This window comes from Mesoplodon densirostris, chromosome 6, assembly GCF_025265405.1.
Source record: "Mesoplodon densirostris isolate mMesDen1 chromosome 6, mMesDen1 primary haplotype, whole genome shotgun sequence".
NCBI lineage: Eukaryota > Metazoa > Chordata > Mammalia > Artiodactyla > Ziphiidae > Mesoplodon > Mesoplodon densirostris.
Genome location: NC_082666.1, coordinates 87,155,470 through 87,227,558, shown reverse-complemented (window position 1 = coordinate 87,227,558; position 72,089 = coordinate 87,155,470).

Genomic DNA, 72,089 nt, shown 5'->3' with positions numbered 1-72,089 from the left:
AATCAAGAAAACACTCCCATTTACCATTGCAACAAAAAGAATAAAATATCTAGGAATAAACCTACCTAAGGAGACAAAAGACCTGCATGCAGAAAATTATAAGACACTGATGAAAGAAATTAAAGATGATACAAATAGATGGAGAGATATACCATGCTCCTGGATTGGAAGAATCAATATTGTGAAAATGACTCTACTACCCAAAGCAATCTACAGATTCAATGCAGTCCCTATCAAACTACCACTGGCATTTTTCACAGAACTAGAACAAAAAATTTCAAAATTTGTTTGGAGAAACAAAAGACCCCGAATAGCCAAAGCAATCTTGAGAACGAAAAACGCAGCTGGAGGAATCAGGCTCCCTGACTTCAGACTATACTACAAAGCTACAGTAATCAAGACAGTGTGGTACTGGCACAAAAACAGAAAGATAGATCAATGGAACAGGATAGAAAGCCCAGAGATAAACCCACGCACATATGGTCAACTTATCTTTGATAAAGGAGGCAGGAATGTACAGTGGAGAAAGGACAGCCTCTTCAATAAGTGGTGCTGGGAAAACTGGACAGGGACATGTAAAAGTATGAGATTAGATTATTCCCTAACACCATACACAAAAATAAGCTCAAAATGGATTAAAGACCTAAATGTAAGGCCAGAAACTATCAAACTCTTAGAGGAAAACATAGGCAGAACACTCTATGACATAAATCACAGCAAGATCCTTTTGGACCCACCTCCTAGAGAAATGGAAATAAAAACAAAGATAAACAAATGGGACCTAATGAAACTTCAAAGCTTTTGCACAGCAAAGGAAACCATAAACAAGACCAAAAGACAACCCTCAGAATGGGAGAAAATATTTGCAAATGAAGCAACTGACAAAGGATTAATCTCCAAAATTTATAAACAGCTCATGCAGCTCAATAGCAAACAAACAAACAACCCAACCCAAAAATGGGCAGAAGACTTAAATAGGCATTTCTCCAAAGAAGATATACAGATTGCCAACAAACACATGAAAGAATGCTCAACATCATTAATCATTAGAGAAATGCAAATCAAAACTACAATGAGATATCATCTCACACCAGTCAGAATGGCCATCATCAAGAAATCTAGAAACAATAAATGCTGGAGAGGTGTGGAGAAAAGTGAACCCTCTTGCACTGCTGGTGGGAATGTGAATTGGTACAGCCACTATGGAGAACAGTATGGAGGTTCCTTAAAAAACTAAAAATAGAACTACCATATGATCCAGCAATCCCACTACTAGGCATATACCCTGAGAAAACCATAATTCAAAAAGAGACATGTACCAAAATGTTCACTGCAGCTGTATTCACAATAGCCTGGAGCTGGAAACAACCTAAGTGTCCATCATCGGATGAATGGATAAAGAAGATGTGGCACATATATACAATGGAATACTACTCAGCCATAAAAAGAAACGAAAGTGAGCTATTTGTAATGAGGTGGATAGACCTAGAGTCTGTCATACAGAGTGAAGTAAGTCAGAAAGAGAAAGGCAAATACTGTATGTTAACACATATATATGGAATTTAAGAAAAAAAAATGTCATGAAGAACATAGGGGTAAGACAGGAATAAAGACACAGACCTACTAGAGAATGGACTTGAGGATATGGGGAGGGGGAAGGGTAAGCTGTGGCAAAGCGAAAGAGAGGCATGGACATATATACACTACCAAACGTAAGGTACATAGATAGTGGGAAGCAGCCGCAGAGCACAGGGAGATCAGCTCGGTGCTTTGTGACCGCCTGGAGGGGTGGGATGGGGAGTGTGGGAGGGAGGGAAATGCATGAGGGAAGGGATGTGGGAACAGATGTATATGTATGACTGATTCACTTTGTTATAAAGCAGAAACTAATAAAAAAAAACAGGTGTTGACCTGGATTTGGCCCACAGAGCATAATTTACCAACTTCTGATAGATTAAAAAATATTTATGAGCACTTTTATGCCAAGTGCTCTTCTAAGTACAAGGGGTAGAGCGATGAATAAGAGAGAGAAGACTCATTTTCTCATCCAGCTTCCATGCTCTTAAAGAAAATCTACTACATGCACAGCAGTATGCTGGTGGATCTAACAGGGAATGAATTATTTTCCTTGCCTTCTGGAAGATTAGAGTTCTGTAAACGAGTTAGTGTGCATACAGAGTGTTAGGAGAGTAGAAGGAAGAAAGATATAAACTGTGGAGCAAGACTTCGTCAAGATGGTGTCATCTGAAGACCTTCAGCAATAGTTACATCAGGCAAAGAACCATGAACGATGAGAGCATGGTTGAGACCCAATGAGCTTTCAAGGAGAACACTAATTATAGAAGTAAGAATTAATGACAATGAGCCTGGAAAGGGAGCTTGGACTGGACTGTCAACGTCCTTAAGTACCATATTAAAGACTCTGGGCTTTATCTGTGCTGACTGGTATGGAAGAAAGTAGAGAATCATAATATGTTTTATGTGTTAAATGGCACAATAAGATCTGAGGGTCTAAAGAATGAGTGTGGGGACAGAATGGAAAGTAGACTGGAGGATGAGGGCTTTGTGGGACTAAGGTTAAGACCCCTACTCAGACTGTAATATAATAACCCTACAAGATACAGTGAGGACCTGAACCAGCTCTCTGTCCAGGGATATGAAGAAAGAGATGGCTTTTAGGGGCTTCTTTGAGAAAAATCTCGGCCTAAAGCAACAGAGCATGATCTGATCACAGTCTGTCTAATGCTCACAGTTGAGTTCAGCTGTCATAACATATTCATTGTTAGATTTAAATGAGAGAAAATGAATAAAGAGTAAGTGATGGCAAACAGCCCTTAAAGATAGATGCAAAACTTAACACACCTGTTTCCAAGTCTGATTGGGAACAAGAAAGAGGGTCCCAAAAACTAGTATGTGCCATCCATTTTTAATATTTCCTTCATTCCTAAATGCCAGAGTGCATCTTCACCCCCTTTCCACAAAAACCAAGTGAAAAACCAATTGGATACTCTTGCCAACTGAGGAGAAATCTGCATGATCTGGGATCACTGGATCTTGAGGTTAGCTTCAGAAAGGAATCTGGCACCTAGACTTGTAGACACTGTGATCTTTAAAATTCTGCAGGCTTGCGTGGCTGTTGAGCTCTGGAAGTATGATAGAGCTGGCTGACAATCAATGATAAAATTTATCCTACAGAAAAGTAACCCAACTGATGATAAACCATGGAAAACCATATAAGAAAGTGATACAATATTCAATATCAACAGATTTGTATTCAGGTACTGTTGTTTGATTACATCTATTCATATCATCAGATTATTTTTATTTCTTCTCTTTGTTCTCTGGGAGTCAAAAAGCCCAAAGTGTTATATTAACGTGGAAAATTGGCCAAAACAGGTATAATTCGTACTCTACAAATATATGGTGAAACTCCTTCCCATGTAGATACATATAACCAATGTTCATACAAGTTTTGTTTTTTAAAGAGAAAAATTGGGAACTACCTAAATTTTAATCAGTGGGGCCATCATTATATCTTACAGGGCTATTATACTTTGCTCTGAATTGTGGTCTTAACCCTAGTCCCACAAAGCATTCCTCTTCCAACCTACTTTCCTACTATCCTTACACTCACCTTCTGATACTCAGATCTTGTGCCATTTAATGCTTAAAAACATCCTGTGAGCCTCCACTTTTTCCCACACCAGTCACCACAGATAAAGCCCAAAGTCTTTAATGTGGCATTTGAGGACTTCCACAATCCAGTACAAACTAACTTTCCAGGTTCACTGTCATTAGTTATAAAATGGAATAATATACAATACTTAAAAGACATGAGCCAGGTTATCTATCAACATGGATAGATCTCAGAAAAACATAGCATTAAATAAAATGAAGACAAATTACAGAATGCCATATTTGACACCATTTATATAACTTTCAAAGCACAATGATAGTATTCTATTATTATCCAGACATATAGATGAAAGTGTCTGCAAATTATTTAAAATTTATGAAAGTAATTTCCTTTGGGACAACAGAAGGGAACAAGCTTGAGGATGACTCCAACTTTATCTGCAGTATTTTGTAACTTTTTATTCCAATGAGATTTGAAGGAAATGCTAAAAAATTAGCAGATCTTTGTGGGATTATTCTTTGATCACAGAGTTCTTAGCGGCAAGAAAAACATTTTCAACCGTTAAAAAATAATTACGTTTTAAGAGTGTACAAGCTGATTTCAAGCCAGCTTTGTGTAATATATTCTCTAAATTTGTATTTATTCAATTTATGTCATTGTATTTACATATTTTATTTAAATATTATTTATTAAAATAGTATTTTGATTAAACATTGTTCAGTTAAAACTTCTGTAAAATAAAAAACGTTTAAGATCAATTTTTGACCAGGACTATTTACCTAGAAATTTGCAGTTTGGCTCAATAACATGGACAGTGCTTTCAAATATATTGTTAAAAAGAAGCCACAGAGCAGTGGTTAAGAATCTGCCTGCCAATGAAGGGGACACGGGTTCGAGCCCTGGTCTGGGAAGATCCCACATGCCCCGAAGCAACTAAGCCCATGCACCACAACTACTGAGCCCATGCACCACAACTACTGAAGCCCACGCGCCCAGAGCCCATGCTTCACCACAAGAGAAGCCACTGCAATGAGAAGCCCGTGCACCGCAAGGAAGAGTAGCCCCCACTTACAGCAACTAGAGAAAGCCTGCGGCAGCAACGAAGAGTCAACATGGCCAAAAATAAACAAATTAAAATAAACAAATTAAAAAAAAAGAAGAAGGAGAAGAAGCAGCAGCCACGGGCCCCAAATGGAGTCATTTATGCTAAACCCTATATCACCAAGCCGAAATTTAACTTAATTATAGTTTCTGCTTTCCCAGAAACGGAATCTTAAATCAATCAGGAATCACCTGATCAGCATTAGTTAGGTCATCTGCCTGATAAACCCCTGCTTCCCCTAAAGGAAAGAAACCACAACAACCAACCCACTTTTTTACCTAGTATAATTTCCTTGTTCCTGATCCCTTCTGCCTATAAAAGTCTTTCATTTTGTACAGCTCCTCAGAGCTCCTTTCTATCTGCTAGATTGGCTGCTGTCCAATTCGAATCAATTGTTCCTCAAACTTGTAAAAATTTTCATATGCCTCGGTTTTTCTTTTAACACTGTGGAAGTGGAGTTTTGCCAGTACAGTCAAGTTATATTTTGCTCTCAACTGAAAAATACACCTAGAGGGCAAATCGGCTGAGTACACCTAAAGCATCAGCCAAATAAAAGCACCAAAGCACTAACATCTGTGAATAATTATATATGTGTGTGTGTATATACATAGATATATAATTATATTTTTTCTTTGAAATCACTGTAATGGAGAAAATCAGAACATTGTATTCCCAAACATATAGTTTACACGTAGTTTTTTAATTTTGAACTTCATATGGTTTGTTGTCTTCTCCCATAATCTTTTCAGTGTTTGGGACATCTTAATCCAGTCCTACGATGACTTTTTTTTTTTTTTGCAGTACGCGGGCCTCTCACTGTTGTGGCCTCTCCCGTTGCGGAGCACCGGCTCCGGACACACAGGCTCAGCGGCCATGGCTCACGGGCCCAGCCGCTCCGCAGCATGTGGGATCCTCCCGGACCGGGGCACGAACCCGTGTCCCCTGCATCGGCAGGCGGACTCTCAACCACTGCGCCACTAGGGAAGCCCTACAATGCCTTTTGACTTTTCAGCTCTACTTAGGGAGAGACTCTTCTGGACTTTTCCAGATATCTCTGGAAAATGTCCTCTTGTTAGGAATCAACTATCTCTGTCTTGTATCAGAGTCCAAACTCAGCAAAGGAATGTGGAGCGGGCTGTGCCCACAGGCACTGCAGGAACGGCCTCTAATTCATGGAGCTGAAGGGAGGTCTGCAGCGCAAAGCCAAGAGGATTGTGGGAATAATGAACGTGAGCCAAATGTCCCGTGCAGATGCCAATTGAAAGGCAAAGAAGCTCTTCACCAAATGATGCACCCCAGGAAAACAGAGACACTTGAAATGTTTGACTCCAGTATGTCTGTTGACCACTTTGCTTGATATCTCATGGAGGCTGCTCTTTGTTTTTCCATTGGAGATCATGCGGGAATCAACTGCCAAACATGCCTTATACCTCCATGCCATCTAATTATAGCCTGTAACACTCTGGAGTGCTGACAGTGCTGAGCTATTGACTCTTGACACTCTCTAAAGCTCTTAATTATCTTTTCACGTAAGCCCCTTTCAGACCTGTCAACTTCTTTGTATTGTTTATGAAGGGAAAAAATAGTAGCATATTGAGATTTCAGGACTATGCACTCAGAGGCAAACTTGCAGTTACACTTATGAGTGCTCTTGAATGTCTCTGCACTCATATACACACAGACAACTGAAGAGGGTTTCAGATTGTGGAATACCGCTGCAGGATGACAATTCTGAAGCCAATTTGCAATAGGGATAAGTAAACTTATCAGGCAAAATGAAATTAACCCAAACCTTAAGCAATCTGCCACAGAAGTCATTTTTAACCTTTTTCTCCTGCAGTGTTAAAACACACACACACACAAACACACACACACACACATATATATGACTGAACGTATAAAGTGTCTGAAATAAGTTTTTAAAAATTCAAAACCTCACTAAGTTTTTAAACTCAGCATGGGACTTGGCAAAGAGACACCCACGCTTTACCCTATTTCAGAAGTTATTTTTATGTAACTTAAATGTATAAGTACTTAGAAACTACGTGCACAATTATTTGATCTTACTGGTTATTCAAATAACCCTGAGAGACACAGAAAAGTGGACATTACTACTAACTGTGACAGCTTCAGATGAAGACATTGTAGCTCAGAGAATTGAAGTGACCTGCCCAATTTCCTCTAGTAAATGGAGAAATAAGACTGTTTCATCTTAAAAGGGTTTAGGTTCTAAAGTTAACATGTACAGCAAAATCATAAATAATTAAAATTACCACTGAAATCTCTTTGATGTCATCCATTGTTATGGGCCAAATGGTTGTGTTCCCCCCACCCCCCAAATTCATATATTGAAGTCCTAACCCCAAACATGATGTTATCTGGAGGTGGGGCCTTTGGGAGGTAATTAGGTTCAAATGAGGTTATGAGGGTAGAGCTCCAATGATGGGAATAGTGCCCTTATCAGACGAGGAAGAGACACCAGAGCTTTCTCCATATACGCAGGCACTGAGGAAGGGCCATATGAGCACACAGTGAGAAGGCAGGTATCAATAAGCCAGGAAGGAGGCCTTAACCAAGAACTGAATCTGCTAGCACCTTGATCTTGGACTGCCAGCTTCCAGAACTGTGAGATATAAATATCTGTTGTTTAAGCAACCACAGTCTATGGTATACTATTATTACAGCCTGAGCTAACCATGACATTCATAAAACATAGTATACAGACATACTATGTCCCAGCAAGTCCAACATGGTCTATTGCTGGTGTTGGCTTACATGTGGCTGCTACTATCATTTCGCCCAGTACTGGAACTGACTGCCGCCTCCTTGGTAGAAAACCAGATGGAGTAGCTGGTTGGCCTTTTAGCACCATGCTATATACAAAAGATATCTGCAAACCCAAAGAACACTCTTTAAAATGCTAAGACGCTGACACCATGAGAGATTACAGGAACTGAGTCTGGCTGAAGTGGCAGGAGATTTACATTTCATAGAGCACCCTCCTTCTGAAGCATATCGTCACCCTCCAGCATCATTTAAATTATTACTTTTCTATTTCTCATTTTTCCCTTTGCTGATGTGGATGGTTGAAGTCAAGTAAGTTAAATGGACATATACCCCGATAGCATATCAGGCCTTTGACTGTAATTTCAATCCTCTCTTCATATGCTCTTGCATTCCTCTCTACCTTGTTGCATTAGGGAAGGAAATGGAATAGAATCTGACACTAAAAGAACAATACCGACTTCTCAGTTTCTCTCACTTGAACAGGAAAATAGTGAAACTTTCCAGTGTCCAGCAATCAGCATATCAAAGACTTCAGGTCTGGAAGTAAAAGTGGAAACAGGACAGCAAAAAGAGACTAGTGGCCATGAAATATGGAGGAAATACTCTTTTAAAGGATTATGATTTTTGAATTGGGGGAGACAACTTCTTATTTGAAAGAGTTATTTCTAGGTTGATGATTTAAATCCCACTTGAATGGAAACCAAGGAGCCTTAGCTCAGATAACAATGAGTGATAATAATTAGTGATTGCCTAAAGTCTGGGCCCTTGGGTGGCCAAATTGGGGCACAGTGTGACTAGATAGCCAGCATAGAGCAAGGAGAAGGGGGACACGCAGACCTAGGTATGAACAAAGCTCAGACTTTCACTATGTGCTGTTCAACAAATCGTTGAGCTCCCTAAGCATGTGTCCCCATCTGTAGATTTAGAACGATGGTACTTAGTTCACGAGCTTGCTGCAAAGATCAAACATGGAAATTTCTATAAAGCACCGGGAACACAAGGTTTGGCATTGTCAATTCTCATGTGCTTTCACCAAAATCTTGCCAGAGTAAAAGGGACACAGGAATTCAAGATCAAGTGACCCGACTATCAGATGCATCAACGCTAATCTTACAGTTACATTTAATACTTACTGAGAATAAAGATAATTCTACTGACATAATAATAACCACATTATGCTATAATGGGATTAAAATTATAAGAATTATAAGAATGAGATATAAAATTATAAGGTCATTTTTGTTGCTTACATATAAAATGCATCTTTTATGAAAAGAGGAGCGGTCATATTTCAAGGTCAGTATCAGATTGAGTCATCAATCCTCTTATTTGAGACACAGTTATGGAATCAATTTTCAGACATTTTTAAATTTCTTGTTGGTTTTGAGAAATGCCATTTCTTACTTTAAAACACTTGTTGGTTTAAAAATCTTTAAATTGTAGTTAATAGCTATAATTATTATTTAATTTTAATCTTAAGGCAGACAGGTGACAGTCCCACTGTATAAAGCCATAAGATGTGAATGTGTGTGCCCACATGTCTGTACCTGAACACACATGTGTATATTTCTCACTCCAACCTTTCTATGTCCCTTCAGGTTTCTCCTTCCTTGCAACAGAGATAATACACAGTAGACTTCAAAGAGGTAAGCCCTGCTGTAGCTCTGCCTAGAAAAATTCACTCTTAGGGGGATTTTTATATCCTGAGTCAGAAAAAAAAGAGAGGATGACCCCAGGCAGGAAGTAGCAGTAGGGAGGTAAAGTAGAGAAGCAGCAAAGCTCCAAGGAACAAATGGTTGGGCGGAGAAGTAGAAACCTCAGCGTTAAGGTTACTTCTACCACTCAGGCATCAGCTCCCACTGGATCTCAATGGATAAGAAATGTGGCACTTTCTAGGGCCACTTCCTCACAGGGTCACACCATCTCCAACAGTCTCACCTTCAATAAGCTGCTTCATATGGCATTGGGTAATCTGGCTTTATTGGGAGTCTGATATTAGGGAGGTATATAACAATATACATCATATTCAGAATAAGTGAGAAGACCAAATGTATCCGTTGGGATAATGGTCAACAGAGACAAATGGTAGATATTTACTTTTCATCTCACAAACAAGACATTTTTATATCTCTGTAAATCAGTGTTTCAGAATTAAGAATATTTTTTCTTACAGAAACAAGATCATGAATAATGGTAGTTTTTGAGACTTACCTCCAAAGATCTATTTTACCCACAATCTGACATTCTTTTGCAATGTACACAGTACAGGGAACAGTACAAGGAACTAGGATATAAGGATAGGTCTGGCTTAATTCAAATGTTTTGTTAGAAATTACTCTAAGTCAAGAGACTTCCCTGGTGGTCCAGTGGGTAAGACCCTGTGCTCCCAGTGCAGGGGGCCCGGGTTCAACCCCTGGTCAGGAAACTAGATCCTGCATGCATGCCACAACTAAGAGTTCCCATGCCACAACCAAGAAGTTCACATGCTGCAAGTAAGAGTGTGCATGCCACAGCTAAGGGCCTGCATGCCGCAACTAAGAGCCCGCAGGCCGCAATGAAGATCCCGCACGCCACAAGTAAGACCCAGCGCAGTCTAAATAAATAAATAAATATTTTTAAAAAGAAATTACTATTTGGTCAAAAATTGTTAAATTATACATTTCTAACTTGTAGAATTCATCATATGTCAAAGTTCAATAAAGCTATTTTTTTAAGTCCAAGAAGAGTTAAGAAGCCCCATTCCTCCCAGCCTCCTCCAGTCTCAGACATCACATAATAGGAGCAAAGATAGTAAATTTCAATTTGCCTTGTCAGTGCTGAAGTTAACTTAATGAAAGTTACAGAGGTCTTTGTGAGCTGAACTCAAATCAAAATAGAATTTAACTTGTCATCTTTATCTAAAAACCTGGTCTAATTTATAATCAACATATTTGCCTATGAATCAGTCTTCTTTTTTTTTTTTTTTTTTTTTTTTTTTTTTTGTGGTACACAGGCCTCTCACTGCTGTGGCCTCTCCTGTTGCGGAGCACAGGCTCCGGGCGCGCAGGCTCAGCGGCCATGGCTCACGGCCCAGCCGCTCCGAGGCATGTGGGATCTTCCCGGACCAGGGCACGAACCCGTGTCCCCTGCATCGGCAGGCGGACTCTCAACCACTGCACCACCAGGGAAGCCCTATGAATCAGTCTTGTTCAGGATTTGAGAATTGGCTGTATTTGTTCAGCAACAATTATCTCTTTTGTTTACTAATCTGTGTTAATTGTAGAACAAGCAGAAAATAAAGATGCGCAGGGAAAAAAATCACGCTTAATCCTGCCTCTGGAGATCCTCTTATAATCAACTTTTGATTTTTTAACTCTAATTAGACAATATGGTTACAGACCATTCAAAGTGGTATGAAAGCCAAAAATAATCTATATTTGGTTTTGGAAATTCCCTTGGATTTGACTTCTGAATATCAGGAAATCATTCAGACATCAATTATTATTATCTTCCTACCTTGAGAAAGTAATTATTTCATAATAAAGGGATGCTTTTCTAGCTCCTCGTGGAATAGAATAAATACAACTCTAGGTCCCCATTATTAAGTCTATAAATAAGACACAACTTTATATGATGATTTTCTCAATTCAGAGTTTACTGTCTGTATTCCTAATAATAGGAAGATATAACCCTACAAAGATCCTCACCACCACCCCACACACACACTTATGGATGGGTGCCCTACCATCTTGTTTGTTAACTTTGCACTACTTAGGACATAAGAAAGGATCACTGAATGGTGATTGTGCTTTTATTACAAAAATATATATATTTGGAAATGAGTTTTATCACTATCCCTCCCAAAATTTTACTGCCATGATTTTTTAAATCTTCTGGTGTACAAGAAAGGTAGTGTTAATAAAGAAAAAAAAAAAAATCACAAATTGTCTCTATTTCTCCCTTCACTTTGCTTCGGTTTCCCTTGTTACTTGTCCTTGCCTCATTCATTTCTTTGCCTTCATCATTTCCTCTTTCCTTTTCCTTCCCTAGTATAAAGCCTATTAGCAAAAATCCCTGTTTGTTCACGTACTCAATTACATGATCTTTTCTGACTTTTACCTCTAATCTACTGCCAACACCAAAATTTATTGAGGGTATTCTCTAATCTTATCTTCTGTTCATCTCAGAAGATGAAAAACCAGTGGAAAACACTGGTTTGGATTCTATTAGGGAAAGAGTACTTAAATTGGAAAGAGTGGGCTCTGAGATGAAACAGACTTGGATTGTAATCCCAATTCTTTTGTTAACTAATTACATGGATCAGTTGGTACTTTAAATGCACTGATCCTCAGACTCCGCATCTATAAAATGGGTAAAGCACTTACAGGTTTGCTGTTCTTCCTGTTATTCATTATAACACAATTTTCCATGGGTTTTAATTTTCACTGAAGTTTATGACCTGCTGCTAAGTGAAGGTCACCAAGAGTGAGAAGTGAATTTAACTGGAAAGGTTCTCAGTGCACAAAATTATTCTCTGACCACATGTATGGGTTTTTTTTCATGTAAAAAAGTTATATTAAGGGCTTCCCTGGTGGTGCAGTGGTTGGGAGTCCGCCTGCCGATGCAGGGGACACAGGTTCGTGCCCCGGTCCGGGACGATCCCACATGCCGCGGAGCGTCTGTGCTTGTGAACCATGGCCGCTGAGCCTGTGCGTCCGGAGCCTGTGCTCCGCAACAGGAGAGGCCACAACAGTGAGAGGCCTACTGTACCGCAAAAAAATAAATAAATAAAATAAATAAATAAATAAATAAATAAATAAAAATATGGGAGCCTACAGCTAGCAAGACTATAGTGAACACTGTATATCTGTTTATAAAAAATCTGGGTTGAAATGCACTTACGTGGTACTTGGAGGTGCTTATAACTCGGAGGTAGGATGTCTTTCATTCTTGCGCCCAGCACAACCCAACGGGCCAATTTTCCTTAGTTCACGGTCCTCTCGCATCATCAGTCCTGACATCCACATACCTTCAGGAACCACAGAATCATTTATTCATTAACAAGACATTTTCTGAGGCTAACCTGTGACCATGAAATCTCTCTTTCCTGAAAGTTAGACCATGAGATTACTCTCCACATAAAAATGGTCTTATGGTTCACATTTCTCCCAGAGGAACTAGGAAAGTTAACCAAGACAGGGAAATCAGTGGAGGCTGTGCTTTCTTATAGACCTTTTCACCATATTCCTGGAGCAGCAATTTTCCAGAAAGTATGGCTGGCCAAAACAAACTCAAGTGACCACTGGGTATCAGGGCTCTCCCTCCCACATGGAGCCCAGCCAACTCAGCCGGCCCCTGTGAGAAGACGAAAAGGAAAGAGAGCGTCTCTGAATCCACGCCAGCCCCTGCTTGTGCTTCTCACAAGCACACACAGGCCCACCACTGCCCAACACAAGCTTTTCTTAATGCCCTCAGGGTATTTCTGAAAATTTTGGTCTTTCTATCCTCATTAACTGATAATTTAATCAAAATGATCAATACAACTGTATTATAGACTAGATATAGTGTGAGCTGTTTTTCAGACTCTCATTTGCAGACATTAGCTAGCTGTTTCCCCAACTCCATTTCATCTTCTCCCCAGGCACAAAAATCAGCTGCATTCCCAACCATACTTGCAAAGAAGTATGGCTATAAGCCTGAGTTCTACCTGATGGAAACTGAGCAGAAGGGATATATACCATGTCCAGGGCTGGCTCATAAAAACCTCCCATGCCGTATCCTGTATGTTCTTTCCCTTTCCAATGGCTTCGTATGTAGCAATGTTGGAAGCCATGTGTTAAAGATGATGAAGCCAGAGCATAGAAGAAACCACATCCTTGAATTATCCCTTGGAGGAGAACAACCCACCCATAAGGAATACCTATTTTATATGCACAAGAAATAAACTTCTATTGTGTTAAGGCACTGCAATTTTAGGTTTATTTGGTATATTGGCTAGTTCTGCCCTAACATATAAATCTATCTTAGGAATAAATCACAGGTTGGAAACAAACCAGTTACATTCACTAGACACTGAATCCCCAAAAACATACTTCCAATTCAACTGCAAAAAAAAAAAAAAAGAGGATTTTAAGGATTATTATTGAGAAAAGAGTTCAGCTTTAAAATAAAGGTATCCTTGGCAAAAATTTACAGATCATCTTCACACTGTCCTCAGGTAGGGTTGACAATGTTCCCATTTTCCAGATAAAAGAAAACTAAGGCCAAAGGAGGCAAAGTGACATTTCCAAAATAAGCAACATGACATCCAAAATGATGAAGGAAGGAGCTAGCATTCAGACCTGGGTTAGAGTTAGGGTTAGGGTTAGGGTTAGGGTGTACTTTCCCCCAAACCAATGTTACCCTTTGCACTCTTGATGAAACGTCTTATAGCCACTTCTCATGGAGAACAAAATCAGGTCAACCTTGTTTGTCATTGGCAGATATAGTAGAGAGCACCCCTATTTGATCTCATGGTCTATTTGTAATTTGAATAGAGAAACTAAGAAGTTGGGAGTTTTCTGCATCCTGCTAAAAGTGGATAAGGCCCTACTTCTGAAACAGATGTACACTGTGAAGTTTCCAATGCTGTCTTCAAAATCATCTGCTCTGATCTGAGGCTCCGAATTCCAAACTCTGACTCTCATATCATACTGAACTTGCTTCTGACTAACATTCTGATTCTAAACCTATTTCATTTCATTTAACCAAGTTTTCTGAGTTGAAATTATCAGCTTTTGAATAACTTTTCTCGTGTAAGAAGTCAGAACAAATTTAAGCAAACAAGTTTGTTTTGCTGAGAACCAGTAAAATGACCATGGCAGTGTTTGTTCCCTGATTTTGGACTCAGAAAAATGTCTCTCAGTCTGTCACTCATTTTGTGTTTTCTATAAAATCTGCTGGCAAAGGATTAGATGTTAGTTTGTTTTGTGCCACAGGCCTTTTTCTTTTAAGCCCACCAGACTTTCTCTCTCTGAGCTGTATTACTTCTCAGCTGACTCTAGGGCAACCCAGCCCATTGGAACACCCAGCCTGCTTCTCAGTGTGAGAGCAGCCATGGCACACCAGCGCTGTCATGATAATAATTTACAGTTGAGGTTGTTGCATCCCCAGCTCTTTTAATGTGACTGTGTGTAGAAGTATAAATACACCCAGAAAAAAGGGAAATATGTTCAATTATTTTATTGCATTATTTTACAACATATATCATGTCTCCCCAGGCACTGAAAATAGCCCAACTAAAACACAAATAAAGATAAATCTTGTGATCATCAAAACAAGGACCAAACCCAAAATATGCATTTGGTTTGTGGTTGAATAGGTTTGGGGGGAAGATTATTGCCTTTTTCATCTTAAGTCTGTTTCTTTTATGCTATTTTTTAAATTAATTACACATGGAAATATTTCTATAATGAGATATGGTGATGATTTCCTGAGAACAAAGCTTGGTGGAAAATCATAGATTTATTTGGGGAGACATGTGATGCAAAATTATGCCACCTTTTACTTGGTTACAACCCTGAAATCTAACAACAACAAAACAATGCATGTGGTCATTCTCAGTGTCAATCTTGTTTTGTGGAAGGAAGGGGGGGGGAAATTAAAAAAATAACTACAGTAATGATATAAAGGTCAAATTTAAAAATTGTTATAAGACCCAGGGAATTTGTGAATTGCCAATCACAGTTCTTTTCTATTATATTGTCACTTATTAAGCATCCTTAACTCACAAGATGTTATTTACAATATAAGAAAGATATGAATACTTTCCACATCTAAGTGTAATATAAGTACCTACTTTATGCTGTATAAATACATTTCTAAAAGTATTGGGTCCTACATTGAAATGCTGATTTGAGCCATATATGAGGTAAACATTAATTTCTAAGATAAAGAGACAATGCAGTGTATCCCACAAAAGTTGGCCCTCCCAGAAAAGATGATCAGAGAACCAGCCAGGACACTGAATCAGTGAGAAAATGTCCAAGTATTTTTTTTAAATTAATTCTTATTGGAGTATAGTTGCTTTACAATGTTGTGTTAGTTTCTTCTGTACAGCAAATAGAATCAGTTCTACGTAGACATATATCAACTCTTTATTGGATTTCCTTCCCATTTAGGTCACCACAGTGCATTAGAGTTCCCTGTGCTATATAGTATGTTCTCAATAGTTATCTATTTTATACAGAGTATCAAAAGTGTATATGTGTCAATCCCAATCTCCTAATTCCTTCCAACAGCCCTGCTTGGTATCCATACATTTGTTCTCTATGTTCGTGTCTCTATTTCTGCTTTGCAAATAAGATCATCTATACCATTTTCTAGATTCCACATATATGCGTTGATATACAATATTTGTTTTTCTCTTTCTGACTTACTTTACTCTGTATGAAACTCTCTAGGTCCATCCACGCCTCTACAAATGACCCAATTTCATTCCTTTTTATGGCTAATATTCCATTGTATATATGTACCCCATCTTCTTTATCCATTCCTCTGTTGAGGGCCATTTAGGTTGCTTCTATATCCTGGCTATTGTAAATAACACTGCTAAGAACACTGGGGTGCATGTGTCTTTTTGAATTATGGTTTTCTCTGGGTAAATGCCTAGTAGTGGGACTACTGGGTCATATGGTAGTTCTATTTTTAGTTTTTTAAGGAACCTCCATACTGTTTTCCATAGTGGCTGTAACGATTTACATTCCCACCAACAGTACATGAGGGTTTCCTTTTCTCCACACCCTCTCCAGCATTTATTGCTTGTAGATTTTTTGATGATGGCCATTCTGACCAGTGTGAGGTGATATCTCATTGTGGTTTTGATTTGAATTTCTCTAATAATTAGTGATGTTGAGCATCTTTTCATGTGTTTGTTGGCCATCTGTTTGTTTTCTGTTGAGAAATGTCCATTTGGGTCTTCCACACATTTTTTGATTGGGTTGTTTTTTGATATTGAGCTGCATGAGCTGTTTGTATATACTGGAGATTAATCCTTTGCCAGTTGCTTCATTTGCAAATATTTTCTCCCATTCAAACGGTTGTCTTTTTGTCTTGTTTATGGTTTCCTTTGCTGTGCAAAAGCCTTTAAGTTTCATTAGGTCCCATTTGTTTATTTTTGTTTCCGTTTCTCTAGGAGGTGGGTCAAAAAGGATCTTGCTGTGATTTATGTCATAGAGTGTTCTATGTTTTCCCCTAAGAGTTTTACAGTGTCTGGCCTTACATTTAGGTCTTTAATCCATTTTGAGTTTATTTTTGTGTATGGTGTTAGGGAGTGTTCTAATTCCATTCTTTTACATGTAGCTGTCCATTGTTCCCAGCACCACTTATTGAAAAGGCTGTCTTTTCTCCATTGTATATTTTTGCCTCCTTTGTCATAGATTAGGTGTGTGGGTTTATCTCTGGGATTTCTACCCTGTTCCATTGATCTATATTTCTGCTTTTGTGCCAGTACCATACTGTTTTGATTACTGTAGCTTTGTAGTATAGTCTGAAGCCAGGGAGCCTGATTCCTCCAGCTCTGTTTTTCTTCCTCAAGATTGCTTTGGCTATTCAAGGTCTTTTGTGTTTCCACACAAATTGTAAAATTTTTTGTTCTAGTTCTGTGAAAAATGTCGTTGGTAATTTGACAGGAATTGCATTGAATCTGTAGATTGCTTTGGGTAAAACAGTCATTTTCACAATATTAATTCTTCCAATCCAAGAACATGGTATATCTCTCCACCTGCTTATGTCGTCTTTGAATTCTTTCATCAGTATTTTATAGTTTTCTGCATACAGGTCTTTTGCCTCCTTAGGCAGGTTTACTCCTAGGTATTTTATTCTTTTTGTTGCAATGGTAAATGGGAGTGTTTCTTTAATTTCTCTTTCTGATCTTTCATTGTTAGTGTATACAAATGCAAAAGATTTCTGTGCATTAATTTTGTATCCTGCAACTTTACTAAATTCATTGATTAGCTCTAGTAGTTTTCTGGTGGCATCTTTAGGATTTTCTACGTATAGTATCATGTCATCTGCAAACAGTGACAGCTTTATTTCTTATTTTCCAATTTGGATTGCTTTTATTTCTTTTTCTTCTCTGATTGCCATGGCTAGGACTTCCAAAACCATGTTGAATGAGAGTGGTGAGAGCGGACATCCTTGTCTGGTTCCTGATCTTAGTGTAAATGCTTTCAGTTTTTCACCATTGAGTATGATGCTTGCTGTGGGTTTGTCATATATGGCCTTTATTATATTGAGGTAGGTTCCCTCTATGCCCATTTTCTGGATAGTTTTTATCATAAATGGGTGTTGAATTTTGTCAAAGGCTTTTTCTGCATCTATTGAGATTATCATACAGTTTTATTCTTCAATTTGTTAATATGGTGTATCACATTGATTGGTCTGTGTATACTGAAGAATCCTTACATCCCTGGGATAAATCCCACTTGATCCCTTTAATGTGTTGTTGGCTTCATTTTGCTAATATTGTGTTGAGGACTTTTGCATCTATGTTCATCAGTGATATTGACCTGTAATTTTCTTTTTTTGTAATATCTTTGTCTGGTTTTGCTGTCAGGGTGATATTGGTCTCATAGAATGTGTCTGGGAGTGTTCCACCCTCTGCAATTTTTTGGAAGAGTTTGAGAAGGATGGGTGTTAACTCTTCTCCAAATAGATAGAATTCACTTGTGAAGCCACCTTGTCCTGGACTTTTGTTTGTTGGAGGACTTTTAATCACAGGTTCAATTTCATTACTTGTGATTGGTCTGTTCATATTTTCTATTTCTTCCCGGTTCAGTCTTGGAAGGTTGTACGTTTCTAAGAATTTGTCCATTTCTTCTAGGTTGTCCATTTTATTGGCATATAGTTTCTTGTAGTAGTCTCTTATGGTTCTTTGTATTTCTGTGGGTTCATTGTAACTTCTTTTTCATTTCTAATTTTACTGATTTGAGTCCTCTCCCTTTTATTCTTCCTGAGTCTGGCTAATGGTTTATCAATTTTGTTTATCTTTTCAAAGAACCAGCTTTTAGTTTTATTGATCTTTGCTATTGTTTTCTTCATTTCTACTTCATCTATTTCTGCTCTGATCTTTATGATTTCTTAGCTTCTATGAACTTTGGGTTTTGTTTGTTCTTCTCTCTCTAGCTGCTTTAGGTGAAAATTATTTGAGATGTTTCCGGTTTCTTGAGGTAGGATTGTATTGCTATACACTTCCCTCTTAGAAATGCTTTTGCTGCATCCCATAGGTTTTGTATCTTCATGTTTTCACTGTCAGTTGTTCAAGGTATTTTGTGATTTCTTCAGTGATCTCTTGGTTATTTAGCAGCATATTGTTTAGCCTCCATGTGTTTGTATTTTTTACAGTGTTTTTCCTATAACTGATTTCTAATCTCATAGCATTGTGGTTGGAAAAGATGCTTGATATGATTTCAATTTTCTTAAATTTACTGAGGTTTGATTTGTGAGCCAAGATGTGATCTATTCTGGAGAATGTTACATAAGCACTTGAGAAGAAAATGTATTCTTCCACTCGCAGGTGGAATGTCTTATAAGTATCAATTAAGTCTATTTAGTCTATTGCATCATTTAAAGCTTGTGTTTCCTTATTAATTTTGTCTGGATGATCTGTCCATTGGTGTAAGTGGGGTGTTAAACCCCCCACTGTTATTGTGTTACTGTCAATTTCCCCTTTTATGGCTGTTAGCATCTGCCTTATGTATTGAGGTGCTCCTATGCTGGGCACATAAATATTTACAATCGTTTTATCTTCTTCTTGGATCGATCCCTTGATCATTATGTAGTGTCCTTCCTTGTCTCTTGTAATAGTCTTTACATTAAAGTTTATCTTGTCTGATATGAGTACTGCTACTCCAGCTTTCTTTTGATTCCTATTTGCATGGAATATCTTTCTCCATCCCCTCACTTTCAGTCTGTATGTGTCTCTAGGTCTGAAGTGGGTCTCTTGGAGAAAGCATATATACAGGTCTTGTTTTTGTATCCATTCAGCTAGTCAGTGTCTTTTGGTTGGAACACTTAATCCATTTATGTTTGAGGTAATTATTGATATGTGTGTTCCTATTACCATTTTCTTAATTGTTTTGGGTTTGTTATTGTAGGTCTTTTTCTTCTGTTGTGTTTCCTGCCTAGAGAAGTTCCTTTAGCATTTGTTGTAGAGCTGGTTTGGTGGTGCTTTATTCTCTTGGCTTTTGCTTGTCTGTAGAGCCTCTGATTTCTCTGTCAAATCTGAATGAGATCCTTGCTGGGTAGAATAATCTTAGTTGTAGGTTCTTCCCTTTCATCACTTTATAAATATGTCCTGCCACTCCCTTCTGGCCTGCAGTGTTTCTGCTGAAAAATCAGCTGATAACCTTATGGGGATCCCCATGCAGGTTATTTGTTGCTTTTCCCTTGCTACTTTTAATATTTTTTTCTGTGCCTTTTTCTTTGTATTTAATTTTTGTTAGTTTGATTAACATCTTGGTTTCTCCTTGGGTTTATCCGGCATGGGACTCTCTGTGCTTCCTGGACTTGATTGACTATTTTGTTTCCCATGTTAGGGAAGTTTTCTACTATAACTGCTTCAACTAATTTCTCAGGCCCTGTCCCTTTCTCTTCTTCTTATGGGACCCCTATAATTCAAATGTTGGTGCCTTTAATGTTGTCCCAGAGGTCTCCGTGACTGTCCTCATTTCTTTTCATTCTTTTTCCTTTATTCTGCTCCTCGGCAGTTATTTCCACCACTGTATCTTCCAGCTCACTTATCCGTTCTTCTGCCTCCTTATTCTGCTATTGATTCCTTCTAGTGTATTTTTCATTCCAGTTATTGTGTTGTTCATCATTGATTGTTTGTTCTTTACTTCTTCTAGGTCCTTTTTAAACATTTCTTGTATCTTCTAGATCTGTGCCTCCATTTTATTTCTGAGATCTTGGAACATCTGTACTATCATTCCTCTGAATTCTTTTTTGGGTAGTGCAGATTGCCTATTTCCTCTTCATTTATTTGGTCTTGTGGGATTTTACCTTGCTCCTCCATCTTCAATGTATTTCTCTGTTGTCTCATTTTGTCTAACCTACTGTGTTTACAGTCTCCCTTCTGCAGTCTGCAGGGTCGTAGCTCCTCTTGCTTCTGTTTTCTGCCCCCTGGTGAATGAGGCTGGTCCAGGGGCTTGTGTAGGCTTCCTGGTGGGAGGGACTGGTGTCTGTGCTCTGGTGGGTGGAGTTGAGTCTTTTCCTTCTGAAGGGCAGGGCCGTGTCAGGTGGTGTGTTTTGGGGTATCTGTGAGCTTAGTACAACTTTAGGCAGCCTGTCTGCTGATGGGTGGGGCTGTGTTCCTGTCTTGCTGGTTGTTTGGCGTGAGGTGTCCAGCACTTGAGCCTGCAGGCAGTTGTGTGCAGCTGGGTCTTGATGTTTACATGGATACCTCTGAGAGTGCACATGCTGATTAATATTCCCTGGGCCTGGGAATTCTCTGGTGGTCCAGCTTCCTGGACTCCATGCTCCCACCCCAGAGGCCCAGGCCAGACCCCTGCCAGGGAACCAAGAGCCCTCAAGCTACATAGTGTGGCCAGAGTAAAAAGAAAGAAAAGAAAAGAAACCCATGACAAAGAGTGAAAACAACAGCAAACAAACAGAAGCAATAACACAACACACACACACAAAATAAAAAAATAAAATAAAATAAAAAATAAGAAAAACATGAGAACAAAAGAATTCAAAAATGAGAATAGTTAATAAGAACTAAACTAACAAAAACAAAAAGTGAAAAATAAAACAAAAACAAACCACAAAAAGGCAAAGAAAACATAAAATGTGCACATAAAAACAATCAAAAATAAAAATAAAATAAAATAAAAAACAACAAAAAGAAGAAAAAAAACACAAAACAGCAAAAAGTAAAAATAGAAAAATTTAAAATAAAAACAAAAGATAAAAAACAATAAAAGCAACAACACCAACAACTGAACAACAACAACAAAATGAAACAAAAAAGAATAATAGTAATATTTTCCTGGGACCTCCTCTCTCAGTGGCCTTGCTCCTGCAGTGAGTCACAGCCAATCCCCACCTCCCCATGATGCCTTCCAGTACCTCTAGGCAGGTCTCTGGACCTACTGTGTGCACTGTGGGGCCAGCTCAGACGCTGATCTGGCCTGACTCCCGTGTGTACTTGCCCACAAAGTGCACTGCTGTGAAGCCTAGACCAGTCTCAATGGTGGGAACAATCATTGTCTATTCAGGTATTCCACAGACGTAGGATTTACCAAGCCGATCTCCAGGATTTAAACCATGGCTTGTGCAACTGCACAGAAAGATTTCCATTCCTTCTCCTTAGTCACACCGCCCCTAGGGCTCAGCTTTGGTTTTGACCCCACCTCTGCGTATGCGCCACCCTCAGGCATCTGTTCCTTGTCCAGGCAAGAGGGAGCGAGAGCAGTAGCTGTTTGGGGCACACTTACTCACTCAGGTTGGGGAGGGGTACGGCGGCCACAATGAAGGTGTCTGTGAGTTGCCTGCAGCAGTGGGGACCAGCAGGCAGCTGAAACAAACTGTGGCGAGCTCACTCTGGTGGGAGTCCCTCCCAGTGCCTGCGGAGGCAGGAACAGGTGTGTGGGGGCAGTGGTGGCCCCGTCCCCCATGCACCTCTCAACAATGGTGCCTCGCTTTCCAGGTAGACCATGCTTCCTGTAGGGGCATTCCTGGCCACACATTCCCTTACTCCCGTCCCCTCTGCTGTATCTGCTCAGCCAACAGCGCTCCTCTCCCCAGATCTGTTCTCCCAACCCCATGCTTTAGCAGTCAGCCCCTACCAGCATCGGCGGACTCTTGTCCCAGGCAGGGGTGCCCATGGCTGATTCCCAAGGAGCCTTTGGGATGGGCGGTGCTCAGGCTTCTGGAGCCCACACAGGCGGAGGAGACCCCGGCTCAAGGGGTGGGCAGGCCCGCTCAGATGGGAGCCCCTCCCAGTACCTACAGAGGCTGAAGAAGCCAGCAGGTGGGGAAAGGGGTTGTAATGGCGGCTACGCCCCTTGCACGCCACTCAACAATGACACCCTGCTTCTATGGTGTCCTGGCTTTTTCCACAGACTCTCCCAGCTGTGGAGCTCCTTATTCCTGTCCCTTCAGGGTGTCCCTTTTCACAGCCAACAGCTGTCTCCTCCCTGGGCCTGTGTTCCAAACCCCACTTTCCAGCACCCAGCCCCCCTTCACAACAGGCAACCCACGACTCAGGCTGGAATGTGGAGAGCTGCAGTGTAGACCATGCGTGCAGTTCTTACTTTGTCCTGCCTTCCACAGACCATCTACTGCACTCTCCTTTGATCCCCTGAAAGTCCCTTTCTGTCCCAGCTGATTTCCCCACCATGAGCGAGTTTTTCTGAGTGTGGGGACCTTCCCTCCCCTTCAGCTTCCCACCAGGGTTGCTGGTCCATTTTTTGATTCCTCTTTTCTTTTCTTTTTCTTTCTTTCATCCTACCCATTTTTTTTCTTGTCCTTTTAGGAGTCCGAAGTCTTCTGCTAATGTTCAGCAGGTACTCTATGAGACTTTTTCCATTTGTAGATGTATTTTTGAGGTACTTGTGAGGAGTGACAAACTGCACATCCTCCTATTCCACCATCTTGACATCTCCCCTCTGGGAAACTGTCCAAGTATTTCATTAGTATATTTCCTTAAATACCATAAGCAATAAAGAGAATAATAAGAATTTCTAGAAGTTTTAAAGGAATACAGGTGTGCAATAACTAATTGCTGAGTAGATGAATGGAGGGATGAATTAATAAATGATTGAATGAAAATAAATGGATTCTTGCTGCTGGGTGGATCCATGTCTGTGTTAATGTCAAATGAGGTCACAGACAGAAAGAGGTGTGAGGAAACTTCCTACAAAGACCTTGCTGCGGGGGAAGAAGCCCAACTGTGATGGAGAACATCAGGATGGAGGTCTCACAAATCTAAATAAATTTCTACTCACAATGCTAACTACTGCTCCCCTACAGGTCTCTAGAATGACATCCTGGGAAAAGAAGCCTCATGAAGCAAAGTGGAAGAAGAGGTGGAAGTCTGAGGAAGGGTGAGATTTGGCAAGTGTTTCCATCAGAAATATCTATGAGACCACAATGAGATACTACTCCATACCCATTAGGATGACTATTTTTTAATTAAACAAAACAAAAAAACCCCCAGAAAATAACAAGCATTGGCAGGGATGTGGAGAACTTTGAACCCTTGTACATTGATGTTAGGAATATAAAATGGTGTAGTTACCATAGAAAAAGGTATGGTGATTCCTCAAAAAAATGAAACATAGAATTACCATTTGATCCAGCAATTCTACTTCTGGGTATAGCAGTATTATTCACAATAGCCAAAAGATGGACGCAACCCAAGTGTTCATCAATACATAAATAGATAAATAAAATGTGGTATGTACATGCAATGGAATATTATTCATCTTTAAAAAGGGAAAGAAATTCTGAGACATGCTACATGAGTGGAATAAACCAACCACAAAAGGACAAATACTGTATGATTACCTTATTACGTAAAGTACCTAGGGTAGTCAAATTCATAAAGACAAACAGTAGAATAGTTGTTTCCAGGGACTGGGGATTTGTGAGAATGGTGAGATCATGTTTAATGGGTACAGAGCTTCCTTTAGGGAAGAAGAAAAGGCTCTGGAGATGGATGGTGATGACGGTTGCACAACAGTATGAATACACTTAATGCCACAAAACTATACATTTAAATGGTTAAAATGATAAATTTTGGGTTATGTGTATTTTATCATAATAAAAACAAAGAGATATCCATGAGAGCAGAAGCATAATGGTGCAACCAAATGCCGTTATCCTAGAAGAATCACAAAGACTAGAATTCGATGACCTTGGGTTAACACTTTTTCTCTTTAGCTACATTTATTAACAGAAAACCCCTAAAACTCTAATGTCTTATGTGCTGATCTTTAAGAGGAAAGAAAATAAAAGACTGTTTTCAACACTGAAGCAAGAAAGAAAGAGGTAGAAAATGCTGAAGGAATTGATAGTTGCTATTATGGCCAAGAAGGAAAGGAAAACTAAGGCCAGAGTACTATGAAAAGAAAGAAAAAGCACTGGATTTCATTGTTTTACATGGCTTTTCAACAACAATCCAGGAACAGTCTACAAGAGACCAAAGCTTAAATGATTAAGAAAAAAGGGAAGCACTGAAAAGGGCACTGAAGAAACACAACAGAAAACAAAGTTATCACAGATCCACCAGCTTTTGTTTTATCTCAGTGATTCTCCTACGATGAATTATACTTAAATACACTTGTGCAGCTCTTCCTGAGAGTCTTGAAATTCTTTTGTCATGTAGTAGTCATTCAACAAACATATACTGAAGAAATGCATGATGAATAAGTACACAAATATGCTAACATCAACCAGGATTCAATTCAATCCATAAAACCTTTTAAGTGTCTATGATGTGCTGTGAATATCCTTTTCCAGGAATGGTAGCACAGCGGGAAAGTCAAATATATAAATAACTGTAGTGGCTGACTGTGATAAATATGCAATAGAGTTGAGAAACAATGAAAACAAATGGGAAATACAGGAAGGCTTTTGGGGAGAGGTTAGATTTCAGCAGACCTTTGAAAAATGAAGTCTGGTAGGTAGCTAAAAAAACAATTAGAATTCCAAAAAGGGGATGCAAACCAGCTTAAGAATACAGAAGCAGGAAAAATGCAAGCTGTAGTTGGAGAACACCAAAATACAGTTCTTAGTCCTGTAGAATCGAGAATGTATTAGTGATAGTCTTTTGGGAGCTTGGGGAAAATTGTAAAAGTCAAGTCACAAGTCTGAGGGACTGTGTATTATTTTCCATTTAATGGGAAATGATTGAAGGCTTCTGAAGACAAAATAGACTTGGTTAGCATTAAGTCTGGAGATGATAACGTTGGAAGCAATGTAGACTATGCATTTGCAAGAGGGCTGACTGGAGTTAGGTAGAAGAAAAAGGAAGATGTTTCAAACACCTAGTAAAAATATCATGAATGGGACTTCCCTGGTGGTCCAGTGGTTAAGAATCTGCCTTCCAAATCTAGGGACGAGAGTTCAATCCCTGATTAGGGAACTAAGATCCCACATGTCACAACTACTGAGTACGTGGGCCACAACTACCAAGCCACAACTAGAGAGAAGCCCGCGCCCCACAATGAGGAGCCCCGCAAGCCACAACGAGGAGCCTGCGCAGCGGAGGATCCCACATGCCGCAATGAAGACCCCGTGTACCCGGACTTCCCTGATGGTGCAGTGGTTGGGAGTCCGCCTACCAATGCAGGGGACACGGGTTCGAGCCCTGGTCTGGGAAGATCCCACATGCCATGGAGCAACTAAGTCCATGCGCCACAACTACTGAGCCTGCGCTCTAGAACCCGCGAGCCACAACTACTGAAGCCCACTCGCTTAGAGCCCATGCTCCGCAACAAGAGAAGCCACCGCAACGAGAAGCCCGTGCACCACACTGAAGAGTAGCTCCCGCTCACCACAACTAGAGAAGGCCGGCACACAGCAACGAAGACCCAACGCAGCCAAAAAAAAAAAGATCCTGCATACCGCAAGTAAGACCCAACGCAGACAAAAATGAAATAAACAAATAAATATTAAAAAAAAACTGTCATGAAGGACTCAATTAGGGCATGCAGTGGTGATAGGGATGGATATAAGAGATACCTGCGATTGTGCCTTCTGATTGGTTTTAGAACTTTGGGAAGCAAATATAATGAGCATAACCAGCTGGTAAGATGGGACATAAAGTACATAAGAGGAAAAGCTTTAATTAATATTTTTAAGTTATAAAATCATTCTATCCTCAGAGAATCACCTTTGGGCAGCCCATTACCATCTTTTGATAATTCTTTTTTCTCATCTCCTATTGTCTCTGCACTGATGCTATCTAAATATTTATCAGTTTATCAGCACTGTCTTTCTAGGAGAATCTAATCCATCTGCATGGATCAGAAAGAGCTGTGGTCGTTTTAGTCTCGAGAACATGAACATCATCAAGAACCAGGACAGTGCCTGAGGTGCTAAGAGGACTTAGCGCAGGATTAAAGAAAAATGGGAACAATTCACCAAGGAAAGGAGGGAGGTTTGGAGAAAGGAGTTCTAATAAGTGGGCCAGAAGGATCCTGGTTTGGCTCCTTTATCTTTGCTAAACTTCATTTTCTCATCTGTAAATACTTACAGTCTTTAACCTCAGAGGGCATTTCAAGCAAGACTTTTTTAAAGTTCTCTATAAAATGAAAAAGACTTGTAAGTTGGTATTTTCATTGTTCTAGGAGAGGGTCATGAGAGTTTCTGAAAGATCTCCCATGGAAGAGACGTAAGACATGTTCACATCCTCTTAGAAGGCATAGGTAAGACCAGAAGCTCTAAGACCAACAATGGAACAAACTTGGTGTGACAAGACTGCTCTGAAAAATGTATGGTTTGTTTCAGATTATGGTTAGTGGTCTGATGTGCATAAGCATGGCAGTCTTTTGACTGGCGGAATGGAAGCATCAAATGGGGAAGTAGACTATGTGTTTCTTAGACCTCATATTCTATAATTCTAAGAAACGTTTCTCTCTTGTTATGACTGAGCAATGCTAGATGTCACTTTAAAATGGGAAGCCACACAGGTTTCAAACTAAAAAGTAATGTCAAACAGCTATTTTCTTAACAGTGAAACAAAACAAAAATTTCTCTGTGAGAAGCTAAAAGAAGAAGTCAAGTTTCCTAGTAGTTCTTCAATCTGGAGAACTTGAATGCCAGTCCCTTCTGATGGATAAGAGAGTAAATGAAGAAAATGGAGATCATCTCCCCCACCTTCCTCTAGGATAGTTTTTCCTAGGATATGCTATGATTTGTATGCCATATGTCAGTTTCAAAGGCATAGTGAGATGAAATAGATAGGGCTTGGCTTTGGAATTTGCAATGCTGCTCACTGGGTGTGAGGCTCTAAGCAAGTTCCTTTAGGTTAAGGCCATGTTAGCTCAACTATAAACATCAGGCAATAATCCATAACCTGTAGGCCTAATATAAGCATGGCAAAGCAAGAGAAGTGTCCAGATTTGAGCCTTAGTAGTATTCATATATAGCTTGTCTTGTCTAGTAAACAGTTGGCCAAGCCTTCCATAAGCACCCTGGAGTAGAGGCTAAGGAGCTTCCCGTGGAAGAACCCAAGCTCAGTTCACCACTAGGTTCAGATACACAAGGACACACTTGGTGAGCTGGGGAAGCTCGTACAAACAAAATCTCTTTCCAGAGAAGCCAAGACTATTTCTTGGAATGAAAGACTCATGCTAAATGGGAATGGAGCCAAGACACAAAACAGCCAAACAATAAAACAAACAAACAAATAAATAAATAAATAAAGATAGTTAATACATCTGTCACCTCACATAATCACCAATGTTTTTGTGTATTTTCTGTGTGAGAACATTTAAGATCTGTTCTCTTAGCAACTTTCAAGTATATAATGCAGTATGGTTAACTATAGTCACCATGCTGTACATTTCATCCCCAGAACTTATTCACCTTAAACCTAGAAACTTGTACCCTTTGACCAACATCTTCTTATATCCACCATCTCCCAGCCCCTCATAACCACTCAATTTATACAATGTTACATGTCAATTAAATCTCAATAAAGCTGAATAGATAGATAGAGAGAGAGATAAAACAAGGAAAAAACCCTCAATTCATGGAATGGAGGAATGAGATGGGGGCCCCCAAAATCTATTTGTAGCAGCAATTAAGAGCTTCCTGGGGAAAAAGTTACCTTAATTAGCAATGAAGCAAAGGACTATGAACTGACTCACTAACAAATCCTGTCTTCTGAACGATGCCTGATATTCAGAGTGCCTCCTGACTTAACAAGAGGGGTGGTGGGAGGGATTAGAAACCAAAATAACAATTTATTTAAAAGCCCTATCCTATATCTGGCGAAACATGGTAAAGCAACCATGCTTTATGATATTTTCAACACTGTGCAACCCACAAAGGAGAAAGATTTTATCCCACTTTGCCATGGACTGCCATGTAGCTTCAGCATCACAAGGACTCCCAGAACCAGCATAAAGACACCTAGTGGGTAGATGCTCAACGGGGGCCCAGGACCAAGAAGGTGGTGCCCTGCGGGAGCCTCCAGGGCCTGGAAGAGGAGTGGAGTGCTGGGAAGTGTACCTTGACCATGGCAGAAGGGGGCACTGTCCTGTAAGAAGTCTCTGTGTAATAAAAATATTCTTTCAAACCCTTAATGCATAATACAGTCAGCATTCAGAAACCAAAAAAGAAAAAGTCACAAATCAGAGATAAGAAGCCACAAAATGTTCACCATCATTTCAGAGAGCATTTTGAGATTATACTAATGTATGCAGCGGATGACTGACAGAACTAGATGTCCTTTCATAATGCAACTTCCAACGGAAGTTGGCCGGGTCATGCACAACTGACAGAACCAGAATAACTAACACACGAAGAAACCCCAGGGTTTCTGGTTCTTGTGTTTCATGTGACCTTCAAGTTTAACTTCAAGTTTCAGATTTATGTGAGCTTAAAACAGATTCATGAGTTTCATTTTTAAGTCACTGTGATTTTCATGGGTTTCTTAAAAAGACATTAACAACAAATCACCCAGGGCTCACTTCAATCATACCTCACTCTTTTGATAACTCTGGAGCCTAAAGAAGTAAAGGAATTTGGGGGAATCATGTTTTAATGTATTTATATTTTTGCCTGCAGACATGGCATGGGCTGGGAGAAAGTAGTCAAGCTCACGATTATATGACCACAGTTTTAAAGAAATCTAGCTCTTATTACAGTCATGCAGGAGATTTATGTGTTGATAAGACTTCACTGATCAAAAGCATACTTTAATTTAGTATTTAGTGTGAGAATCTGCAAATAAGCTCCAGATGTGTTTATGTGAGCCAGACACCATGGTAACCAGACTGTGAAATAAACCTGCTTAGGCGATGTCTAGGTGAGGCCAAAACAACTGGTTGATTCAAAAATTTCAATTACCAGATAAGACCTTGAAAAAAATATATATATCAATTCATTGCTAAATTTAGCTGGCCAATTTGGTCAAAAAGATTTTTTTTTCAGACACAGCCTTTGAAATATAAAATTTCTAAATAGAAAAACAGTAATAAAATAATACATTTCTTGGATAGCCAGAGAATTGCATACAATGCAGACACAGCTCAGAAACAGAAAACATAAAGTGCCTAGCAATTTCCAGGAATAGCACCAACAAGTTCAGTAATTTCTAGAGAAGCAAACTAAATGAAAAGACTTATGAAAATTATCTAGGTAAAATCTAGAAACTATTTTATAGCAGTCCTTGATTAAAATAGAACTCCACAGCACAGGGCCAAGAAGAGAATGCATTTCCTAACTCCAGATATCTCTCCAAGTCCTAGTTTTGGAGATTTAATGAATGGAAAAAAGATATTCACTTGCAGCAAAAGGAAACTCCATTTAACTGGCTCTCTGTTTATTTATAAGGAGATTCTACTCTTCGGGTAACATGTGGTCCATGGTGGGCTTGGTACTGGCAGCCAGCAGGTCCCTGTAGCACACCTACCCACATCTGCTATCATCTGTTGATCTGCATGTTTAATAAGAACCAGTAGTGCTTGTACCCAAACCTATTTCAGCTAGCTTTAAAAAGATGAAATATGAGGACAATCACAGAATTGTCATTTCTCTGAAAACTAAGTTGAATCCTTAGTAAAAACTCAATAAAATGAGCTACTAAAAAATGTTATCACATTAAGTATGAGGAAGAAAATTTGTAAGGTTTCCTCTCTTAAATTGCTTTGCAAGTATCTTTAAGTTCTCATTAATCTTTAAATAAGTCAAATGTGGAAAATGTATGTAATGGATTATAGGCATGATTTACCTAACAAATATAACATTCTAACTGATGATGCCAAATTTCAATCATGGCAATAGAAGATGTTTGATTAATGCCAAATAAGAACTTGAAATGTATTTGCCAAAACTTACATTAAAATAAAATGTGTAAGATATGTGTGTACACTGTATAATAAGATGTGTATATATACTTATATTAATGTATGAATAATATTGTAAGATTACCCACTTTAATTGGTACTTCTTAGCTGGTCAAATACTGAAGGCAATTATTTATAATAAGAAGACTTCTACAGGATAATAATGTACCCTCTTTAACTACCAGCCTAAAATTGATAGAAATTCAAGAAATTTTTGAGACCTAAAACAATTTGTGTAACTCAAGTGATATTTGTTCCCAATTTAAAGGAAACAATGGAAGTAGCACGGAAAAGGACAGCTTTACCCAACCTTGTTCCAACACATTGTAGAGCAGAACTGTGTACAAAAATACAAACAAGTAACAAAATACAAAATTTGAGAAAATTCAAAGATCAAAAAGAAAATGTGAATATAGTAAAACTGAAGAAATTGTAATACAGTGTAATTGAGTGGACAGGTGAGAGCTCAAAGAACAGAGTTTGAGTAGCAAATCTCTTATATAAGTACATATATATATACATATTATATAATGTTTGTCTTCATAGTGTGTGCTTGTGTGTGTGTACATATACAAATATAATAAAGATGATGTAAAATTCTAATTTAATATAGAATATAATTTATAAGATGATGCAGTCCTTATAAGAGCACTGCATGCTACTTGTTCACAAAAGCTTCTGCCTTCAGAATGAGATACACAGAAAACTTAGAAGTCAGTCAAGTCAGAGTCTCATAAGGACTCTTACCTCTTGAAACTAATGAAAGAAACCAATGAAAGAGACAAAAGTACTAAAATTTTAAAATACATGTGTGTATAAGTTTGTGTGTGTGTGTGTGTGTGTATGTAAGTGTAGAGATATACATGCTGAACATTGGCTATTCGAAGGTGCAGACATTGGTCAAGGATGTGAAGAAGTGAGGATGATGGAAATTATTAGCTTTTATCAATATATTTCTGCATTATTTAACATATTACACATATAATCCTAGTTTAATTTTAAAAATTCAATGTAACAAAATGAATAGAATACAATCCAGATATTTCTACACAGTGATAGACTTGGGCAAAGTCTAGTTTGGTATCTTGGGGCTGCAGGAAAAAATAGCTTTTACTCATATTTTAAAAATTCTTAGGGTGTTCTATTGAAGTAATGATACCCTGGGCATTTCACATCAAATCTCCCACTGAGAACAATTGAAAATCTGGATAAAATATTTTAAAACTATTTGAATGCAATGGAGAACTAACATTTCAGTGAAGAATTATGGTGGCATGATCTGAGAAGAAGAAAATCTTAGAAGTTGAACTCAGCATTTGAGATTGCTTTTCTTCTAGGAGTATCCTCCAATTTCAGAAAAGATGACTAAAAAGCTAAGCTGGGGGCTTCCCTGGTGGTGCAGTGGTTGAGAGTCCGCCTGCCGATGCAGGGGACATGGGTTGGTGCCCCGGTCTGGGAAGATCCCACGTGCCGCGGAGCGGCTAGGCCCGTGAGCCATGGCCACTGAGCCTGCGCGTCCGGAGCCTGTGCTCCGCAACGGGACAGGCCACAAGAGTGAGAGGCTCACATACCGCAAAAAAAAAAAAAAAGCTAAGCTGTTGAGATGAGTGACCAAACTCTCACAGGTCTAGGGAGATATGAATTAAAATTTGGGGCTTGGCAATGGGGTGGGGGAAGCAGATTCCTGGAAGACCTTCCTAGCTTTCAATTAGGATTTGGAAGACCATGCACTCCCTATCAGCAAGGGTAAACCAGAAATAAACTAATCTTGGCAAGGTCCAAACTTATCTTGAGATTATCTCAATTCTTGATTCAGTGAAAGTGAACTGGGATGGCTAGTACCCCTAGCCAGCCAACATCTAGACACAGATGTAATTCTTCTCAGGACTAAGATACCATTAACTAGGACTCAATTTATCTCTTTAATTTTTCATATACAATGTCTAGCACTCAATCAAAACTAAATAGTACATGAGAAGACAGGACGGTGTGATGGAAAATCAAGAGAAACAGAGAAACTATCGAAACCCACCAACAAGATGATGTCAGACACAAATTTTGTTGAGCTCAATATGTTCAAATATGTCTAAAGACTTATAATTTCAGTGGAGAACTGAAAACTGTTTAGCAAAAATAATTCTCTGTAAAATAAATTACTTTCTTTTATATTACATAATCTTGTATGACTTTCAAAATCCTTTGAAATAATCATGTCAATAACTAGGAAACCAATTAACCCAAACTTAATGACCCTTATAATGCTTTTATCACAGTATCTCCTTTCTCAGACATTTTTACATTTGGAGAACCCAGAATTTTATTAACAATACTAATTTCATATCTTCCAAACATTATGGTTCTTTATGATCACTTTATATTGTAGAAAAAAAGCTTTACTCTTCTTGATATGTGACTCATTTCACTAATCATCAGTATCTCCCTTCTTATTCCCATACATTTTTCAACTTGGTCCCCTTCTTACTGAAAAAGCCTTCTAACACTTTCCTAATTAGAAGTATTATGAATGTAAATGAGTAGCTACAGAAGAGTTATATATGTACTACAGAGAATATACTATTAAACTATAAAAACTGAGAACTTAATGACAATAAGCAATTATTGAAAAGGCATAAAATTACATGAATATAAATTAAAAATTAAAATCAAGCTTATTGGGGGCTTCCCTGGTGGCGCAGTGGTTGAAAGTTTGCCTGCCAATGCAGGGGACACAGGTTCGTGCTCTGGTCCGGGAGGATCCTACATGCCATGGAGCGGCTAGGCCCGTGAGCCATGACCGCTGAGCCTGCGCGTCCAGAGCCTGTGCTCCGCAACGGGAGAGGCCACAACAGTGAGAGGCCTGCGTACCGCAAAAAAAAAAAAAAAAAAATCAAGCTTATTGTTTCTTCTATTTGGAGAAGAGCAGTTGTTTCTGTGTTATCTTTATTTGAAAAAAATTAATTCTGTATTGATATCTCAGCTTTATATATGTATGCATACATACACACTCATCATATCTATAAATCATTGGAACACACGAAAAACAAGACAAATTGACAGAGTTTATTTTTTCTTCCAAAATACTCCTCTTTCACCTGAAATCAAAGATGGAGAATTTCATCCAAGAAAAGCAAATTCTAAAATTATGAAGTTATGACACATTTGGAAGTACAGATTTCTTAAGAGGATTTCCTCTTTTCAAATAAACTAAACAGATAAAATTTAGAAACAACCATATTTGAAAGAATACCAAAATGGAAATCAATATTAACAAAGCAATCTTTGATAATAAATCATATGTAAAAAGGTTGACCAGGAACTTCTACTTTTTCCTTGATGCTATAGTTTACAGCATACCAGTGTTTCTAAAGAAAAAATTTTAAAGTCCCATAAAATACAAAAAATCTGTTTGTAGGCATTAGAGTGTTACTGTGACAGAAAGTTTGAAGAGCCCAGAATGCAGAGAGAAGGAAAGATCATTGAAGATAACTCAAATTTCTGCCTGCTGATATATCCTAGGACATTTGCTGAGCCCAAGTATGGGGAGATGGGTTGGATAGGAAGGCAAAGGGTAGCTGATATGTGATGGAAAGTACTTCAGGCAATCTTGTAAGTCAGGGGAAGACAAAACTTGGAGTTTAAGGATGCCAAGGAAGCCAGGTATTGAGGAAACAAAATCCAGCAGAGAAGTGAGGAACAGAGAATTAAAAGCCTGACATTTGGAACTTATTTTCTTCTTGAGTCATTTGTTGATTAATCTGAGGAAGGCGAAAGGCTACAAAGCCTAAGATTAAAATGGTTGAAAAGCATGAGATATTTTTAGTCACTCCTTTGTGCTAGGAAGCAAAAGTTGGAGAAAGTTGGACAGGCCTTAGAAGCTCCACTGAAGGTGGATGAGTGGAATAAAACTAAAAGTAGAATGATCCTTACAAAGATGGTCAGCATGTTCTGAAACAAGATTGAGTTGATCCAACCTTCTGCTGCATGCCAGAGGATAGGATAAATCCTCTCTGGAGGAAGACTACATTATTCAAAGCCTCTATAATTTTTCATCACAATGTCTAACAGTTAATGAAAATTACCAGGCATACCAAGAAATAAGACTCAGAGATGAAGACATAGACAATTAAAATAAACCCAATGGAAACCTAGATGTTGACAGATACTTCAAAATAACTAACTCATATGTTTCATAAAATAGAAAATAATGTGGATAACCTCAAAAGAAAATTTTAATGTATGAAAAAGAATTGAGTGGATGCTAAAGAAAAAAAAATAGTACAACAGCAATTAGGAACTCAACACACGGTTATAAAAGCAAATTGATCACAATTAAAAAGAGATTTGAGGACTTCCCTGGTGGCGCAGTGGTTAAGAATCCACCTGCCTATGCAGGGGACATGGGTTCGAGCCCTGGTCTGGGAAGATCCCACATGCCGTGGAGCAACTAAGCCCATGCACCATAACCACTGAGCCTGTGCTCTAGAGCCCACAAGCCACAATGACTGAGCCCGCCAGCCACAACTACTGAAGCCCGCATGCCTAGAGCCCATGCTCCGCAATAAGAGAAGCCGCTGCAATGAGAAGCCTGCTCACTGTAACAAAGACCCAACAGAGCCAAAAATAAGATTAATTAATTAAATAAAGAGATTTGATGAGCTCAAGACAGACAGTAGGAAATATTACAAAATTTACATACGTAAAGTACAGAATTAATTTTGGGAAAATTGCTGTAATACTAGATCATAACACAACTTATTCTCACTGTTTCTTACCTAAAACCACTCTGCTGGTAACTGGCTACCAACCAGCTCTTCTGTTTGTTGTGCCAAAGCCAACACACCATCACCTAAATCACTTTGCTTATTTGTGTCATTATTTACACTGTGCTTGTCAGTGACAGTAGCTAAATATGTCACAGGCTTAGAAGAGCAAGTTAAAGAAATTAAAGATATTATTGACTAGACAGAGACAAAATAAAAATTGGTTGGTGCAGATAGAGACTTTAACTATAGGTTCCTAAGGTTAAATGTTTCCTAAATAACCTTGATGGCAGCACTGCAAAGGGAACCTGAATCATTTTACACTTTGCAATCAATAGCTCCTCCTAGTTAGACTATTCTAAAAATAAGAGAAGAGGGGCTCTGAAATTTGTCCAGGTAAAATAAAACAAACTTCAAAATACCGAGTGCAAGTTTTTCCATTAAAGTGGAATATCACCACATTATGAAAGGCTCTGCTTTTCACTTGACATTCTACTTGTTGATATGGAAAATGAGTATTAAATAAAATTTGTTAAGTGGGCACAGCAAACTGCTTCCTCAGACTATTTCTTCCATGGTATTTGCCTTCACATCAGATATCTAGAGTCTTCCTTCTTCTTCTATCCTCCATGCTCTCTGAAATGATCTGAAATTAGACATCTGTACTTCAGAAAGAACACATTTATGGTACTGAAGTCAGGGGCCCTATACTATATCTTCTGTTTTTCCCTCAGTGAAAATAACTGCCAGTGGCTTTTTGTGTAGATAGAAATAAAAAGTCATATTGTAGTGTTACGTAAGTAGTACCATTTGATAAAGAGGAGGTACACAGAATAGGGCCTGGCCTGGGAAAAAGCAACATTCATTTGGGTTAACAAACAAAAGTATTCATTGTGGAATGAAGGCCTTTGGGAAAATGAAGGAAAAATTTATCAAAGGAAGTCAGGAGTATTTCCAGGAGAGAAGAGAGTTATATGCAGCAAATTTGTTCTCCCTAAGATTTAGAGTTAAGGAGATAGGAGAGGACTGCCACAGCTCAACAAATATCTAGTGGAAAGGAATGACAACTTCAAAATAAAGCCACTCTGTAAGTTTTGTGTATTGAGAAACATGGTACCAGTGGCCTTCTCTCTGATCACAGCTGCAACTAGAACAGTTCAAATCCACTAGAAGAAGCTACTCGTAGCACTGACTAGAAGAGAGGAGTCAACTCCAGACATGGCACTGTGACAACCAACCTTCACGGACCAGCTCCACCATGGACAGCAACAACTCACCAAGCCTCAGCTTCATGACATAGAAAAGTGCAGCCAGCCGACCCTTCTCCTTGATGCACACACAGCTACACTCAGCCAGCAGAGACCCTGCCACCTGCCAGGGGTGACTCAGGTCCCTCTGCCAGTTATATAGCTGCTTCTTCCCAAGGCAGGAGCATGCTCAGTGTATTTGTTGAGCATCAAGGAGGCCAAGTAGTCAGGACAGACAATAGGAGATGAAAAAAAGAGCAACAGATAAGAGCCAGATCTTATAAGGCTTTGTAGTAACCATATAGATTTCAGCTTTTATTTTGGGTGTGATGGGAGGCCATTGGCAGTTCTGTCCATAGACATGACATCATATAGTTTAACAAGGTTATTCTAGCAGTTGTGCTAAGGATAAATGACAGGGGAAAATAGTAGAAGCAGAAATACCAGCTTACAAGGTAATACACTAACAGAGATAAAATACGATGATAGTTTAGAATAAGGTACTAACAGGGAAAATGTTAAAACCAATATTCATATTGTATAATGACTAGAGCTTTTTTAGTGTATTATGATATCTGCTATCTATTCTTACTCTTAATCATTTCTAGATTTATGTTGATGCATTTTTCTTCCAAATGAACTTAGGAATCAGAATATTTTACACACAAAATATCGTATCTGGTCTTAATTAGAATTACCTTGAATTTGCTTAATTTGGGGAGAACATACATCTTTACATTAGTGAGGCATCTTGTTAAATTATATAAATTTGTGTTGATAAAATTTTGCAATTTAAAACAAGTTTTGAACACTCTGAGTATATTTATACATGAATGTATTGATTATTACATGTTGATTACATATTGAACTCTAGATTTTTCTTACTGGTTTTTAATAGTTTTAACATCAATTCTAGGGTAAATATAGATTATCCTTTTTTTAACAACATCACAATGACCACCAATTACATAACAGAAAAAGAATTGAAAGAAATTATTATATAAGAAATTTTAAAACTTCAAAAAAAATTTTTTTAATTTATTTATTTAATTAATTTATTTTTTGGCTGCACTGGGTGTTCATTGTTGCATGCGGGTTGTCTCTAGTTGTGGCGAGTGGGGGCTACTCTTTGTTGCGGTGCGTGGGCTTCTCATCGCGGTGGTTACTCTTGTTGCGGAGCATGGGCTCTAGGCCCGCGGGCTTCAGTAGCTGTGGTTCGCGGGCTCTAGAGCACAGGCTCAGTAGCTGTGGCACACGGGCTTAGTTGCTCCATGGCATATGGGATCTTCCCAGACCAGGGATCAAACCCGTGTCCCCTGCATTGGCAGGCGGATTCTTAACCACTGCACCACCAGGGAAGCCCTAAATTTTTTTTTAAAGATTTAATTTTATTCTTATTTTTGGCTGCGTTGGGTCTTTGTTGCTGCACACGGGCTTTCTCTAGTTGTGGCGAGTGGGGGCTACTCTTCGCTGTGGTGCATGGGCTTCTCCTTGTAGTGGCTTCTCTTGTTGCAGAGCATGGCCTCTAGGCGTGCAGGCTTCAGTAGTTGTGGTGCAGGCATAGTAGTTGTGGCTTGCGGGCTCTAGAGCGCAGGCTCAGTAGTTGTGGTGCACGGGCTTAGTTGCTCCGCGGCATGTGGGATCTTCCCAGACCAGGGATCAAACCCATGTCCCCTGCATTGTCAGGTGGATTCTTATCCACTGCACCACCAGGGAAGTCCCTAAAAAACTTTTAATGAATGAACTGATGGAGAATATCAGCAGAGAATTAGGAAAAGTTAAAAAGAGCCAAATGAAATCTGGAGCCGAAATATATAATACTAAAATGAAAAACCTGTTGAATAAGAGTAACACTTCGGAAACAACAAAAGAATGGGTCAGTGAACTTAAACATAAACCAATAAAAAATTATCCAATCTAAAGAAAAGATTAAAAATAATTAAATAAAATAAACAGAGCTTCAGTGATCTAACAGTTCACTGTTACATAACAAGCAATATAATATATGTATAATTAAAGCCCCTGAAGAAGAAAAGAGAGAAAATGTGGAAAAAAATTAATATTGGAAGAAATAATTCCCCCAAACTGTTCATATTTTGTTCCAAAAATATAAGCAAAGAGATTTAAAAATATCAGACATCCCAAGGTAGAGTAAATACAAAGAAAATGACAACTGTATGATTCCAACTACATGACATTCTATAAAAGACAAAACTATGGAGACAGTAAAAGGATCAGTGTTTACTAGGTGTTGGTAGTAATGAGGAGGTGAACAGGCAGAGAGAAGAGGACTTTTAGGGCAGTGGAACTGTTGTGTATGATAACACAATGGTGGATACATGTCATTATACATTTGTCAAAAACATAGAATATACAATAGCAAGAGTGAACCCTGGTGTAAACTATGGACTGTGGATGATAATGATGTGGCAACGTAGGTTCATCAGTTATAACAAAGGTACCACTCAACTGCAGGGTATTGATAGTGGGGAAGGCTGTATGTATGCGAGGCAGGGGATATATCAGAAATCTCTGTACCTTTCATTCAATTTTGCTGTGAACCTAAAGCTGCTCTAAAAAAACAAAGTGTCAACCCATAAGTCTTTATACAGTGAAAATATCAATTAAAAATTTAAGTAAAATAAAGGTGTTTTTAGGTAAATGAAACTTAAGAGAATCATCAATAGATTTGCCATTCAAAAAATGTCGGGCTTCCCTGGTGGCGCAGTGGTTGAGAGCCCGCCTGCCGATGCAGGGGACACGGGTTCGTGCCCCGGTCCGGGAAGGTCCCACATGCCGTGGAGCGGCTGGGCCCGTGAGCCATGGCCGCTGAGCCTGCGCGTCCGGAGCCTGTGCTCCGCAACGGGAGAGGCCACAACAGCGCGAGGCCCACATACTGCAAAAAAAAAAAAAAAAAAGAAATGTCGTAAGGGCTTCCCTGGTAGTGCAGTGGTTAAGAATCTGCCTGCCAATGCAGGGGACACGGGTTTGATCCCTGGTCTGGGAAGATCCCACATGCCGCGGAGCAACTAAGCCCGTGAGCCACAACTACTGAGCTTGTGCGTCTGGAGCCTGTGCTCCACAACGGGAGAGGCCGTGACAATGACAGGCCCGCACACCACGATGAAGAGTGGCCCCCGCTCACTGCAACTGGAGAAAGCCCTTGCACAGAAACAAAGACCCAACACAGCCAAAAATAAATAAATAAATTAAAAAAAAAAATGTCGTGAGAAGTTCTTTAGGTTAAAGAAAAACAGTACCAGATGGAAACTAGAGTCTACAGGAAGAAATCAAGAGATCTGAAAATAGTAAATGTATAGGTAGATATAAAAAGCCATATTTCCTTTTATTAATATTTTAAAACAATGTATGATGACAATAACACAAAGGAGGAGAAGAAAAATGAGACTACATTGTTATAAGGGTCTTACATTTTAGAAGAAGAGGTACAATATTAACTGTAAGTGAATTATGATGTTAAGAATGCATATTTTAATTCTTAGCACTGAAAAAAGAAGGTAAAATAAACAAAAAAATCAAAAAGCAAGTGGGGCAAGAAGGAAATAAATAGCAAAATAATACACCATTATCCACCTATAACAATAATCGTGTTAAATATAAACTGTCTAAACACTCAAATTAAAAAGCAAAGTTTGGAAGAATAGATAAAATAAATATGACCCAGCTATATTCTACCTACAAGAGACACACTTTATATAATAAAAAAAATAGGTAACTTGAAAATAAATGGATGGTAAAAGATACACCATGCAAAGAATAAACTGAAAGGCTGAAGTGGCAATATTAATATAAAATAAAGTAGATTTTAAGACAAAGAGTAACACTAAAGATACAGAGTGATGTTTCATTGACTGAAAGAGTAAATTCATGAGAAAAACATAATAATCATAACTGAGCATGTGTTTAATAAGAGAATTTTGTAATATATTAAGCAAAAATTGAAAAGAAAATAGAAAAGTCACAATTACAGTTGGAGATGTTAGCATCTGTCTCTCAGTGCTGATAAAATGAGATGGAAAAAAAAAAAAAAAGAAGATACATAAAAGATCTGACCAAAACTATCAGCCACTCAGCCACCTAACCTGACTGATATTTATAAAACAAGACTTTCAGGAACCAAAGAATATTCATTCTTTTCAAGTACACATGAAGCATATGCTTGGCCATAAACAAGATTCTATAAATTCCCAAATACTGAAAACTTACAGAGTAGATTCCTTGACAACAACAGAATTAATCTAGAATTAAAAGGACAAGCTACCTAGAAAGGCCCTAATGTGTGGAAGTTAAGAGCACATCCAGGGGTTAAAGAAATGTTTTAAATTAAGAAGTATTTCTAGGGCCTCCCTGGTGGCGCAGTGGTTGAGAGTCCGCCTGCCGATGCAGGGGATACGGGTTCGTGCCCCGGTCTGGGAGGATCCCATATGCCGCGGAGCGGCTGGGCCCGTGGGCCATGGCCGCTGGGCCTGCGCGTCCGGAGCCTGTGCTCCGCAGCGGGAGAGGCCACAACAGTGAGAGGCCCGCATACCGCAAAAAGAAAAAAAAAAAAAAGAAGTATTTCTAACTGAATGAAATATATCAAAATTTATATATAAGAAAGTGAAAAAAAGGAATGTTCTTTCTTACAGTGAATTGTCAACAAATATGGAGAGAGTGATGGAATTAGAATTATCTAAGGCTAAAGGAGATTAAAGAGATATATTACAGATAAATGTGATGCATACTTGTGGGTTATACTGTGGATCAGAAAAAAAAGCTAAAAAGGACATGAATCAACACTTCACAAAATGTCTTCTGTATTAGATAACAATATTGTTATCAGTGTTAAATTTTCAAATTCTGATTAAAAGGTAAAGATTGAGAATTAAAATTCACCAAATGTTTTTCATCAGTGGAAGCAGCCAAATAATTTTTTTCTCATTTGATTTGTTAATATAGTAACCACTTTTTACTCATAATTTTTATGCTGTCCAAACATCTTTGCATTCCTGACATAAAAATATATCATTCAATTAACACATTGTTGGTTTCAACTTACTAATATTATATTTAGAATGTTTCCTTCAACCTTTTAAGTAAGACTGGCTTATGACTAGGTGATATGTACAATTCTGGTCCATATAATGTATCAGTTATGCTAGTGTGGCAGAAGGATTAGAAAAAGCTCCATGCTTTCTCTGCTCCAGAAAAAGTTTAGCAACATGAAAATGATATATTTCTTAAGAATTCAGAAGACATTTTAGTAAAATCATCTAGGTCTGTTACCATTTTAGGAATAATCTCTGCATTTTCAATTTATTTTATAGTTGTTCTATGCAGGTGTTCTGCTTATTGTTGAAGTAAATTTGTTGTTTAATAGTTTCCTAATAATTTATCCATTGGATCCAGATTTTCAATTTTTTTTTTTTTTTTTTTTTTGCGGTACACGGGCCTCTCACTGTTGTGGCCTCTCCCGTTGCGGAGCACAGGCTCCAGATGCATGGGCTCAGCAGCCATGGCTCACGGGCCCAGCCGCTCCGCGGCACGTGGGATCTTCCAGGACCAGGGCACGAACCCGTGTCCCCTGCATCAGCAGGCAGACTCTCAACCACTGCACCACCAGGAAAGCCCCAGACTTTCAATTTTTTATGCAAAAATATACATAATTTTTATTGTATATCTTTTATACAAATAATTGTGTCTCCTTTCTGTTTCTTAAATACTGCTTTTTGTGTCTTCTGCTTTGTATCATACTTGTTAATGTTTTCTATATTTCATTCATCTTTTAAAAGTTTTCAGTTCTATTTATCAATTTTTTATTTAAATTTAACTAATTTCCTATTTTCATTTAACAATTGTTTCCTCAAGTTTTAGGCTTATTTCTCCCTAAGTTATTGAGTTGAATGATTAAAACATTTCCTCTAAGATTTCTCATTTTCTAACACAATAATTTCCTACTTTCTAAGAAAAGAATTTCCTTGAATAATACTTTGGGCCATAACACATAACTATTATTACATAGCACCCTTTCTAACCCAATAGTTATTTGGAGGATTGGTTTTTTATTTCCATGTGGATAGATTTTATTCTGCTATATTATGAAAAAATACTGTAAATTCTAGATCTATTTTCTCTGCCTTTTAGCTATTTTTCTTAAGTTCTTATTCTTTTAACCTTTTGAGCTAAATGTGGGATAATTCTGTGGCTCAATATTTCTTTTCAACAATTCACTCTTATGCTGTGTCAGTTCTGCTATAGAATACATCAATTGAGTTTTTGTTTATACCCATGATGATATTGTTTAGATTCTAATTGTGCCTTTTTCATAAAACACTGTTCTTTCCTACAAATTTAAATATTCTTTCATCTGAGTATTACATTAGTTATATTTCTTTTAAGTATTAGTTATATATCTTTTATGTTTTCTATACTACCTTTATTGCATTGGTCATTAACATTTCTATTGAGTTTGGTGCTTCTATAAAATGATGTTAATTTTCCTTAAATATTAGTAATTCGTGTGTGTGTGTGTGTGTGTGTGTGTGTGTGTGCACGTGGCTTTTCTTATTTTGAATCTGATGTTCCATGTTCATCTGTTGATGGGGGGCTGTGTGTATCTGTGTGTGTATAATATACTTAATGTATTCTTCAGCCAGTGTCAAGAGAAGTAGTTTATTCAAACAGTCGCACCTATTTGAGTTCTTTGTTCAATTATTCTTTAAATTACCTAATCCACTAATGACATCTTGTTTTCCTTATTTACTATTATATTTATGAGATATCTCTCTTTCACAATTTCTAGAGATTTTTATGGAAATGAGTATGCAGATATGTATACCTAGTCTTCCAGTTTGATCCATGCCTTGTATATATGTTGTAATAATCCATCTGTTCCAGTATGCAAGATTTACATCTATAATGCCTAGGGAGTTTTTTGCTGGTTGCTGGGAGATAGAAAATATATAAAGGACTCAGAGTTTAGGGAGATGGAAAAATGTGTAAACAGATAATTATTTTTTTAATGCTGCATTTTTACTTTTTAATTTTTTTTAAAATTTTTTAATTTTTTAATTTTAATTTTAATTTTTTTTGTGGTATGCGGGCCTCTCACTGTTGTGGCCTCTCCCGTTGCGGAGCACAGGCTCCGGACGCGCAGGCTCAGCAGCCATGGCTCACAGGCCCAGCCGCTCCACGGCATGTGGGATCCTCCCAGACGGGGGCACGAACCCATGTCCCCTGCATTGGCAGGTGGACTCTCAACCACTGCGCCACCAGGGAAGCCCTACTTCTTTTTTTAAAATTAATTTATTTATTTGGCTGTGCTGGGTCTTAGTTGTGGCACATGGGATCTTCATTGCCACGTGTGGGATCTTTAGCTGCAGCATGCAGGATGTTTTTTTTTTAGTTGTGGCATGTGGGATCTTAATTGTGGCATGTGGGATTTTTAGTTGTGGCATGTGGGATCTTTAGTCACAGCATGTGAAGTCTTAGTTGCAGCATGTGGGATCTAGTTCCCTGACCAGGGATAGAACCTGGGCCTCCTGCATTGGGAGTGCGGAGTCTTAGACACTGGACCACCAGGGAAGTCCCTGAACAGACGATTATAATATAAAGTGGCATGTATGAAGATAACAAAAACATGTACAAAGTATATGTGGGCCAACAATGTGCCAAGGAGATTGGTGGGAAGAATATTATTATTAACACTGCTTAATCATAATAATTAAAGCAGTTTTCCATTATTGTTTTCCATTATCTACAAACAGTAACAAAAACAAAAAAGACTCCTTGCCTGCATGTGTGGCAGACCACTCCCACTGTTCCCCCTTGTTGTGCCGCTTGTGGGGAAAGAAAGACACAGTGGGTGAAGTGTGGAATGAGTATGAAATGCCTGTAGAACATTCAAACTAAAGAACTAACCACCAGTTCTATAAACAGATTCTAAAGTTCAACAAGGTGATCTGGGTTAGAATATCAATCTTGCTTTATTAGCATGTTATAAACCAGTGATTCTCAGGCATTTTAATGTGAGAAGAATAACCAGAATGCCTATTTAAAGACAATACAAACAGACGGGAAAATATATTGTGTTCATGGGTTGGAAGAACTAATATTGTCAAAATGACCATACTACCCAAGGCAATCTACAGAGTCAATGTAATCCCTATCAAAACACCAAGGGCATTTTTCACAAAACTAGAACAAATAATTTTAAAATTTCTATAGAAACACACAAAACCCCAAATAGCCAAAACAACCTTGAGAAGGAAGAACAGAGCTGGAGGAATCATTCTCCTGGACTTCAGACTATAATACAAAGCTAGAGTAATCAAAACGGTATGGTACTGGCACAGAAACAGACACATAGATATATGGAACAGAACAGAGAGCACAGAAGAAAACCCACACTTATATGGGCAATTTATAACAAAGGAGGCAAGACTATACAATGGGAAAAGACAGCCTCTTCAATGTTGGGACAGTTACATGCAAAAGAATCAAACTGGATTGCTCTCTCACACCATGCACAAAAATAAATTAAAAATGGCTTAAAGAATTAAACGTGTGACCTGAAACTATAACTTCTACAAGAAGACATAGGCAGCATGCACTTTGACATCAGTCTTAGCAATATTTGGGGGGGATATGTCTCCTCAGGCAAGGGAAACAAAAGCAAAAATAAACAAATGGGACCATATCAAACTAAAAAGCTTTTGCACAGCAAAGGAAACCATCAACAAAACAAAAGGCCACTTACTGAATGAGAAAATATATTTGAAAATGAGATATCTGACAGGGGTTAATAACTAAAATGTACAAAGAACACATATAATTCAACATTAAAACAACAAACAACTTGATTAAAAAATGAGCAGAGAATATGAACAGACAGACATTTTTCCAAAGAAGACATTCGTACGGCCAACAGGCACAGAAAAGATGGTCAGCATCAATAATCATCAGGGAAATGTTAATCAAAAATACAATGAGATATCACCTTACACCTGTTAGAATGGCTATTATCAAAAAGACCACAAATAACAAGTGTGGGTGAGGATGAGGAGAAAAGGGAAGCCTCATGCACTGTTGGTGGGAATGTAAATTGGTGCAGCCACTATGGAAAACAGTATGGAGATTCCTCAAAAAATTAAAAATAGAACTATCATATGACCCAGCAATTCCACTCCTGGGTATTTATCCAAAGAAAATGAAAACACTAATTAGAAAAGATATATGCACCCCTATATTCATTGCAGCATGATTTATAATAGCCTAGATATGAAAGTAACCTAAGTGTCCATCAATAGATGAATGGATAAAGAAGATATGGCATCTATATATATATACATATATATATAATATCTATAAAGGAATATTGCACAGCCATAAAAAATGAAATCTCGCCATTTGTGACAACAAAGATAGACCTAGAAGGTATTGTGCTAAGTGAAATAAGTCAGACAGAGAAAGACAAATACTGTAGGATTTCACCTATATGTGGAATCTGAAAAACAAATGAACAAACATAACAAAATGGAAACAGAGTTATAGATATAAGAACAAACAGGTGATTGCCAAAGGGGATGGGGAGGGAAGAAAGAAATGGGTGAGGGAGATTAAGAGGTACAAACTTCCTGTTGCAAAATAAATGAGTCATGGGCATGAAATGTATAGCATGGGGAATACGGTCAATAATTATGTAACATCTTTGTATGCTGACCTATAACTAGACTTATCCTCGTGATCCTTTTGAAATGTACAGAAATACCAGATCACAATGTCATGTAACAGGAGCTAAAATAGTCTTGTAGGTCAATTATACTTCAAAAACAAACAAAATCATACAAAAGGAGATCAGATTTGTGGTTACCAAAGGTGGAATGCGGGGGGCAGGAACTGGAGGAAGGTAGTCAGAAGGTACAAAGTTTCAGTTATGAGATATAAGTACTAGAGATGTAAGGTACATGATATATTCTCAGTGCTGTATGTTATATATGAAAGTTGATAAAAGTAAATCTTGAATTCTCATCACAAAAAATTATATATTTCTTTAATTTTGTATCTATATGAGATGATAGACATTCATTAAACTTACTGTGATAATCATTTAATGATGTATATAAGTCAAATCATTGCTGTACACCCTGAACTTACACAGTGCTGTCTGTTAATTATATCACAAGAAAACTGGAAGAAAAAATGCAGATTCCGAGGGCCCTCCTTCAGAAACCCTGATATAATCAGACCCAGGTGGAACATAGGAAACTGTCATTTTCAAAAGCCTAGGTGATTCTGCTGAGGCTGGTCCTCTGAACACACTTTAATAAAAGCCACTATAAACAATCAAATTAATAGCCCAGACTAAGAGGACTCTCTTCTACATGATACCAGCAGTATAATAAAGTTCATCAACTCCATGAATAGTAATCAATTGAATCTAGCTCCCTCAGATAGTCACAATCAATTAACTGTCTCTCCACCCCATTGTTTTACACCAGTATTTATAGCTTATTCTGCTGTTTTAGAAACAAGCCACAGTAAATAGGCATATCACATAGTACCTTTTTAATAGAATATAATCAGCAAATAAAGAGTTACATTATTTATTTTGTTCACAAACGAAATATTTGCACACTTTAAATAAGGGCAAAGTGCAAGTTACTAAGAGTCCAGGAAACAAGTACATACCTTACTTTTTTACAGACAGAAAAGAGCTAAGCTTACCAGAATGTATTGGAAGAAATGAAGGAAGCATTTGGGTGGGGTGGGGGGGGAGCGGTGGAGAGGACATGAGAATTTTAGGTACAGTGACTTGCAAGGATGTGCAGGATTCGAAGTGAGACTGCTGGTATTTTAGCTTTTTCATGTGATTTAGAATTCTTTGCAGGAAGAATTTGAATTGCCTATAAATAAAATAACTTTCACCCCCTCATTTCCCTTACAAACATCTGTAATGTCTCCACAATGAGAGATTCCCCCGAAAATGGCCAATATAAAGAAGAAAAGAGATGGATATTGCCAGTGACAGAAATTTGACACACTGTTTTTATTTTCTCAGATACCTATTAAAACTATCCATGGATCAATTTCTTTACTGTGGATTCAAAAAAATAATGTTAAGTAGTGGGCTTTGTCAACTGCGGGGAATCTTCTACCTGGGAAATGTGTTTCTTCGTCCCAAGAAATTGTGGTGCTGGAGTTAGTCTTTAAATCCAAAAGAAAATAACAGTGCTGGGGGGAGGGGGAGAGTTTGAAAATGTGTTTCAAAGAGTTATTTACGTATTCTCCAAAGCAACTGCCTGTGTCTGGCAAAGGAAGGAAGAAGTATTTCTCTCTATTCTGGGGGGATTCATGAGAGGCTCTATATGTTGAATATTGAACTGACCTAAAATAAATAGAGAGGACTCCTTTAAGATGTTCAAAAGGGTTCTTTCTAACTACATAAATAAGGCCAGAACTTGTAGGAAGTACAGCCTACGTGTCCATTATTTGAATAGTGCCTTTTTTTAAACAAGAGAACTACAACTGGTTATTGACTCTTCAATTAAAATATGATCGAAATTGAAACTGAACCAGAAAAATAATACCACTGTAGTTGGTACATAATGTCCATGAAGAAATCTTCATGGAACTGTACAATTCAGATTTGAGAATAGAAGGCTAAAAGGAGGTTATCTCTCAATTGGCTTTAGGGAAAGAAACGGGGCTTATTGGTGATCTACTCTCAATATATATTAAAGAAAATGGAACAAACAGAAAAGAGGGGCCAGAGTTATACATGTGCAATGATTTACTAACAAAATGATCATTAGATATTCATTTCACCATGGAAAATCATTAATAACATGACAAAACCATAAACCCTATATTATCCATTGTTAAAGCCTCCGAGGTCATTTTTTTTTAGAGGCAGAAAAAAACTTGCTTTCCATATTCCTTCTAGACAAACATTTTATGATTACTTATAGCACTCTGTAAATATAACAAAGTTCAAGTTTTGTTCCAAAGGTCTTCCATGACCTCCATCCCTGTAACAAGCCAAATGCCCTTCCCTCATTATCGTGATCTTTAAATTTGTCTCGCCTCATTCATCATGCACAGTGTATAGTCAGGGGCATCAATTCTCCCCTCAGAGGATCCCTCTCGTCCAGTTTTCCTTCTCTAATCTACAGACACATCCTAGCTCTTGCAGATACCAGCATAGCTTTCCTACCCCCACAGGCCACTTGCAGCTGGCAATGGCATCAACATTCTTCCAGTCACTTGTAAATGAAATATCGAATTAGTTTTGATGTCTTCCTTCCTTTCTACCCATCGCCTCCATATGTCATCAGAGACCAGGTCAGTTTTTCCTTCTTCATGTGTTTTGAATTACTTGCCATTTTCTCTGTATGCAAGTGGAACTCTGGTTCCTCTAATATGGACATTCTTTAAATTGCTATTTAATGGATTATAACTCAAATCTCATTAGAGTAAGTATCACTGAAACCCATTTTATAGCTACAATGGTCTACTCACTTCAAATTATGTATGATAGTTTAAAAAAAAAACAAGCCGCAGGATCCCCAAATAATTTCACAATGGAAAAAGATTTGCTCAAAGTCAGAAGTTCTAGATTCTGGGTTTGTTTCTGCCACAAATCAGCTTTGTGACCTTGAACTTTAGTGTACTTATCTGTACAAAGACTGGTTGATAAGCTTCAAGGACCCCTTATCTCTTAAAAGTCCAGGATTGTCTGATATAGGTTCTTAAAACTGGATCCATTAACTCCTGGTATCTGCTTTTCTGCCTCTTCTTTCTATAGCAACCATGTCCCATATCTTTGGGGCCTACTGTCTTCCCATGCCAACAATTTTTCTCAGTTTCTACTTCAGGGTCTTTCTTGGTTTACTTTGGTTTTCTTGTTATATTATATTTCTCTTCTATTTTCTCTTCCCAGTCTGTGCATACTCATACTGAGTTTGGGCCCTTATAACATCCTGCACATTTATCATAATATTTATCACAGGGTGCAGGCACTATGTCTTACTGATATTCACATTGCTAGTGCCTGGTCCAGTGATGGAAACATAGAGATGGTGCACTAATTTCTTGTTTAAGGGAACTAGTCCAAGAGGGTAAACGCTATGGTATCACAAATGATTGAGTCTATCAGGCATTGTCAGTTCAAATGGACCCACAGCAATTTTACCATAACATGAAAAAAAGCAGACTGAAAGACCCTTTTTCTCCCATGAAACTTTTGCTGACATTTGATTCGGGGTGATTATTCTTCTCTTCTTTCCAAAGCAATATCATAACAAGTACATTATTTGGAGTACCAAAGGAGGAAATCACACCATAAAACCAGGAAAAATAGTTACATATTCTCAAGCTTGTCATTACTATCTTTTTGCATGTTTTTCTGTACCGTATAATCAGAATTTTTAAAAAACCCTTAAATTGATGTGAGTTCTAGGTCTTTAGATTTTTGGTTGCGATGGGTGATAAGAGAAAGTTCTGTGTTTTATTGGCTGATTATATTACATTATGAGAATAAATTTGGGGAAATTCTGAAAGTTCAGTCTCTTGTTTTATTCTGAGATGTTATTTTTATAATTTTGATATAAGGAATCATCAACTCTTAGGGTTTCAAAGAACCCTTAGGAGTCTTGAAGTATGACATTACCTAAGCTGGATTATTGCAGAACACTTAATTTATAAGATTTGGTAGGTGTTCTGAGAAACATGTTGAATGATTTGAAAAGAAAAGAAAGAAATGAAAGTTCTGTGAGCAAAAATATTTGGGAAATGCTGAGTTTTTAAAAATGTTTTATTTTTCTTAGAACCTCAGAACCTTTAATATGAAAATATTCCTAGTGAATTTCCAAGACTACACCAGGGATATTATTCAGCATTTCCATGACTTTTTGATTATAGAAACCTTTCTTAATAAAATGCATATTAATATCTTTCAGAAGATTTTTCTAAAGAACAAGCTGGGAAATTCTGAGACCCAGAAGACTGTGGCCTATCTATAAACATATATGATTAGTTAGTAGCAAGGATAGTATTAGAACCCAGAACAATTAGACCCCCTATTCTATGCACTTCCCATGATAGCATGGGTTCTAATAACAATCTGTTCCACTCTCCAACATTTTATACTACTTTAGAGGAAAGCACAATAACCCCAAACAAAACATGCTCTATAACAGGAACCATTTCTAGATAATATTATAAAAATTTGGACCCATTTCTAGTGTCAGTCATCTTACCTGAAAAAATAAAAAAATGCTCAATTAAAAACTCAAAGATTTCTGGCAAATGATTTACAGCATTGGCGAAAAAAAAAACCTCTAAGTAACATTTTATATACAATATAAACACACACATACATACACTCTGTGTATGTATGTGTGTATGTATATATGCATATATATATGAAGTTTATGAATCTGTCTCATTGCTATTTTTTAAAAGATATAAATTCTTGATTTTAAATTTCAAATTAAAATAGTCAATTATAGAAGCAGTAAGAATCTGTGGTATTTTTCTCATCTCTCACATATTTGTTTTTCGCTTTTTGCTATGCTGTGCAGAATAAACCAATTAATTTACAGATTTTAAAAATATCCTTTAAAGACAAACATAATATCAGACCAAACTTTGAGTTCAACCATAGCATGTGGTTTGAGGCATCTTACTACTCCAAACTTGAATTTGCATCAAATTTCCCAAATGTGAATGTTTAGAAAATGGAATCACAATGGCTTATGGCCAGGAACTTAAAAAGAAATGAAACAACTTTCTTTTTGCAATGGCAAAATGCTTGAAGGCCAATATTAATAAGTAAGGAAAGCTTTCTGCACAGTTGAAGAGAAATGGCAAAGAATTTAGCCACAAAAATGACATGCTTCTCTATGGCTGCAGAAATCTTGCGGACAAGTCAAGTCAGAGACCCTCTTAGCCTTTGACTCCACTGAGTATGGGAGAGAGTTTACATGAATACTGCTGGCAACTCGTCTACATTAGGTAACGAAAACAAAATATGAGAGGCAGAGACTCAAAGAATCCTAGACCTAGAAGAAAATGAGGAAAGAGCATTTGATGTCTAGTGTAAAATATTGGAGAGAAGTATAGATTCTTATTAGAACTCTCCATTAAAGTAAATTACCAAGGTCCAGTGAGATATGTTCAGGCAAATATTTGATTGAACAAAATGCCCCACTCATTCCTTGCTCTGGAATCTGTATATAGACCATATGTATATATTGGCCACAGTCCAAAGTCAGACAGACTCAGCCAAACACAGTGGGGTGAGATTGGGGGGTATGGAGAATAATTCTTTCAGAGAACAGCACAGGCAAGTGTCACGCATCACTTGTACACAGTATTCATTTATCTAACAAATATGCATCAAACATCTTCTAGGTGCTCTTTTGGAAAGCTTATACTCAGCAAATATTTACTGAGGGAACAGTATGTACCAGACAATATTCTGGGTGTTGGAGATTCAGTGGAGAAGCAAGCAGATGAGGTCCCCATTCTAAAAGAGCTTACATTCTACTAGGAGTGATATTCCATAACCAATCTCAGACAGTGGGAAGTGCTCTGAAGAAAATGAAAGAAGGTGGTTGGAAAAGGACCGTCTGAGGAGTTGGCATCTGAAATGACAACCAAATCACAAGAAGAGTCCATCCATAAAGGGATTTGGAGGGAAAGTATTCCACACAAAGGGGATAGCAGATGTGAATGATCTAAGGCAGGAACATACTTGATGTGCTTGAGGTACAGGGGAAAGGATACCGGATGGAAGTACAATGAGAGGGCGAGGAGGTGCAGGATGAGGTGGGCGAGCTAGGTGGGGCCAGATTATGCAGGTTTTAAGCAATAAGATTTTATTCTATGTGCGCTAAGAAGGTATTGGATGATTTTATGCAGAGGAATGCCATGATCAGATTTATCTTCTTAAAGAGACCAATGGGGAACTGACAATAGACAGCAAGAGAAGAAGTAGGGAAAACAGCTATTAAGCAAGTGGCATAATTCATGTGAAATGATAGTTTCGAGACTTAGACTAAGGTGTTAGTAGTAAAAATTGTGGAGAGGAAAATAGATTCCAAATATATTTTAGAAATAGAATTGCCTGCAACACTGATAGAATCAATCTGGGGGTGAGTAAAAGAGAAAAATAAGAAATAACTCCTAGATATTTTGTTTGAACAGCTGAGTGCATGAGGGTTGCAGGTAGCCTTTACAGATAGAGGATGGCCTGGAAGAAGAAGGGGCATGTGTGTGTGTGTGTGTGTGTGTGTGTGTGTGTGTGTGTGTGTGTTTGCTTATCAAGTGATTTTTAAAATTTTTATTTATTTATTTATTTATTTATGGCTGCATTGGGTCTTCGTCGCTATGCACAGGCTTCCTCTAGTTGTGGCGAGTGGGGGGCTACTCTTCATCATGGTGCACAGGCTTCTCGTTGTGGTGGCTTCTCTTGTTGTGGAGCATGGGCTCTAGGTATGCAGGCTTCAGTAGTTGTGGCATGCGGGCTCAGTAGTTGTGGCTCGCGGGCTCTAGAGCGCAGGTTCAGTAGTTGTGGTGGCTCGCAGGCTCTAGAGCGCAGGTTCAGTAGTTGTGGTGTATGGGCTTAGTTGCTCCACGGCATGTGGGAACTTCCTGGACCAGGGCTTGAACCAGTGTCCCCTGCATTGGCAGGCGGATTCTTAACCACTGCACCACCAGGGAACTCCCTCAAGTGATTTTTTTAATATGTTAAGTTTAAGATGCCTATCAACATTTAAAAGAAGATGTCAAGTGGCACTCAGATCCAGGATCCTGGAGTTATCAGGGAAGTCTGGTTTGAAGATACAAATTTGAAAGTTATTAGCATTGAGATAGATATTTAAAGCCATAGACCTAAAAACATTCACCCAAGGAAATGGTCAAGGCAAGAGGGCTCTATACCAAGCCCTAAAACACCAAACATCTGAATAGTCATGAAGATGAGGAGAAACCAGTACCGAAGGCTTAAAAAAATAAATAAATGAGAGCATTGTACACCCATCTGTGCCTGTGAAGGGAAAGCATGACCAGTCAACAGAAAAACCCACTTTAGCAATGTTCACAACATTGGCTTTGTCTTCTCTAAGCAGTTTTCCAGTTCCTCTCTGAGTAGATGATCTTGGATTTAAGCTTATTACATAGCCCTGGAATAAAGAGAGCTTCCTGGATGGAAACCCATGGACCAATCTAAACAAGACCAGACAACTTGGACACATCCTTATGCTCACCTGGGGAAAAACACCAAAAGTACAAGGGGAGGAGGAAAAGACGGAGGGAGGGAGGGAGAAGAGGAAGAGAGCCTAACACTCAAGGTTGGAGTACTTCCCTGGACTGTCTTTTTTTCGGGGTATTGGGCTTCTTTAGCCCCTGTGCCTTGCTCTATGGTTTCTCTTAAGCTGATTCCTTCCAGACCCAGTAAGCCAGACGAAGGACCCTTTTTGTCATGAAGCCGGAGATACTGGCCAAACATTTTCATGTGATCTGTTGTTCTTACCGTGTTGTTTTTTAAGTTCTCATGTCCTTGAATCAATTTTCTAACAACTAATTAGCATCCCTTTCAAAGTTCAGAAGCTTGGAAAGAGGGTTAGTGAGACCAAACTACAGTGAAGTAGCTAATTTCTGTCTTTTGATTTTCCATACACACATCTGCTACTTTGTGGTCTATCAGATTTCAGGCAGTCCAACTAAGATGTGATTTAACTAACAAGTATCCAACCAAGAAGGTATGGTTTATTCCTGTTCTCAGCTCTGATATTTGAGGAAGATTGTGCGATTAGAATCGTATGATCATACTGATGCCGGAGTAATTCTCTACAACTGTTTATTGAGGTAAAGATTTATGAAAATAATCCATTAGCTTTGACCGGCTCCATTTTCTTTAAGGTTCTTTTGAAGACTGTCAGGAATATTAATGCCTGTTGTCACCACTTACTTCTATACTGTTTCTTTCTCTGCAGCATCCTTTTTGAAATTCACAGGGCAGTCCCTTCTTACCAAATTCGCCTAGAAGAATTGTGATTCTCAGGGCAACAGAGATGTTGTTTAATTAAATTTGATTAACAAGGAGTTAACCCAAAACAAAGCAAACAAAATGGTGAAATGCCCCCTCTTCTTATTTGAAACAGTAATCAGGACAGTGATGTTCCTGGCTGCCTCAGGAAAGCTTTTGTGTTTGATGCTAACAACAAAGGAGGAAAGGGTGGAAGGCTCAAGGCCCAGATAAGCCAGCATTTAGCACTGTAGCCAAAAGGAATTACTCAACCACAGAAAAGAATACCCCATCAGAATAGTTCAAACATTCAGGAGTTTATTTTTCTCATACAGCAAGAAGTCACGAGGAAGGTCATGGCTGCTGTTGGTTCTGGGCCTAGGCCTTAAGAGATCTTGCAGCTTCTCTTTTGCCCCTTGGAAGCTAGCCATCATGTAAAGAAGTCCTGTCTCCTCCTGCAGGACAGGCCGCATGAAGAGAGAGTCCCGAGGATGAGAAACCATGTGGAGACAGAATCAGTATGGAGGAGACTGAGAGGCCCCAGCCAACAGCCAGCACCAAATCCTACACATGTGAGTAAGGCTATCTTGGATCCTCAGGCCCAGCTGAGCTGCCCAGTTGACTCTATGTGAAGCAGAAATGAGCCAGTCCCCATTGACCCCACCACAGTTCCTCACTCACAGAATCATAAGCAATAAAATGCTTACTGTTGGGGCTTCCCTGGTGGCGCGGTGGTTGAGAGTCCGCCTGCCGATGCAGGGGACACGGGTTCGTGCCCCGGTCTGGGAAGATCCCACATGCCACGGAGCGGCTAGGCCTGTGAGCCATGGCCGCTGAGCCTGCGCGTCCAGAGCCTGTGCTCCGCAACGGGAGAGGCCACAACAGTGAGAGGCCAGCGTACTGCAAAAAAAACAAAAAAAAAAACGCTTACTGTTTTAGGCTATCCAAGTTTGGGGTGGTTCATTATGCAGTAATGGAAAACAGAAGCAGAAGGTTTGCGTAAATTCTTAGAATGATGCACTTCCCTGGTAGATCTCAGTCTTTTATAGAACTCTAACTCTTTATATCAGCAATGCCCATTTACATGTGTGTTTAGTGATAGCAGATCCACCAGTCACTAGAAATCCAGTGTGCATGTGTGTGTACATATGTAGGTTTGTGCACGAGGCATATGTATGCTTTGAATTAAGATCAAATACCTGTTGATCTAGCAGGGAAAGCCAATAGCAAGGAAAAAAATAATGATAAAGTCCATGTGTTACACTTTTGTCTAACTTCCTAGTCTCAGGAACAAATGATTTACTTAAGGATTACAATCTTGTTTATATTAGTAGCAATACCTGGCATGTTTTTCTGAAACTTCTCTTCTGCAGGCTCCGCTCTGCATGAGGTAGGCACTCACTAAGTAACACTGATGTCGACGATTAAGCCTTCATACTTTAATTTCAAGCCACTAACTAATGTCTTCTCATTTTTTATTGGGTAGGAAAAAAAAAGGGTACAAATGAACTTATTGTCAAAACAGAAGGAGAGTCACGGATGTAGAAAACAAACTTATGGTTACCAGGGGATAAAGGGAGGGGGGAGGGATAAATTGGGAGACTGGGATTGACGTATACACACTACTACATATAAAATAGATAACTAATAAGAACCTGCTCTATAGCACAGGGAACTCTACTCAATATTCTGTAATGGCCTATACAGGAAAAGAATCCAAAAAATAAAGAGTGGATATATATATATGTATAACTGATTCACTTTGCTGTACACCTGAAACTAACACAACACTGTAAATCAACTATACTTCAATAAAAATTAAAACAAACAAACAACAAAACAATCTTATCAGGTAGAAAGTAAAGATTTTATTATCCCCATTTTGCACATAAAGCAAGAAAGATATTGGACACGGCAGAATGAATATAAGTATATTTAGCTACTTAACAACAGGCCTTGCGAGAGTAAAGTTAGTCACAAACCTAGATCTCCCCCTTTGAGTGTGGTACCCTTTCACACCATCGTTAGGAAATGGGGCACCTAAGTGTGCTGATGTATCTCATGGCCCTGTTTGTGTTCGCAGGAGAATCAAATCCTTCAAAGAACAACCTTTGTAAAGCAACATATGATAAATATAAGCCTTTTACCTCAGTAGGAAATACCTATAAAATAGTTATGATCTGCATCTAAACACTCAGGGTCCAGCACAGTTTTAGTAGCAAACCAAATCAGCTCAGCCTTACAAAAGCTTTCCAAAACTATTAGACCTGCCAAAATGCTGACCAGCCTTCTGTCAGCAAATTCTGATTTTACCTACTTATAGTCACCCAATTTTCTGCTCTTTCATTCTGTCCCACTACATCTCCAAGCATCCATAAACTTCCAGGGGAAACTCTGACCCACAAACAAACACAGCTCTAACACAGATTCCCAAAAAGGAAAGGGAGAGACAGACAGGATTAAATTTCCTTTTGGCCCACTGCCTGATTCTCATTAAGCCCACTGTGGTCACATGATACAGACCACAGAATATATAAAAGTTCAGTTTTCATTTTACAACTATGGAGAAGAAACACAGCATTACATTTGTAACCCAGATGTAATTATGAAGATGACCGCTTAAATGTAAAACTGAAGCTTGGTTTTTCACAACTTTATTAGTCGTATGAAGAAAAATGATTAAGCCTGACTTCTATTAAGTTTGTTTTGATTTCTTTTAGGCCCTGGGAACGTGAACTAGTGTTTGTTTTCATGGCTGCCAACGTTTAAACGTTCCAAGCAATTTTGGATTCAACAACTGAACACATTAAACAGCTAATGTATAACACACACCATGTTCCCAGTCGAAAACCTACAGCAACTCCTGAAACATGTTAAGGCGTAGTTTTGTCATGAAACTATTGTAAATCTATGTTTGAAATCTTGTTTAAATTTTGTTTAAACCTTTCTGCAGGAGGACGCCCTTTTAGAAAACGGTTTCTGGAAGTGTTTATATCAGAGGCATTTATTAAAGCCTGAACCATGGCCATTGCTAGGAATTTAGTAAGGCAAACCACTTTATTTCAATTTTGGAGGCAGTATTCCTCCATGTACTAACTAAGGTGCTAAGTGGAAAATAAGTCCTCTGATTAAAGAGAATGGAAACAGGATGTGAAAAGGAGAGATTCTCCAGTTTTCAATGGAATGACACTTTCCTCCTTCTCACCTACTCCCCCCCCCTCACCTTCTCTTCCACGTCCTCCAGTCTCTGTCACACGGGTCAGATAACAGTGCCCGGAACGGAAGCTGCTTGTGAGAAAAGATGGTCAATAAGATTGATTCTTCAGAAGAAAATGGCAGGATGTTGATAATTGCTGAAATTAGCTGAAGGATACATGGGGGCTGTGCTGTCTGAATTTCCTACTTTGAGATATTTTTGAAAAATTCTATCATAAAAAGTAAAAAAAGTTTCCTTAGGCAAAAAGCTGTAAGCAAGGGTAATGCTATTGGTGATGATATCTGAATAACAGAATTAACTCTGTTTTCTACTTCCTACCTGATGAAACAGACAGTAAATTTGGATGTACCTAAATCTGTACTGTCAAAAGACACAGAAGATTTTAATGTCAAAATGACTTGAAGGCTATTTGGAGGATCATTTGACTCCAAAAGTCCGAGTTAGAACTATTTCGTGTAGGTAACAAGGAATGTTTGTATTTATTTGTTTGAAGATTATTACCTTTTTAGTTTTGGCAGTACATAAAATGCTAACTTATAATGTGTTCCAGTTACCTATTGCTGCAAAACAAACGGCCCCCAAATTTAGTGACTTAAAATAACAACTATTTCATTTGTTGCTGAATCTGTAGATCAGGAATTTGCACAGCAAGAGTGTCTCAGCTTCATGATATCTGGGGTCTTAGCGGGGGTGACATAAATGACTGAGAATGAGCTGGACGGTACAACTGCGGTTCTAGGTCTGGGGCCTCACTTATTACTGTTGGTGGGGCTTCTCAGGGCTCCTCCCTGTGGCCTCGCCACGTATCTAACTGGATATATTCACCGCGTAGAGATATGGGGGTGGTTGCATTTCTTACATGGCAGCAGGTTTCCATAAAGAAAAAGAGGAAAATGTCAGGCTTCATAAAGGCTAATAAGCCCAGAACTGGTATTATGTGATTTTTGCTGCATGATCAAAGGAATCAGAGGGATCAGCCCAAATTTAAGGAGATGGGCGTCCCTTGTTAATGGATGAATCAGCTTGCCCACATAGGGAGACAAGGGACTGTCGGCCGCCATCTTTAAAGACTATCACATATTGTACTTTAGCTGGCCTTAAAAGAGCTTTATATTTGGCATCCATCTTAGATTTAGAATCTTGAGCACATTGGAAAACACCGTTATCTAGAGGCAACATATTCTTATTTTTAGAAGATACCTAAACGCAGAAAAATGTTTTGGGGTAATGAAACAGTAAATGACCTCAGACTATAAAATAATACCTTTTCTCATAAATTAAAGAAAAATTACTAGAGTAATAAAGGCACAGAGTTTAACTCATACTACAATGCAGATGTAGGCAAAAGTGTAATTTTATTATTCAGTCTCTAATCTGGCTTGTTCCCCAAATGCCTACCCACTGGTGAGCAGGGAAAAAATGTATTCAACATGCAGTCTGGCTTAAAGCAATGACCCATGACCTGAACAATCCACTAGGCAATGTTCAGTCTCTTTCCATTCCTCTGTTTATCTTCCAAAGAGCATGTGAGTATATGGAGAGAGACGGGGTGCCTCATGTGTTCCCCCGACGTTGAGGGAACAGAGTTCTTTGGGCTTGTGCTGGTTCTTGGCTATTTGCCTGCTGGAGGGATCGCTCTTCTCTTCCTGGTCATTTTGCCTCCTACTGGCCTCTGGTTTTGTCTGTGGTCCATTCTTTGGCTGTGAGAAATGCTCTGGATGGGAATTCCCCAGACAAGGTGGCCTCCCCTTACTCCCGCTGGCTCCAGACCCTGACTCTGCTGAGTCCTCCCTCTCGGGACCAGTGAACCTCACCCACCCCAGCTTCTCCTATGGGATCATCCATCCCTCCTTGCACAACTGACCCCGTGGCAGTCCACGGCCTTATAATGCAGCACCCGTTCTTCCTGAGAACTGAAGGCTGCCAGGAAAGTCTATCATTAGAGCCTCTCTGCCTAACTGCACAAAAAAAGAGTTACAGCAGGCCTGAGACTGCTACCCTAAAGGCCTGCTTGCAAGGCTGGCCCTTGGTTGGTGTCTGTGAACTTGGATTCAGGGAGAATTCCTACCATACTAACTAACCAGAATGAACCAGTGTCTCTAAACTCTTTGTGCAAACAACATGGTTTATGCTAACACCTGCTTTCCTTCCGGGAGTCTGGTATTTAGGTACGTGTGGGAGGAGGATGCCTTCATGACCAGTCCCCAAGAAAAACCGGGGGCACTTCTAAGTGTTCTGAGTCTCTAATGTGCTTCCTGGAAGACAACATTTTACACAGCTGCTGGGGGAATCAAGCACATCCATGTGACCTACTGGAAAAGGACTCTTGGAAGCTTGCATCTGGTCCCCTCCGGACTTTGCCTTAGGTGCCTTTTCTGTTTATTGATATTGTCTTGTATTCTTTCACTGTAATAAATCACAACCAAGAGTATGACCATATGCTGAGTCCTATGAGTCCTCCTAGCAAATCATCAAAACTGGGGGAGGTCTTGGGGACCCCAGGCACATGCTCTGCCACCATGATTACTTTGATGTGGTGGCACACGCTTGAGTACACACACAGGCCAATAATATCAGATGAGTTTCTTTACTTTTCATGTGTTTGTAATTTTACTTCATAATTTTCATCTTTTGTTTTTCAATTTGGAAAAAGAGATGAATTCACCTAATAGGAAGCAAACCCACTGGCATATTTTCCTTTGTAAAGCAGTTTTAAATACTGGATTTAAAACATCACAAAAAGGGGATACTTACTGTTGTACATGATTTAATAAAAATGTTTTACTTTACTGTCCCAAAGGTAAATTTTCTAGATGATGCTAGAAATAATAAGCAGGCTAAGTCATCAGTGTCACCTGGTCCAGGGAGTCTGAATGGTGTGGGTGGCATGAACACTAAGAAAAGGGCACAAAAGTAAACCAACTAACGACAAGCACATTCCCATGATGGCTAGTGGCCACGTCCCTGGGAGAGCACGTAGCCCTGTAGTAATCCCTTCTTTTTTTCCCCAGCTTTGTTGAGATATAATTGACATAGAATATTCTGTAAGTTTAAGGTGTACAACGTATTGATTTGATACACTTATATATTGTAAAATGATTACCACAATAGCATCAATTAACACCTGCATCACATCAAGTAATTACCATTGTGTGTGTGTGTGTGTGTGTGTGTGTGTGTGTGTAGTGAGAACATTTAAGATCTATTCTCTTGGCAATGTCATCCCTTCTTCTGACTCACTCTCTCCTTACCTGAATCCCCTCAGAAACAAGTTTCTCCCCCACTTATTTACCAAAATAAATAAGGTAATAAACAGGACTCAGGCAAACAGGCATTACTTGATTTTCTACTAGGATCACCCAACCCCGAATTTCAATAACATATGAGGTAAAAAAAAAAAAAAAATAGCTGGGTAAGGGTCTTTCAGAGGAGGGTAGTTTGTTCCCATCCAGCATCGTCTGATTTTATTATCAAACTGCTTCTGTTTGGAATGAACAGGAATCCAAAAATAAATGAACTGGCTCGGAAACACTTGATGAAAATAACATTGAAAGGCCCTATCGCTGGCCACTGTGCCAAGGAACTGAGCCCCAGCCTCCACCTCCCTCGGCGATGTCCCCTCCCACGTGAGAGCAGCTCACGTCTGCTGCTCGTGCCTGTTTAACATGGAATTCTTAAAGTACCGCTGCAAAGCATCCAGCAAACACACCAACTCTAAACTTAGTCTTACATATGTAGCCAGAGACATGGATAAATATAGAGACCTAGAAATACATACAGAACTCCAGAAAAACATGCTCTCAGCCAGAAACATATTGTGAATATGCAAATATCTCAGTGTCTGGTACCAAAGCTTTGCCCTTTAGCACTTGCCTAACTCCATCTTTCTCTCTTTTTCTCTCTCCACCATACCCCGCTCCACCAGTATCTTCCCATCTGTTTATTTTTTCCAAACTTCCATTTAAAAAAATATGGTATCACCTCTTAAAAATAAGAAAAATATGGTGCCACAAATACCACTGCCAGGTGTAACATATGATGCTGCTTCTGGGAGTTGGGGAACAAAATGTAGAAAGGAGGCTGCATTCAAATTTTCTTAAAAAGGTTACCGGAAATGGATTTTATCCATTTTGTCTGAACTCTGTTCGTTCCTGGTTAGATTTCAGGTCTACTTTGTACTTCAAAGAAATTGTATAATCCAGGCCTTGTCATCAGCTTTCTTAATTTATTTCCCTGAGATGACAGGCCCGGCAGAGGCAGGCCTGCCTCTCAAATGTCTGGATTACAGGGTAGCTATGGAAACAGGTGTTAAAGTGCCTTGAATGTCAAGTTACACTGGTACTTTGCACACTGCGTTCTATATGGACGGCATGTTATTTTACATGCTGACCAGCGCAACTGCATCCCTCTCCCTGATTTACAGAAGATCGTCATCAGAGAGGAGATTTGCCCATATGAACCTTGAGGTATTCTCTGGGAAGAGAACGAAGATGGCAAATTTGTTGTGTTCTCTAAAGCTGTGATTGAAGTTCTCTATTCTGCCAAAAAATTAAAATAAAATAAAATTAAATTGGATTAAATTAGATTAGATTAAAATAAATAAAATAAAATAAGAGAGAGGGAGGGAAATCAGAACAAATTTCTTTTCTATGGGCTAATGATATTTCCTTCTCTTGTCTAAAAAGGAGAAAAATGAGAAGAATGTTATAAGAAAAGATCCTGCTCTAACTCATGCCCCCCTCCTCTGTAACTTTCATGAACATTTTTATTCCCAGCATTAAAGATCTAGTGAATTTCAGCATCATTATGTAGAAGGAGCTATTTTCAATAGCTTGCAAAAAGCATTGCCCACCATTAATTTGACATGCTTAGAAAGAAAAAGGAGCAAAGGAATGGGTGGTTCTGGAGTAGCCACCACGTGCTGGCCTAGCGATCAGACATGAGTTATTTTATTTCATTTCATTTTTACAAACAGCAATGCAGGGGAGATATAATCCCTATTTTATGGGAAGGGAAACAGACCCAGAGAGGTTAAGTAAAATGCTCAAGGCCTCAAGGTTATAAATGCAACAGCCAGAATTCAATCTGAGGTTTGTCTACAAAGCCCATGTTCTCTCCACTGAATCAACCTAGACAACAAGTTTAGGGCATGTAAGGCCAAACTGGCATACCCTCTCCTTGGCATGTTTCCCCCTTCAGTTTAGCTGGTTTAAAAAGACAAGGCTTCATATCTCTGGTCAGGTCACAATAATTAGGTGTGGTCCCCTGACACTCAAGTCATGTTGGCCTGGCTCCAGCTTCTATAGTAGCATTACTCAATTGAAATTTTATCCAAACCCTGGTGAGTTATTAAATCAAAGTCTCATTTAAATGGATGTTGAGAAACTCTACACTTTTTAAAAAACAGTGGTGTAAAATCTAATGGATCCTATCTGCTCCCTTTATAAATACTTATTGTGATTTCTGATGCATCACTGGCCTTATGGTAGGCAAAACAGGAATTAGAGAAGGGATATTCCTAAACTCACCTCTATGTAAAATAAGAAAAAAAACGTTTTTTAAAGTTTGTGCTTCTGAAAGGCCATGGTGAGATACGTTTGTATTTGATGTAATGTGATCATTTACATGTACAAATTGTCAAATACAGACAAAGCTAAATGACTACAGGTGTCTTTCCTTGTGATCTCATGAGCAGATGAGAAAAGAACTTCAAAATAATGGAACCCAAAAGAATAGCAAGGATGTTGCAAATTGGCTCCTGAAACTAGCAGCAACTGGAGAAGTTACAGCACATTCTGTTAAACTACTGTCGCTGCATACTTAGAGTTTCTTTTTCAAATCTGTACTAATTCATAGGAAAGATGTAAAGCGATATTACTCTTAATGTATTTTGGCTGCAAGTTACAGTATTCAAAATCCAAAAATTTAAATCCTGAGGAATCGTTGCTGCAATCCAGGCAATGTAAATCCAGTTCAAAGATGCAACTGTACCTCTCCAGAAGAGATACCGTTTGTCACATATGGACTTGGCTTAATGTGATTAGATCCCAAGTGAGTTCTTGGCTCATCTTACTTTTGTGCTAACAAGAATGCAAAAAAGCTCTGGTCCTCTCTCCTTATTTCGTCTCTTTCCCCAAAGCTCTTGGTGACCACCAAATCTTCCCCCAGAAAGTACTGATTTCACACATTCCTTGGGCTACATTTCCCCTCCTTCCACGCAACAGAGACCGAACCCCACCAGTATAAGCCATTCAACATGTGTAGGTATCCATATATCAGGAAGTGATGAATACAGACTATATATATATATGCCTCTCTATAATACTAGATTATGACAAGCCTATTTACAATTATAATCTCCTTGCCATTTGGTATCTGAAATTCAGTTGGTATCTAGAATAAATTTTCATTCAATCCACTGATACATATAATTGGTATATGTGCCCCAAAAAAGTATCTCTTTCATATTTCTTATAAAAATAAATATCTTGTGATACTATGAATAACATTGAAATGTATCGCCCCGCTTTGTTATTCTTAAAGATCACATGCTCTAGAACAATTATAACTGACTTAAGTATGTGAGTGCTGATGTAAAGATGATTTTAAACTCAGCCAGGACATAGACGTGTTAGGTTTCGTTCCCCGGATCCTTTTTTATATTTTGAACTGACCACACTTGATTTACTAGCCTAACTTACGAAGTCTTTCCATTTATCCACTACCCTCCAGTCACCCTCAGGTGCTACTGAGCAAACCTTGTCCTTTAAACAGAAAAACACTTTGCTGTCCTGGTCAAATGGAGGCCTGCAGAGCATACTTCGGGTGGCTGAAGTTTTCTCTGAAATGAAATATAGGAGCCATAACTCAGTTTCTCTGGCAATGAACCATAGAAGCCATCTATCAGGATGTGGCAGACACTTATCTCCTCAAATACTCCAAGGCAGATGGAAATAGCATCTAGCCTCCTGTCAGAATAAATAACCCAAATATTGCCCCCCACCCATGAAAAGACCCAAACAGATCAGCGGCCATAGATGATCAGCTAGAGGCATACCAAACCAGTCAGCTGTAAACCTGTGCTCCCACTCCCTTCAAGGGCATCAGCAGTCTCCGTTCACAATGGGCCCACATTCTAGAACCCAAGCCTTCTGGCCCCTGGGCTTTTGTTGTGACCCTCTTAAGCTAACGTGTTATTTTCTACTATAAAGTTCCAATCTTGCCCTCTCCCGACTTTATTGGGAAAAGGATTTTTTCCATTTTCTAACCTAAATACAAACATTTAAACAGTACCTCCTCCAAAGGACAGCTTGGGACAAGCTGCTTCCCTCATTTCAAGGCAAATCAGTCATGTACTGATTTTAAAAATGGTTAAAATAGTAAATTTTATGTTATGTGTATTTTACCACAATTTAAAACAAATTTTTTAAATTAAAAAAAAATCAGTCTTAAACTCTGGAATAGATCAAATCAATAAGAATGCCAGGGCTTCCCTGGTGGCACAGTGGTTGAGAGTCCGCCTGCAGATGCAAGGGACATGGGTTCGTGACCCAGTCCAGGAAGATCCCACATGCCGCGGAGCGGCTGGGCCCATGAGCCACGGCCATTGAGCCTGCACGTCCGGAGCCTATGCTCCGCAATGGGAGAGGCCACAGCAGTGAGAGGCCCGTGTACAGCAAAAAAAAAAAAAAAAAAAAAAAAAAAAAAAAGAATGCCAGGTTTTTAAATGTTGGACTTTCCTGATTGTATCATGTTTATAACAGACCTAAGTCCTCTAGAAGACAGGCACAGTGGTTAAACTAGCTTTATTCCCCCCCTATAATGCTGGCCTTGTGTTAAAATTGTTTATTAAGTCTCTGAGGCACTCAAAGCTATCGATACATAGTGATAGTTTAATTTATGAAGTTTATAAGCATGGGTAATTCTAGACCTTGAAGAGGCTAACCTAAGCCTAAACAGATTAACCTAAGAGTTCTACTCAGCCCTTCCTCACTCCATTCCTAAAGAGGATTTTTGATCGATATTTTGCATTTGCAACTTTTAGCCGTTTTTTTGTTTTTGTTTTTGTTTTTTTAATGAGAAAATACTCATTAGACCTTTTGTGTCTGAGCTAAGAAAATCTCTGATTTTAAAACCGAAACGTCACAAATAACCAAGGCATTTCCTTTTATTTTATGTAAAAATTTGGCTTTTCCCCCCCAAAGTTCACCCTACCTTTTTTTAAAGTAGTCCCATCAATGATTCTGAGAGATTATTAACTTTTTAAGAAAAGAAGGTGATGATAGCCACTGTAATACCACCTTCCAGAGCATGCTGCCATGTCCCTAGCGGGTGTTCATAAAGGCTTACTGGATCTATTTGCATTGGCAGGACAACTGAACACTTCTAGAAAGTAATTTGGGAAATGACAAAAGTAAAGGCATTCTCCTAGATGAACTGGTCTCCATTTAGTAGTCAAACACTGTCCCAGAAAAGTGAAACATCCAGAAAGATGGCCAGAGGGTTTTGCCTGGTCAGATGCTTGAGCACCTCTTTGTAAAGGGAATAGATGGGTACAAAAAAAAAAAAAAAAAAAGAGCTTAAGCATTATCTTCTACAAGTGAACTGGAAGAAATCTGTAGGTGCCCAACTATTCAGTGAAGGAACCCCAGATTATTCCCTTGGAGACTAGATCCTGGGATACTGACTAAACTATTTTCAGCAGTTTGGGGATTTCACCCTAATATGCCTTTAAAAATTTAATAGCGAGAAATGCACGCACACAAATGTTCTGAGAAGAGCTTCTTTTAATATGGAGTTTGGAAGCTAAAGAATCATTTGAAGCTGGATTTCTCCTGAAGAGCTAGGTAACTCCTGGATACAATATGAGTATTGAAAATCCTTCAGTGGTCCTCCAGTATCTGTAAGATCAAGTCCAAGCTCTACGCTCTGATTCATGTCCACCTCTCTAGCCTCTTACCTACAGCTCCCTCAATCTGCATCTGTGTTTGTTACTTTCCAAGCAAGCCATATGCTCACACCCTTGTGTCTTTGCACACGCTGCCCTTTTATATACAGTATTCTTTTCAACACTGCCACCTGGAACACACCTACGCACAATTTAACACACACATAGTGGTCTGTGACGCTTTCCCTGACTGCCTGGTGAGACTCAGGGGATCTCTTCTTTATTCTCCCCATGAGCTCTGAGCATGTCATAGCCAAAGCACTTCTCATCGTGTGACAACTGTTTGTGCAAACGTCTGTGCCCCACTCCCTCTAGATTATGTAGTATCTACAAGGCCGAGAGTCTATTCCTCACTTATCTTTATATACCCAGGAAGGAAGGGAGGAGGGAAGGAGGAAAAGACTCACATATACTAGTGCTAAACAAATGTAGACCATTCATTCATTCATTCACTCACTCACTCTCTTATTCACCTGAGAGACTTCGGTCTAGGATGGCGCTCAGAGGACTTGAGAGAAAGTGCAAGTTGGTGTCTTAAAGCCAAAAGATAAGACAGAGTCAGTGAATCACTGCTGTCGAGGTCAAAATCAAGCTAAAAGTCCAGAAACCCAGAAGGCAGTGAAGAGGCATGAGTCAGGGCTGGATCATGAGTTTAAAGATGAGACCATTCAGCCAAACAGCCCCTACTCACTTCAGATGGGACATGTGTGGTTTTCAGTTTTCTGCAGTTCCTACAACTCCTTAATAATTCATCTACCTAGATTCATTCAATTATATTTCCAATCTAGATTCTGTAGGTGTTTGGGTTTTGGACCTATGACCTAAGGGAGCCATTTAACAAATGATATTTTTGGAACTCATCTGATCCACTGGCTTGGATGCCAAGAATTTAGACACTTCTAAAAGAAAAATTGCTTATTACTGACAATGTTTTTAAGCCACAAAGCCATAAAGCCTTCGGTAATATCTCTAGCTTCATTCATCAAACCAGGCATTCTAATAGTCGCTTGAGGGCAAGGAGCACTTGATGACAAATGACTAGCAAAACACATAAACACACAGACATATGCATGGCCACCACCACCCTCACCACCACCACCACAAGAACAACAAGAACAAAATAAACAGACCCTTTTCCCGCATGCCACTGAGGTCCTTTATTCTACTCTCTCCAAAGAAAACTTCATAATTTTGTACACTTTACAGAGCTCCTGTACAATACGAGAAAGGGCCTTTTCTTAGTTCTAGCCTAAGAAGAATTATGATCCCGTAGTCCAACACCAAAGTCAGCTGCTGTTGCAGGAGTGTTCATTTTCAAGCAGAGCTGAAAAATGGTTGTGCTTAGTTTTTCTGTTGTTTTTTGATGGGGCGGTGTCTCTTTTGGCCTCCTTTAGAGGCAGGGCTGGAGGAGATTGCAAGAAGTCCTTGAAATCAATTGGCTCTATGAAAACCAAGGATCTAAGTCATCCTTCATTTGCTCTAACCATAATCCACTGGACTTGCATTTTGTGCTCTATCAAATCTAACCTTCCCCAAGGAAAACCTGATTCTTTTAGGCCCAGTCTGTGCTCTGAGAGCACAAGCCACACAGCCTACTTCAATAAGTCCTCATTACTGCCGACTGCATTGCTTTCGGAGCCAAATCCCATGGGCTCTCAAGATGGATCATTCAATCTTCTGAGTAATCAATCCCGAGAACCTGCCGATCTGGCCCTGCTCGGCTGAGCTGGGGAGAGGCCTGCCTCGTGGCCTGGGCGGACTTGGACCTAGGGAAGCAGCAGCAACATATAACCTCCAATTTCAAAAGCCTCTCCACAGATACTTGGAAAGGGCAGCAGGAAGGTGTGAAAAACAAAAGCAGGGCTGGGGGAGGAGGCTGGGAGATTTGATCCTAAACAGGTTTCACTTAAAAAAAGAAAATGGTTATATGACTCTTTGCAAAAGCCTCACACTCTGTGGTGCCCTTTGGGGAAACTTGAACCTCCCAACTATGTTGTCACACATGGAACCCACACCCAGAGTGTTAAGTATCATTGGCTCTGGGACAGAAAAATGTCATCATTCCCTCCTCCTGGCTGGTGTCTTTAAATAGCTCCTCTTATTTACGGGTGTACATAGTGTTAATGTCCTTCAGTTGCTCTATTTTCAAGGATGGAAAAGCAGTTGCTAAGCATTTCTAAATGATAGCCCTAGGGTTCATTAAAAATATGGCAAACATTTGCTAAGCTCATTAAGTGCAATTTTTGTGTGTGTGTATCAGATTCCTCCTCTGCATGTTCTGCGTGACCAAACATCTATTAACCCTAATCCCATTGATGAGTCTGATACATTCAAACCTGCAATTAGACAAAACAAAAGGGATATTTATGGAGAAACTCCTAAACGGGCTTTCATATGGGTCTAAGCTGTTTCAAAACGACAGTTTAATTCCCCTCTGTTAATCCCTTGCTTCCAGAGCACTCCCTTTGTTTGATTATAGGCTGTCAGATTCAGGGATTCTGACTGAATCAAAATTTGAGGCAAACTAGAAACACATAATAATTACGCTCTTTAAGCCCCGCTGCCTACTGTATAAGCAGACGAAGTGCTCTATGCATGAAGACTCCTTGGCACAAAAGGGTTCTAAAATGTGCTGCTTGTACAATTAGAAGCTATAGAATTTGAATTAGGTGGTTGTTTCCCCAGATCCTTTAGAAAATCCTCCAGTTGATGAATTTGGTGGTAAAATACCGTGCATTCAATCCGTTGACTAGGCAAAAATATTTTAGGAAGGGCTTCCTCTGCTCTCCCTCCCTCCACCCACTCACCTCCCTCCGCGACCGCAGCTGTGGACTTGTCTGACCCACAGTGGTTAATCTGAGCGCCGGCTCTCACTTGGCCGTTCCAGCTTTCCATTAACTCAGGGCCACGGTGGAGGTATTATTAGAGGCGGAAAGGATTCTGCATCACTTACATGGTGTAAAGCTGGACAAATAAACAGGTACTGACTATGGATGTCTCCCAAACGCACTGGGCCTCAGTTTTTGAATGTGCTCTTTCAAATGGCAAAATGACCCTTCTCTAGCTTGTAAAACCTCTCTTTGTTTTCCCTCAAAGAGAAGGAAACTCACCCACAGGAGTGGACTTCTGACAGAGTTCCCCAGCAGTAACATCATTTTCAAGTGGCTCTTGACCAGCTGAGCTTTTTCAAAGTGTAACTTTTATAGCCACAAAGGATCATGTCTTATTTGGGTTCATTAAATTTCCTCCTACTTTGCAAAGGGCTGACCAAGCTCACAGCTGCCTCGAGAGAGAAGCCAGCCCTTCATCATTCCTCAAGTCGATTCAGCACTGGTCAGGGCTCTATTTGAAAGCTCTACCCAGACTTAGACCTCATAATTTAGTCTCTGTTAGAAAAGAACAAACAAAAAAAGAAGAATTCCCTTGCTCTGGTTAGAGATGGATCTCCTTTTGTTTCTGGCGAAAGTTCAAATGTTGCCAGTGTTAGCGTGGCAATGAGAATCCACGCTGACTTCTGGGAGCGTTGCGTGAGTGAGACCGTGGTGCCAGGGCTCCCAGTGAGAAACTTCATCTAGCAGCGAAGAGAAAAGGAACCTGAGTTTAACAAGAGTCAGACTGTGAACTCAGAAGCCTCCTCGCCTCCTCTTGCTCTCTCCCCTGGGAACTATAGTTCCCAGAATTCTGTACCGCCAGGATTTGGGGTTAGTTTCCAAGGAAAGGTTCCCACTCGGGGTTTGGAAAGCAAAGAGGAGAAGCCTCCTCTCTCCAGCAGCAACTGAGGCCCCAGTGACTTGAGGTCTCAGTGTCCTTTCAAAAATCACTTTGAGGCTGCCATAGCTTTCCTCTGCTTCCTACATGTTTAGATTTCTGGAGCACCAGCAGTTCCCTCTTAGCCCTGGCTCCCAGACTTTCTCATAGATGTGCAAGCCTCCAATTTCTGTGTTAAGATATTTCCCGCTTCAAATAACTGGCTGGACCCTGATGGATACCGGTAATAGATGCCTGGAGCTAGGAAAGAGAGCTGAGCTGACTGTGAGGGCATATCACTTTGAAGGATGGGACCTGAAGCTTAGTGTGGGGCGCAATTTCATTCATGCGTGCAAGCATCCTTTCAACAAATCCTCAACTATGCACCTACAAAATCCTAAACCCTCTGGCAGAAAACAGCGATAAAGAGACATGCTCCCGGGCCTCCCTGGTGGCGCAGTGGTTGAGAGTCCGCCTGCCGATGCAGGGGATACGGGTTCGTGCCCCGGTCTGGGAGGATCCCATATGCAGCGGAGCGGCTGGGCCCGTGAGCCATGGCCGCTGGGCCTGCGCGTCCGGAGCCTGTGCTCCGCAACGGGAGAGGCCACGACAGTGAGAGGCCCGCATACCGCAAAAAGATAAAAAAAAAAAAAAAAAAAAAAGAGACATGCTCCCTAACATGTAGATCTTACAGCGTAATAATAAGGGGAAGGGGGCAGAGAGCTACAGATGCCATTTATGGGGAGAAGCAAACAATAACTGACTAGCAAAGAATAATAGGAATGTAATTTAGGGGGAAAAAAAGTTAGTTGGGAACCTAATAGACCTGAGTTACAATCTCAGCTCTATCATTTCCTAATCATGTGGCCTTGAGGCAATCAAATGAGTTTACTCTCTGAGTGTCTGCTTCCCAGTTCTCATTTTACAGAACTGTTATGAAATTAAACAATGCAGGTAAAGTACCCAGCATGGTAACTAAAACATAGTAGCCACTCATCCAAGGGTATTTAAACCTTTTTCTCCCCACTAGACGCTAAGCTAGCAGCTGCCGTGTTTCACTGTTTTGGTGTCCCAAGGATTTACCCAGCACAGTGCCTTAGGTTGAAAGATGTTCAGTAACTCATGAATGAATGATGGGATAAGTGAATATATGAATAAACTGTGTGGTACATAATGCATGCTTGGTAATTGAGCTATCTGTATTATAATTAAATATAATTAATATACTGTAGATACATACTAAGCTCAGTGGGAAAAAAGAGAAGGAAGTCTTGGGGGAAGTAGAGAGGGAAGAGAGCATTTGAGCTGAGACTTGAAGAATGCAAAGGAACAGGTCCTACTATTTGGACATGATGATGACACACCAATACAACCTGCTGAAAAGAGTGCCCCGGGCACTCCCTGCCTGGGCATCTTCCGGCCTCCCATTCTAGATGATGATGGAGCCTTCCTACCTAGGGCCAGGCTGAGCCTCCTGTGACTTTTAACTACTAGCCCCATGGTTCTATGAACTCTCAGGTAGGAAAACCCACACATCACACAAGAATGCCCTGTGAGTGACGCAGGCTCTCATTT